This window comes from Agelaius tricolor, unplaced genomic scaffold (genome assembly GCF_023055355.1).
Source record: "Agelaius tricolor isolate 1412-34295 unplaced genomic scaffold, bAgeTri1.0.p SCAF_87, whole genome shotgun sequence".
Lineage (NCBI taxonomy): Eukaryota > Metazoa > Chordata > Aves > Passeriformes > Icteridae > Agelaius > Agelaius tricolor.
This window is the reverse complement of record NW_027269347.1, coordinates 634,399-705,152: the sequence shown is the minus strand read 5'-3', so window position 1 is coordinate 705,152 and position 70,754 is coordinate 634,399. Positions and strand designations below refer to the sequence as shown.

Here is a 70,754-nt window from a genome sequence, read left to right as displayed (position 1 = left end):
GTGCCAGCACAGCCCAAGTGCAGTGATTTGCTGGCACAGAAAGCCAAAAGTTGGAAATTTCCAGGTTCTGGCTCCAGCACCATCCAGATCTGGTGTTTGCTGGGACCACCAGTGCCCAGATTTGGAAATTTCCCGGTGCCTTCACAGCCCAGGTCCAGCAATTTGGTTTTAGCTAGCTTAGGCAGAGAAGTTCCTGGGACTGGGACTTTCCTTTTTCTTGGAACTGTTTAAACCTGCTCTGGACTGAAAACCCAGAAAAACACCTGCAGCTCACACCCGTGGCCCACTGAGGTCTGGGATGCTGCATTCCAGCACCAGAGGGACTTAGAAGAGACCGAGTGAGCCAAATACAACCCACAAAAAGGACTTTCTGAATTTGCCATCCCTTCAGCACTGTCAGAGGTTTTATTTAATATTATTCATTTTTCATGCTTGTGAATACTTTACTTGATAAATAAACTGGGGTTTAATTACTTTTCCCAAGGGAACTCTTTTTCTGAACTAGTAGGGGGAGAGGCCACTGGAACTTGATTTCTAGACGGACCCCTTTTGGAGGCTTCCTCCCAAAATTTGCCCTAAACCAGCACAAACAGTCACAATGGAAACTTCACCAGTGGCACAACACCCCAGCCCACCAGGAAAAGAAAGGACATGTAAAGTTCTCCAAACATTTGTCCTGCTTTGCTGCAAAAGTCCTGCTGCAGACACTGTGCAGTGTGGAAAGCCAAGAGAAGCTGCAGCTGGTGGCAAATCTTGGGACAGAAGCTTGACCTTGTTCTCCAGGAGAGATTCTTGGCAAGAGCAGACAGGAGAAGATTCCTGGAAAACAGCAACAACTTTCCAGAAGGGAAATGTAAATGAAAGAAACAATCCAAGATGTTTTCCTCTATTTATTTTTATGCTCCCCTTTTCCATGGGGCACTACTTCTCCATCCCAGTAATTCCAGATGCACTGTACCTCTAAGATCAGTGGCTTAGTGATTTTTAGACACTCTAAAATACCATGAGCCACACACAGTTTTGCTTCCCCTGTTGTTACTGGAAGGCAACACTGGAGATGTAAGTGCAGTGCTGGGCTCAGGTAGGAATCCTAGCCCAAGGGAAGGTGTCCCGCCAGTGTTTGCCCCTCAGCCAGGCCAATGCAGAGCAGCAAGCGAGGGGATTGCTGTGCCAGTGTGCAGGAGTCAGGGCTCTGCACCTGGGCTCAAGGCTGCAAAGTTCCCGTGTTTGGACAGACTCAGGGGCTGTGCCCGGGGCGCGCGGGGCTCGAACGTGGGGCTCGTGGGGCGAGCGGGGAACGGACACGGGGACGAACGGCCCCGGTGCTTCAGTTGCAGCGGCGGCAGCGGCGGCAGCAGCAGCGGCGGCAACAGCGGCAGAAGCAGCAAAGCATATAATCGATAAGGATCTTTCTCTTTCTCTCTTTCTTTCTCTTTCTCTCTTTCTTGGTCTTTCTCTCCTTCTGTCTCTGTGTCTCCCTTTCCCGCCGTCGGGCACCCTTCTCCCGGGGTCCCTTGCCCGGCGTCCCTCTCCTCTCCCCGCCTCCCTCTCGTGTCCCCGCCTCCCTCTCCCCCTGCCGGGCCGGGCCATGCCCCCGGCCCGCCCCCGGCCCCGGGCGGGGCTGCCCCGTGCCCGGCCCCGCCCGTCCCGCCGCGGTCTCGCCTCCGCCCGGCTCTGGCCCTACTGGCGGTGGCGCTGCTGGGCGGGCATCAGTGCCGTGTGCGGGGGCGGCATCGCCGCCCTTCGCCTCCGCCTGGCCCGAGCCCGGCCCCGGCCCCGAGGCAGGCTCCAGCCCCGAGCCCGGCCCCGGCCCCGGCTCCTGCCGGGGCCCGCGGAGGACACAGGCGGCGCGGCCGCTGCCGCCGCCTCCGCTGCGGCTTCCCCGGCCCGAGCTCCGCCGCTCGGCAGCGCGGCCGCCGGCCCCGAGCCTCCCGTGCCGCGTTCCAAAGAGCGAACGCCTGGGCATGGCCGGCCCGGGGCGGCTGAGGGGCGCTCGGGGGCCGTTGCTGGCCCCGGGCCGAGCGCTGACAGCCGCGTCCCGCCCGCAGGGACGGCGCCCGAGGCCCTGCAGGAGCGCTACCGCCTGGGTTCGCTGCTGGGGCGCGGAGGATTCGGCAGCGTCTTCGCGGCCACGCGGCTCTCGGACGGCGCCCCGGTGAGCGGCGGGGCCGGCGGCGGGCGCAGGAGGAGGGGGCGGAGGAGGAGGAGGAGGAGGATGGGGCTGGGCAGGGCGGGCGGCGAGCTGAGCCCGCTGCTGTCCTTGGCTTGCAGGTGGCCATCAAGAGGGTGCCACGGAACCGCGTCCGGCACTGGGGCGAGCTGGTGAGTGAGCGGGGCCAGCGGCAGCAGCCGGGGCTGCCGGGCGGGGATGAGCCGAGGCCCGGCACGGTGGAAGCCGCCAGGACGCCTCGAGGGGGAGCGGGCGTGGGCGCAGCGCAGGGCGCAGAGCATCCCGGGCTGGCTCAGGGCTTCCCCAGGCCTGGCACGGCATCGGCCCCACTGAGGGCATCGTGCTCCTCCCGCAGCCCGACGGCAGCAGGGCCCCGCTGGAGATCGTGCTGCAGGCCAAGGTGTCCACTGGCTTCCCCGGCGTGGTGCAGCTCCTGGAGTGGTTCGAGCTGCCCAACCACATCGTGATGGTGATGGAGCGGCCAGAGCGGTGTCAGGACCTGCATCGTGTCATTCGGGCACGGCGGTTCGTGCCCGAGGAGGTGGCGCGGGAGCTGTTCCGCCAGGTGCTGGAGGCCGTGTGGCACTGCACCAGCTGCGGGGTCCTGCACCGCGACATCAAACCTCAGAACATCGTGCTTGACCTGGCCAACCGGGCAGGCCAAATTGATCGACTTTGGCTGTGGCACCTACCTGCAAGAGACAGCCTACACCCACTTTGCAGGTGAGCCCACGTAAGGGTGTACTCCTGGTCCCGGGATCTCATGGCCCAACATCTCCCAGCCCAAGCTGGCTGTGGCAGCGGGGATTCTCCCTTTTGCTGCCAGTCAGGGGACTGAGTCTTCAGCTGAGTTGCTTTAGAGCGGGGCTGGGTGGGGAGCCATCTTCCAGCCCTGCTGGCAGCCTTTGCCAGCCACTCTGCCCAGGACTGGGGCTGGGCTGGGGCAGCCAGCCCGACCAAAACCCCCGTGGGTGGGGGTAGCAGAGAGGGGGATGGAACCTGTGCCCCAGCCAGTTTGGTGTGCAGGCGAGAGGAAGGGCTTGCACTGCTCCACTCGCCCTGTTTGCCTTGGCTTCCTAATATTTTTGGGGCAATGCAGGCAGGGAGGATAAGGGCATGTTTTCCCCAGCACAGAGAGGGTTTTTCCTTTGCTTGTCATGGTCAGGCTTAGCCAGGGCTTCCTCTGCCCTCTTCTGACACCAGTGGCTTCTTTTCCAAGCCTTAGTTTGTGCACAAGTCCCAGGTGCTGGCGAGAGGGCAGTGGTCACCCTGCGTGCCACTGATGCAGCCCCCGCAGGCCCAGGGATGCTGGGGCCAGGCTCTGGGAGCAGCAGCATCCCCCTGCTGAACTCCATCTGTATTCCATAGGAACACCATCCTACAGCCCCCCGGAATGGAACGACTTTGGCTGGTACCATGGCGAGGCAGCAACGATCTGGTCCCTGGGCATCCTGCTGCACCAGATGGTCTGCGGGGAGCACCCTTTCAGGAGGGGCCGGAACCTCAGCTGGGGCCAGCTCCCGCTGCCACAAGGGCTCTCTCAAGGTGGATCCTCTTCTCTGGGCACGGGGGGAATCCCAGTGCTGGGAGCCAGCAGCGGGCTCGTGAGCATCCCGCTCTGGCAGCTGCTGAAGAGGTGGCACATGTCCTGCCCTCCTCCAAAACAGGGAATTGATGGGAAAGATTAGGCCCAGCCCTGAGTGCATCCAGCAAGGCCTGGGCATGGCAATAGTGGGGCAAAGCAGACAGGAGCCTTCTCTGGCTGACCGGCACTTTCTGCTTTCTCTGCCCAGAGTGCAAAGATCTGATCAGGTGGTGTTTATCCGTGAACTCCTTGGAAAGACCCACATTAGAAGACCTGTTCTGTGATCCTTGGGTGCAGGATATTCCTCGGCCCTAGAAGAAGGGAGAGAGCCACAGGCACACTTTGATCCAGGGCCCTGGTAAGTTGCAGCTCCACACATGCCTTGGCAATCAGAAGCAAAGGAACCCAGACTTTTTTGTCCTGCCTGTGTCACTGCACCGGGGTCATGGGATGGGCACACGCAGCCCTTGTGCTGCAGCTGAGCTGCTCTGCCCAGCACTGGTGGCCGCCATCCAAGCTGGTTTTGCTTGTGCTGGTTCCCTGACAGCTGGGGCCCTGGGCAGAGCCCTGAGAGCCTGGTCTGCCCCCAGGGAAGGAGCAGGAGCCCCTGGAGAAGCTGTACCGGGTGGGGATGCTGCTGCTGCTGCTGCTGCTGCTGCTGCTGGAGACAGCCAGGATGGCACCAAGGATGAGAAGCTCTTCCTCAGCCTGGCCACTGCAGGCTGAAGGTGATGGACTTTGATTCTGGCACCTTCTTCATAGCCAAACTCCACAGGGAATTTGCAGGTGAGTCCCCATGCGGGGAAATGCTGCCAGATTTGGGCATGGCCCAGCCTGGCTGGGAAGCAAAGGTTCCCCCTCTGCTGGGGCAGATGCAACTCATCCTTCAGTCGCTGCCCAGCTGCTTTTGGCAGGGCTGGGGCATGGGCTGGGCTGGGTACAAATGGGAGTGGGCTCCTGGCCCTGCCAACAGCCCCCAGCAGCCACCGTGGCCTGGGCTGGGGCTGGGGCTGGGGCAGCCAGCCCGACACAAACAAAGCCCCATGCTGGGAGCAGAGGTGGGACTCCAGAAGCTGTGCAGGGGCTGCTTTGCTCTGCAGGCAAGGAAGGGCTGGGCTGCTGCACTGCCCTTGTTTGCATTGGGATCACCGTGATTTTGGGGGACAGTGCAGGGGGGAAGGGAGAAAGTGTGGGCTTCCCTCACCCGTGGGTGGGTTTTTCCCTACCATGTAGGAGTTGGGCCTTCCTCAAGGCCCTGACAGAGATAAGAGTTTTTCCCGTTTTTCTTGTTTTCCCTTTTTGTCTCTAATCTCTTTTCAAGAATGTGTTGTTTGTTTTTCCACAGGAAGCGTTCCAGGTGGTCCAGTGTGGATGGGGAAGTGCTTGGGAGCAGCTGTGGCGTGGATGGGCGGTGGCCTTGGAGAAGGCTGAGGCCATGGTTTGGGAGCAGCTTTTCTTGCAGCCGTGGCTGGCGTGAGGTGGGTCCCTGTGTGCTTGGCAGGGTGGGATCAGAGCTTTTGGGAGATGGCAGCGAGCACAGGAGCATCCTGCTCTGGGCAGCTGCTGAGGGCTGGATGTGCCGTGGCTGGCTGCAGGCTGGGCACATGTCCTGCCCTCCTGCTCTGCTGCCAAAGGCAGCAGGGATGGGCAGCTCTGGGCACAGCTCTGGGCACAGCCAGCATGGCCTGGGCACCGCAGGCCTTGGCACAAGGGCACAGGAGCCCTCAGCTGACGGGCACTTTCTGCTTTCTCTCCTTGCAGCCGGGCTCTGCGGCTGCTGAGGCTGCTCTGGGCTCTGCCAGGGCTCTGCTGGGCTCAGCCCTGGGCCCAGCTGGGCTGGCTCTGCCCTCACATTGCTCTGACAGCTTTGCATCAGACGAGCCCCTTGCGAGCACAGCGCCTGAGCTTTCTGCTTTGGCAGCTGAGTGAGACTCTGCTGCAGGCCCAGAGATTGCAGCTGGGGACACACATCCAATTGGCAAGAACCCAAACCCTCCACAGTCCCAGCTGAACGCCTGGATCTGCACAGGGTGTTTGTCTGTCCCATTCTTCCTTCTTGATTGGCTGGAATTGTGCAATTGCACTTTCTTCCTCCTCTAGAAGTGCCTGAGTGGGCCAAAGCTGGCGAGTGGGCCGTGTTCCTGAGGCAGTGCAGTCTGGAGCTGATGGATGGAGAATTGCCCTTCTGCACTGCCAAACCAGAGCAAAAAGCCCTAAGTGGCACTTTGTGTCTCTAAGAAATCCCTGACAGTTTCAAAGGGAATGTGCAGCTCCTTGCCAGGCTGAGAAGGAAGGGCATCTTCTAAAGGATTTGGGCTTTGACAGAGTTTCCATTCCCAGTCCTGCTTGGAGCCGGAAGGGCACAAAGCAATTTCCTCTTGCTTTGAGCACAATTTCAAATGGCAATGTTGGAAACAAAGCCCAAAATCTTTTAAAAGGCTGCTGGGATCAGTAAGATGGATCCATGCCATCAGCACATTTACAATGTAAATGACTGAGTTCCTCTTTAAAAAAGATCATTTACCTCTTAATGCAAAGTTTCAGAACTTTTTCACTAACACTTGGGTTTTGTTTTCATCTTTCACATTTTATATAGTTTTTTTTCTTTTTCCTTTTTTTCTTTTATATAGAAAACATGTCCTACAAAAGGAGTGTCCTTTGCTCCTGGTTCCTGTGTGGAGCAGCTCCCTTGCTGCTGGCTGAGCTGCTCAGGCAGAGCCCGGCAGCTCCTGGCCCTGCAGGGCTGAGGCTTTTCCCCGTTGCTGGGCACAGACTGATGGAGCAGCACTGCTGAACACGGGCACACACAGAGGGCCCAGCAGCAGCTGCCTTTGGCCACCTGAGGCTCCAAGGCCCAACCTCTGAGCAGCCAGGGCTGGAAGAGACTGGCAGCATCTGATCCCTGACTCTGGGCCAGGGCTGCACAAATGACCCCGCAGCAGCAGCAGCAGCAGCAGATGGAGCTGACTTTCAGCACAGCCCCTGCCCCTGTTCCCTCCCGTGTGCAGCGGTGTCACAGCAGCCTGAGGCACCTGGGAGCCCCCAGTGCCAGCAGGGACTTGAGATGGCAGCCCTGGGCTCCTGGAGGCTGTGCAAGGAACGGAGCTGGGCACTCCCTGTCCATGGGGAGCTTGCAGATGGAAAAGGCTGCTGTGCCCAGGCAGCTCCAGGGGCACAGAAAGGAGGCTCTGGAGCACTGGATCTGTGCCAGTGCCACAGTCCTGGGCAGCAGCCAGCCAGCCCTGGGGGAACATAGGGCAAGAGGGACAGAAGCACGCAAGTGCAGAGACTGGGAAGAGCCTGGCCCGCGAGCAGGAACAGCTGCTCCATTGCACTCTTGGAGAAAGCTCTTGGCTGCTTCAAAGCGCTGAAAGGTGTGAAGGGCAGAGAGGAGGCCACAGCAAACAATGCTCCTGTTTGCACAGCCTCCCCTCTGCGTGTCCCAGAAGGAATTGGATGGACTGGATTCGTCTCTCCGAGTGCTCTCGTTCAGCATGAGCAGCTCAGCACCAGGAGCTGAAGGAGCTGAAGCCTCAGGCCACAGGAGCTGGGCAAGAGGGAACTTCTGGAGCAAAGTAATGCTGCTAAAATAGCCCCAGCTGAATGCAGCGGATCTCATCATGGAATCACAGAATCCTTTCAGTTGGAAAAGCCCTCTGAGCTCACCCAGTGCAGCCGCTCAGCCAGCAGTGCCAAGCCCAGCACTAAAGCACGTCCCTGAAGTGCCAAGGCCTGCACAGCAGCCCTGAGTGAGGCCTGGACAGCAGGCCCTGAGCCAAAGGTGGCCTCTGGAGGAACCTTCCAAGCAAAGGTTATCTTTGTATCTGCTCCCTGATGAGATCTGCATGGTCATTAGCACTGTGATAGATGTAGCCACTCCTTAGTGAAACATGGATGGACCTTTGTGTATTGAGAAGCCAGAGAAGGCCATGAAATCTGACATCTGGCCTTGTGTGGGGCTGAAGGATCAAAGTCAGCTGCCTTGGCTCCTCCTTGAGGCCTGGCCAGGCTTTGGGAGGGAGCCAAGAGGAGGATGAAAGCAGATGTTGGCACACTAGCAGTGCTGTCAGTTTGTTCATGCAGCACTGCCAGAGCTGGGCCCTCTCCCAGCGGGCTTGGAGCCTCAGCTGGGGCTGGAGGCACCTGCAGGAATTGCCAGTGCCCAGGAGTGGCTCTGCAGCCCTTGGCTGTGACAGCTTCCCCAGCTGCTGTGTGCATCTGGGGGATGGGAAAGGCTGAGGGGAAATGCTGCTGCATCTTTCTTAATCACTGCAGGCAATCTTTGGTGGGGATGATTGGGTGCATTGCTGAGCTGCTCCTTTTGTGATTCTTTGCTGCTCTGAACTGCAGGAAATGACACTGATTCCTCCAGTTGGAGTCTGTGTCTTTGGTGCTGACTTTGCCCACTGGTCAAACCAAACTGGCACAGTCTGGCCAGATCCCAACCAAATGTCACTTGTTCAGTGTCAATGTGAGGCATCAGTGCCATCAGAAATTCCCAGATGGGAAGCCCTTCCCTGGAGTTCCCTGGCTCTGGAGTGGGCTGAGGTGGGAGCCCCGTGGGAGCAGTGGGGCAGTCGGGTAAAAGAAGCTGCAGCCCTGGATGTCTTCAAATGCATCCAAAAACTGCACATGGAAAAGGAAAAGGACTTGTGGGTTTGGGCAGACAAAGATGAATTTGTTAAGAGTCCATTGGAAACAGCACCTTCAGAGGGAACAATTATTGTTGGAATGCTCCCACATGGAGCAAGAGCAGAAGGTTTTAATCTTGAGCTCAGCTGCATTTGTACCAGTGAAATATCAATATAATAACTAACTATATGTATTTTTTTGTATATTAAGACCATAATATATATATATATATGTCTGTATATTTATATATATATGTCTGTATCTATCTGTCTATATGTATATCAATATGTATATCTACATATGAAATAATAATAATGTGAAATAGTGCTGACAATACTAATTTGGTAGCTTTGGCTGCTCAGGGATGTAACACTAAATACTCTACAGAACAGGATTGGCCAGGACCCTACTGTCAGTGGTCAACTTTGTGAGATTGTATACAATGTAAAAAGGAGGAAGGGAGGAAATTGGCTATTTCCCCAGGGTTTGGTGATACTGTGATGCAGAGTGCTTTGTCTGTTGCTGTGAAAAATACAGGGATGAAGCCTGCAGGGTTTTTCATGTCCCAGACTATGCACAAGCTGCAGGATTGGTTGAACGGGTGAAGGGGTTGTTAAAAGAGCAGTTGAAAAAATGAGGAGATGGGAACCTTTGCCCATGGAGAACCCATCTCCCAGATGTGCTCCATGCCCTGAACAATGGCCCACGGGGGAAATGGAAACCCCCTGGCTGTGCACGGCTGCCCCCAATTTGCAAATCCAACCATGGGCAGTGAGACTTGGGCTGCCTGGGAAATTGTTCTGGCTGTGATGGCCCCTGGCAGGGCCAGCCCAGAGGCTGCAGGGCTGGGCCTTCATGCATTGGAATTAGGATGAATTCAAAGCAAATGAGAGCCATCAGTACTGAAACAGGAATTCAGATTCCTCCAGGACACTTTGCTTTGGTAACTGCTCCCTTGGAGCTTGGCCTTGCAAAGTGTTCATGTCATGGCAGGAGGAATTGATGCAGAATATCCAGGAGAAATTACAGTAATTCTGTGAAACAATAGTGACCAGGATTGGATTATTCAACCCCATGACAGGGTAGCACAATTATTGATTTTGCAATTTTGAGAACGATTGTGAAAAAAGGAGCTCCAGCTCCAATCACCACCGTTTGTGGAGATAAAGGGTTTGGATGCAGCCGTCCTAATAATGGAGCCAGAGTGTGGGTCCAGAGGCCAAATGGCCCTCCCGAGGCAGCTGAAGGAGCAGCTCCTGGGAAAGACAACTCTGAGTCCTGAAAGCTGGGCAGGAGCAATGGGAATGTGTCCCTGCAGCCAGGGATTGTGTGTGAGAACAAGTAGATCTGACAGGATATTGTTTTACACATGCTGCCAGACCAAATCTCCCTGTTTGCCCCAAGGGCCCCTTTGGCAAATGCTCTGATCCACGGGGCTCCATGGGAAGGCTGCTGTGACACTGAGGGACTTGCACAGGAATTGCATCCAGGAGCCTGGGAGCCCCTCAGGGACTGGGACCCGGCACCTTCCAGCCAGAGGGGAAAGGGCCCCCCAAGCCTTGTTAGCCCCAGACAACATGGTAAAGCTGAACAGCAAAGGGCCTGGGGGCATTATTCTGGAATTAAAAAGGTGCCAGCTCCATGGACAACAGAATTCTTGTTCCTAACTCCAAGGAGATTGAGAAAAAAGAATGAAGAACGGTGTCACTGAAGTACTGCTGATGTGTGTAAGGTGTACCTTGATAGTCAGCCAGAATCTTTGTCTGCCACAAACACCTCTAGTGTTTGACCAAGGGGTTAGTCATCAAAATGTAATGATGAGTTCTGATGGATTGCTGAGCTTCTTTTGTAATTCTTTGCTAATGATGATGTGCTTTGCTGAGCTTATCCTTTTGTAATGCTTTGCAGCTGTGCATGATATAAATGCTACAATTCCTTCAGTTGGTGTCTGTGTCTTTGGTAGTGACCCTGCCCGCTGGTGAAACAGGGCCCCCTCTTGCCTAAGTGTTAGCTGGGAAGGCAAAAAGCCTCCCTCCAAAATTGCCCCCTTGCTCCTTGTTCCCCCCCTTCATACCCTGAGCATGATGTGCTCTGGTCTGGGCTGTGCCCGGGGTCAGTTGGGGTCACCTGTCCTGGCTGTGTCCCCTGCCCAGCTCCCCCGCAGCCCCAGCCCCTCCCCAGCGTGGCTGGACGAGGGGCAGGACAGGCCTTGGCTGTGCTGCAGCTCAGCAAGAACAAAACCATCTCTGCGTGCTCAGCGCTGTGCTCAGCACCCAGCCCAGCAGTGTCTCAGTGCCAGGGGCTGTGCCCTCAGTGCCTGCCAGGGCTTTCCATGGCAACTGCCAGGCCAGGTGCCCCAGGTGTCCCCCCCAGTGCCAGTTGCCATGGAAACAGTGCCCAGCCCTGCCCCTTTCTGTCTGGCTGACCTGGCCTTTGGCCCTGGCAGTGCCCTTGGCTGCTGGTTCCTGGTGCCTGAGTGGCCAGCGCGGCACAGGGCAGGTGGCCATGGCACAGCCCCCAGCAAGGGATCCCCTCTGGCTCTGGGCACTGACACCAGCCCTGAGCAAGGGGCCCAGGGCAGCTTTCCATGCCCACCAACCATCACAACGGCTCCGAGCATTGCTTGCCATGGCACCAAACCAAGGAACGGGTCCCCGTGGCCGTTGCCATGGCACCTGCTGGCACCAACCAGTGTCACTGCAATTGTACCTGGAACAGCCCTGGCACCGCTTTGTCCTCAGGGTGTCCATGGCAGCCCAGGGCAGCAGCAGCTCTGCAGGCAAGGGGCCATGGAACCTGGCTGCAGAAATGGCTCCTGGGGCTGCTTTCCAAGGAAACCTGAACTGATGGCGGTTGCCATGGCACCCAAACCCAGCACTGGGGTCCCTGCAGTGTCCATGGCAACAGCCCCTTGCAATGGCCCACTGCCTGTTGGGATGATGATCCACCCTCACAGCTGGCCCAGGGCAGGGCTGGAGTGCTCTTGGTGCCACCTTGGGCTTGGCACACACTTGAGGAGGATGTCTGTTTGCAATGGGGAAACTCAGGAGTTTTAGATGGCTTCAAAACTCAAAGAAGGAAAATCCCTCTTTGCCTGAGTGCAGCCACTTCTCCAAGCAAAGCAGCTCCCAGGTGAGTGAGGAGAGACACCATGGGCTTGGGGAATGTGGAGCAAGGTTGTCCACACTGGCTCAGAGCTCAAGGCACAGCTTCTCTGAGCAGGCCAGACCTCCTTAGGACAGTCCCTGCATCAATAGCAGTCACCGAATGCTGCAGTCACCTCTTGTGTAATGAGAAAAGCAATAAAAGACACCCTTTCAAATAGGAATACATATTTCCTAGAAGCTCTTTGAACTATTTCTCCATAACTTTCAAAGGAAACCCTCCTAATGAACTGCACAGGAGCAGAGGGAAATCAAGGCAGAGCCATGGTTTGTCAGGACTTGCTTGATCCTCATGAGCCTCACTGTGCATTTGGAGCTGAGCCCTTGAACCTCAGGGCCTGGGAGGAGATTGCACAAACCTTGCCTGGAGTCAGAGTCAGAGGAAACACCCAAAGTGTCTCCAGGCATTCATGGCTCCCACTGAGGTCCCTGTCCAACACAGGCTCCTCATGGACTCCTTGGAGGAGAGAATTGGTGGCCAGGATGGCACAAAAACCTCTCAGACACTCAGTGTGGAAAGGAAAATCCAAAGTACCTTCAACACCTTGAGTGTCTCAGAGCATGAATGAGCCCCACTGAGTGTCAGTACAAAGCTCTCCAGGGACTCATTAACGCAGATAATTGGGGCCATGATTGCACAAAGCTCTCCCAGAGTCTGGATCCAAAGGGAAACACCAAGTACCTTAAAAGAACTGAAGTACCTTGAAGCATTCATGAGCCCCACTGAGTGGTGTTACTGACAAAGCCTCTGCAGGGACTAATTACAGCAGGTAATTGGAGGCCATGATTGCACAAAGCTCTCAGAGACTGCAAGGCCAAAGCCAAACCCCAAGTCCTTTGAAAAAGCTGCAGCCCCTGCAGGGAGCATTCAGGAGCCGCCAGGGCCATTGCTGAGCAAGGCTCCCCAGGGACTCCTTGCAGCAGATCCTTGAGGCCCCTGGGATGTGGGCTAGGGGGGGATGCAGAGGGCAGGACAAGGGGCTGGCAGTGCCCAGCCTGGCTGGGGCTGGGCCAGGAGGCCCCAGGGCCTCAGCACAAGGTGTCTCCTCCCAGCCCTTGCTGGCACAGACCCTGCTGTGCCCCAGGGCACCAAGCCTTGGCTTCTCTTTGTCCCCAGATGCCATCAGTGCCTCCAGTTCTCTGCTCTGCCTGGGGCCTGGGGACACTTTCTCTGTCGTGTCCCTCAGTGGGAGCCACTACAAGTCCCAGAAACTTTGGAGTTGGATTGTGACTTGGAGTTCTGCAGAGGCTTCTTCAGCTCCCTCTCAGGGCCTGATGTTCAGGGCCTGAGCACAAAGGCCCAGAGGCTCCTAAAGTCCCTGTGCTGTGTCTGTGCTGCTGAGCTGGGCCGGGCTCCTGGCCCAGAGGCAGCTCCTGGCAAGGGCAGCAGAGCTGCAGAGAGACAGCTCTGGGCAGGAGCAGCTCCTGTGCACAGCCCAGCAGGGCTGGGGCACTGCCTGCAGCCAGCCCGGGCACAGCACAGAGGCACAGAGAGCTTCAAGCAGGCAGGGCTGGGAAGGGGCTGGGAAGGGCCTGGGGCACAATCCCTGCCAGCCCTTGGCACAGCAACCTCTGGCTGCAGGACAATGCAGCTGCAGCTCCTGCACTGATCTCCTAAAGCTGCAACATCCCAATGCCTGCAGACTCTGCGAGTGCATCTCTGAGGATTTCTGCTGCAGGGGAGCTGAAATGCTCATGAAGCTCTCACATGCTGATCAGTCTCAGAATATTTCCAAGAGAAGGATTTTGATTGAAATTAGGCAATTTCCTAAGACTTTCTCTTCAGATTCCTACTACTGGAGAGTGGCAGGGAGGGGGGATAATTATTAAAGGATGATTATGAATTATTAGTTCTGAATTTTGGCAAGTGGTGCCTGAGATCACCAAACTGTTCCTTTTAGTGACCAGCAGGCTCACAGGAGATCCCTAATGTGCCTTCAGCCACTGTGCCCATGGACAGCAGCAGCAGCAGCTTTGCTGGAGCCATCAGGCTCAGTCTGAGCTGTCCTTTCTGCAAGCTGCACAGAGAAGCTGCCCCCAGGCAGTGCCCTGCAAACAGGCAGGGTTCTGTCAGGCCAAGGAGAGTGCACAGAGCTTTGGGCTCTGTGAGTGCTGGCACAGAGAGATCAGGCACAGGGAAACCCCTGCAGGAGGTAAAGCTCCAGGAAGCAGAGAGAGGATCAGGGAAGGAGAGAAAACAGAACCCAGCAATGCTGTGGCAGGGAGAGTTGAGAGATGCCCATAGGATCCCCTGCAGTGCAGCCCCTGCCTCTGAACAAGCCCCCTCCCTCCTGTGCCCCAGCCAAGCCTCTGCCCTCAGGCCCGGGGCTCCAAGGTGTGCAGCCCCTCCTGTGCAGGCAGAGCTGCAGCAGAGCCGTGGGGCAGCTCTGCAGCCCCGGGCCCAGTTCCCTCTGCAGAGCACAGGGCTGGGAGCAGCTGCCCGGCCCTGGGGGCTCTGGAGGGGCAGCCAGGGAAGGAGCTGCATCTCCCTTCAGCCAATGCCAGCAGAAGGACACTTGCAAGTCCCTCTGACATTTCAGTCCAGGCTGGGAGCTTCACCCCCGCATGCAAACCTGTCCTGGAGCATCTCTGAGTGATAACACCCATGGGCAAAGGCAGAGGTGTTGTGACACTGAAAATGCTGCTGGGTTGGTGGGATGAGCAACGTGAGTCCTTGGCTACAAAAGTGGAGCTGGGCTCTGCTGGATCCATCTGCTCTCACAGTACCTGGGCGTTTGTAAGAGGAACGTGGGAGTGTGAACATCCTCCAGCTGAGCAAAGTGAAAGCCCAGAGGAACTGCAAACAGAATGAAGTGACAGATCATCTGTCCCCAGTCTCCACTCATTATCTTGCCTCAGGGAAATCACTCTGTTCTACCAGAGGGCAGCAGAAATGCTCAGGGTTTCTGATATCCAAGAGTACCAGGAAGTCCATGGAAGGAGCTTAAAAAGAAAACATCAGAACTCTGAAACACAAGAGCATGTCCCTGTGTGTTACAAAGGAGGGTGTGTGGGAAGTGGCTTTGATTTTGGTTACAGGTATCTCCTCTAACCCTTCACTGTCCTTTTCTCCATGAACAGGTGCCCACGTGCAGCCACAGCAAATGTCCAACAGCAGCTGCATCAGCCTCTTCCTCCTGCTGGCATTGGCAGAGCCAGGGCAGCTGCAGCTCCTGCACTTCTGCCTCTTGCTGGGCATCTCCCTGGCTGCCCTCCTGGGCAACGGCCTCATCATCAGCGCCGTAGCCTGCGGCCACCACCTGCACACGCCCATGTTCTTCTTCCTGCTCAGCCTGGTCCTCACTGACCTGGGCTCCATCTGCACCACTGTGCCCAGAGCCATGCACAATTCCCTCTGGGACACCAGCACCATCTCCTACACTGGATGTGCTGCACAGGTCTTTTTCTTTTTGTTCTTTATCACAGCAGAGCTTTCATTCCTGACCCTCACGTGCTCTGACTGCTACGTGTCCATCTGCAAAGCCCTGCACCACGGGACCCTGCTGGGCAGCAGAGCTTGTGCCCACATGGCAGCAGCTGCCTGGGCCAGGGGCTTTCTCACTGCTCTGCTGCACATGGCCAATACATTTTCCCTGCCCCTGTGCCATGGCAATGCCTTGGGCCAGTTCTTCTGTGAAATCCCCCAGATCCTCAAACTTCCAACCCCAGGGAACTTGGGCTTCTTGCTGTTGGTGCCTGTTTATCATTTGGCTGTTCTGTTTTCCTTGTTGTTTTCTCCTATATGCAGACCTTCAGGCCGTGCTGAGCATCCCCTCAGAGCAGGGACAGCACAAAGCCTTTTCCACCTGCCTCCCTCCCCTGGCTGTACCTCTGTTTATCAGTACTGCAGTGTTTGCCTGTTGTTGCAGGCTCCCAGCCAGGTAATAATTAGCATTGTCTCCATGATTGCAGAAGGCTGATCCATGGCTTTATTCTACTATATTATATCATATCACACTGTACTTATTAAGGAACTCCTCCCCTTACAGACAGTGCGATACAGCTTTGACCTAATTGCTCAATCCCTGCAAACACCATGCAGTGGCCAGGCAGAGCTGTCAGCAAAGGAAGGGCCCAGCCAGGGGGGGCAGCCGGGGGATGCCGACAGCCTGCAGGGACAGAGGCCAGGGCAGGGACACCATGGGACAGCCTGGGCTGCACAGGGCACAGGGATGGGCAGCAGCTGCAAGACAGCCCTGCCAGAGCCAGCTTGGGCAGCACTTTGGCCATGGCTGCTGGGCCTGGGGCCAGGAGGGGACAAGTGACCCTTGCAGGCCTGGGGCCTCATTGCCTCCTTGTCCCTGCTCAGCAGCCTGGCAGGGGCCGCCCCACGCTCCTGCCCCTGGCATTGCACATCCCCACATGCCAGTGCCCATCCTGGGAAGAGCCCTGAGCAAGGAGGGAGGGACAGGATCTGCCTGGCCAGGCCCTGGGGCTCAGGCCTTGGCCCTTTGCATTCCTCAAACACATCCAGGTGTGCTCAGCGCCAGAGACACCTTTGCCTTGCTTGTGCCCACCTGGCATCACTGCCTGCAGTGTTCTGCTCTAGCTGGAACCTGGGGACACTTTCTCAGCTGTGTCGCTGGCAGGGATCTCTTCAAAGTACAAGAAACTTCAGTGTTTTATTAGAACTGAGTTCTTGAGGGTTTTGTGACATCACTGAGGGGATGGTGACATCACAGAACGGGCTGTGACATCACAGAGCTGGCTGTGACATCATAGAGCAGGATATGAGGCCATAGAGCAGAGTCTGCCATCACAGAGGGTGGCTCAATGGCATCAGAGAGTGGGTTGTGACATCAACTGATGGCTGGATGACATCATAGAGCAGGCTGTGACATCACAGAACAGACTTTGACATCTCAGGGTGACTTTGTGACATCTGTCTTCTGTGACATCACAGCAGAGCTGTATGACATCACAAGCTGACATAGAGTTGGCTCTGTGACATCACAGGTTCAGTGTGACATCACAGGGTCAGTGTGACATCACAGGTTCAGTGTGACATCACAGGGGGCTATGTGACGTCACAGGGGCTGTGTGACATCACCGGGTCAGTGTGACATCACAGGGGCAGTGTGACATCACAGGGGCTGTGTGACGTCACAGGGGCTGTGTGAGGTCCCTGGGGAGGTCACTCTGTCCCGGCCCCCTCACAGTTCCCCCTAGAGCAGTCCAACCCTGCTCGTGCACAGCGGGGTCCCCTGTCCCCCTGGGTCCCCCCGCCCCCGGCGCCACAGCCTCCCCCAGAGGATGTTCCACAAGATCGACCCCAGAGCCTGACACGGGGATGGGGGCCGGAGCCCTGGGGGTGGCACAGGGGTACAGGGACCCCCCGGCAGTGTCCCCGTGTCCCCCAGGGCCAGAGCCTGGGCCAGGGCTCCTTCACCCTGCTACCAAGGAGGCCTTGAGAGCGCTGTGACACTGTGGGGCCCTGTGAGACCAAGGGACCATTGTGGCACTGTGGGGATCTGTGACATCATAGGACCAGTGTGACATTGTGGGGCCCTGTGATACCAAGGGATCGTTGTGACACTGTGGGGCCTCATGGAATCATGGAGACCACTGTGACATTGCTGGGCCTCATGGAACCAAGGGGACTGTACTGACACTGTGTGGCTCCATGGAATGTAGGGATCATTGTGACACTGAGAGGCCTCATCAAACCAAGGGTCCATTGTGACATTGCAAGGCCTCATGGCACCATGGAGACCATTATGACACTTTGGGATGTAATGGAACCAAGGGGCCGTTGTGACACTGCGGGACTCCATGGAACCAAAGGGGCCATTGTGACATTGCAAGGCCTCATGGAACCATGCAAAGACAATTAGGACACTTTATAGCCTCATGGAACAAAGGGGCCATTGCGACACTGAGGGGCACCATGGAATCACAGAGACCATTGTGACACTGAAGGGGCACCATGGAATCATGGAGACCATTGTGCCCCTGGGGGTCCCCACAGAACCAAGAGGACCATTGTGATATTGTGGGGCCTCATGAAACCAAGAGGCCTTTGTGACACTGCAGGGCTGCATGGAACCAAAGGTCCATTGTGACACTGCAGGGCCTCATGTCATCAGTGGTCCATTGTGCCACGGGGCAACCAAAGGAGACCATTGTGACACTGCAGGGCTGCATGGAACCAAAGCTCCAGGGTGACACAGAGTGGCCTCCTGTCATCAATGGTCCATTGTGACACTGTGGAGCCAGAGGAGACCATTGTGACACAGCAAAGCCCCAGGGTCCAAAGGTCCATTGTGACATTGCAGGGCTCATGGAACAGAGGAGTTACGCGACATTGTGGGGCCTGGGGAACCACGGAGACCAGTGTGACACTGCAAGGCCTCATGGAATCCTTGGGACCACTGTGACACTGCGGGGCCTTATGACACCTGGGGGCCACTGTGACATTGTGGGACCCCATCGAACCTGGGGGCCAGTGTGACACTGCAGGTCTTCTTGTAATCAAGGGGCCACGGTGACACTGCTGGAACCCATGGAATCAAGTCACCATTATGACACTGCGGGTCCCCATGGATCCAAGGCACAATTGTGACACTTTGGAGCCCCATAAAACCAAGGGAACACAGAACAGCTCTGGCTGGTTTGGCCTCCCATGGGCTGCCTGACTGGTCCAAGGGACTTTGCATGTTGAGGGTCACTTCTCAGCTGCTGCTGAAACACTGGGGCTATGTGCTTTCCTTTCCAATAGATAGGAACTGTCCATCTGCTCCAGGCACCCATGGCCAGTATTGGGATTTCACCTCCAAATTTCTTTCTATCCAGGGATTCTTCCCATAGGAATATTGCCAGGACAAGTCTGGCTGGCAGTGGTTTCACAATGGTCACCTCCCATCTGTCCCCAAAACACTGGGGAGGCTCCATGCTCTCCTTCCCATGGGAAAGAACTGTCCTGCTTCTCCAGGTGCCCATGGCCGAGATTGGGTTTCCACCTCCAAAATTCCCTAAATCCAAAATCTGCTATTACTGACAAGTCTGGCTGGCCTTGGCCTACTGAGGTTCTCACCTGCCTTCCAAACCTTGGAGCTCTGTGCTTTCCTTCCTATGGAAAAAACTGTCCTTCTCAGCCAGATGCCCATGGCCACAATTGGGATTGCACCTCCAACACTGCCTGTTGTGACAGACTGGAGGAGATTGTTGGCTCCAAACATTTTGTGTGTGGGGGAGGAAGGGGCAGGTCGGGCCTTGCCCTGCCCTGTAAGCCCAGCCCTGCCCTGCCCTGTGACCCCAATGCCCCCAAGAGCCTCCAGTGGGTTTACGGTTTCTACCTGAACCGCGGCACACTGAACCCCCAGCACCGCCGTCCGAGCCTGGGCACTGGGGCCCTCTTGGCTCTACTCAGTGCTGCTGCTGTACTCGGGGCACCCCAAACCCCGGTAGGGACCCGTGTCCCCCCACTCCAGGGATTGTGCACACACCACCGCTCCTCCCGGGACGGCGTGGAGGAGGAGGAGGTCAGCTCCCTCCTCCAGCAGAGCTGGGTCTTCTTTCCTCACGAGAGTCTCTGAGTAGACGCCTGTTGGTTTCAGGTTCATAATCTTTATACTGCTCATGGCCTGCTCTCGTTAGGCTGATGAAGGCAAAAAGTTCTGACCAGGATCTTTGATATTGTCTTATGTTCTCTTTGTTTAGAGGTGGTATTTTGATTCTTTATTTGCATGGTGGTTCGTTGTTCTAGGGGTTTTTGTCATGTAATCCTTTTCTGCTAAGTCTTATGGGAGTTTCATATTTGTTTATTAGGTGACGTAATCATCCTCTTTATGGTCTCGGGTGGTTTGCCATTTTAGATGAGAGTGGAAGCAGCGGGGGGAATACCCAACAGTAAGGGGATTTACATAATTATAAAACCTTTAAATTAACCTATTAAAATTAACACCAACACTTAACTATAAAACATTAAACAAACAATCTATATCTATCATTGGAACTTTCTATTAACTCCTTTAACATTGTATTCTCTACAACACTCTGGGAAGTTGTGGAACCAAGGGGATCATTGTGGCACTGTTGGGGCCCATGGAACCAAGGGGCCCGTGTGCAAACAAGAGGCCATTGTGAGCCTGTGGGGTGTAACAGCCCAGAACACTGAAATGCTGCAGGTAACCAAAGGCTCCTTTACTCGAGTTTGGTGCACAGCAGGAACACCAGCCAGATATTCTCAAGAGCTCAAAATGACACAAAATTCTACTGGCAAAGTACAAAAAACCAAGAAACTTTGGAAGAGGATTTAATGCAACATCCAATTACACAGAAAACACTTATCATAGCAGTCACTTCATTAACTTAGCTCATTTAACCTAGAAATCATTGAACACGTAAGCTGCTGAGGTACCCAAAAAATATAAAGAGCATTAGAAGGAGAAGATAGAGAGAGAGACAGAAAGACAGAAGCTCTATAGAAAGACATGCATATGACTATCAGTTCCTAGGGTTCCAGTGTGGGTGAGACACAAACCCCAGGAGAAGGCAGAGTCCATACCAGGGGCTGACCTTGTGCTCCGTGTTTTTAAGCCCCCGGGCCTTTGTGGGCCTGCCCCCAGGTGGGATTTCTGATGGCTCAGGCAATCAGGGCTGGGTTAGCACTGTCCCCACTGTGTGACTGATTGACAGCTCATCCCACGGTGTCTCAGGACATTGATCTCATCCAGCCTCTGACAGTGACCATGGTGACACCGCGGAACCTCATGGAACCATGGGTCGGTTGTGACCAGGTGGGTCCAAGGACACCACGGTGACACTGGGGAACCTCATGGGAACAAGTGGCCATTGTGATGCTGTGGGTCCCCATGGAACCAAGGGAACATGGAACAGGCTGATGCCTTCAGTTTTAGCTGTCATATCTCCAGATTCTGTACTGCATTAGTCTGTAACTCTGGACTTCAGACAGAGTGTTAGCAAGTTCTCTTCACAGTGTTGTCAGACAAAACAATCCTTTTCCAGCCCCAGAACCAGATGCTGTTGCAGCTTCAGGCCCCAAAAGGGCAAACAACAGCGAATTGAGGAGAGCAAACTGGGAAGATGGGACTGCATCACCTGAGGCTGGAATTGGACATTTAACCCCAATATTTAAATGGACCAAACCTGATAAAAGTGGGAAAACTCCTGACCAGTCATCCATTTTGAGTGTAGCCTTGGCTGGGCTCTTGTCCTGCTCAAGGGGAATCCTTTGAAGGCCTTGTAATAAATCCCTACTCTATTCCTTTAACTCTGCCCAGCCTCTGTTCCAGGGAGCCTCTCCAGGCATCAAGCTGATCAGTGCCCGGAGAGCAAAGGATTGCTCAGGAAGTCTCCCTCACCCTCGCACAGTCCCATCTGACCCGGGCAAAAATCCAGTGGGGAGGAGAACATTATCTTGGGCCCTGGAAGGTGTGTTCTGCCTTTGCTTTGCACTTCCTTTCCTTGGACATTTGTGACATCTCCTTTGAGGAACTGAGGCTCATGGAGTTGGCACCAAATCTCCCATGGGGCTCCTCAGAGTGCACAAAGCCCAAAGGAGCTGCACCTCGACCAGAATTAGCTTCAAGAATTAATTTTGTCAGGAGTGGAATTAATGAAAAAATTTCAATGAGCAATTACCTCAAATGATTTTTTTCCCATTTTCAGGATTTTCTCTCCTTAGTTTTCTTTTCATAAAAAGCAATATAACATTTTTTTCTAATTGATATAGAAGCAGGGTGTTCCCTAAGGAAGTCTTGATTGGTAGGAAAGGTCTTCCTTGAGGTCAGGCACTGCCTCTATGAATAAAACTTTGCTTCTCACATTTTCAATACTGCCATTTCTCTCCTGGGCCTCCGAGCACCTGCATCCCTTTTCACCTTCTAGAAGGCAGTGAGCTGCGTCTCAGCTGCTTTTATTTTTTGGGAAGTTAATGATGTTTTCTGTGGTGGTGAAACAGCAGCCAAAGGCTGACAAACTGAATCCTGACCTGAGCCGACAGAAGCCATGAGAAAGCTGACAACTCTTTATGTGAACAGAGTTGTGCAGCAGTGAAAAACAACTTGTTTTTCCTGAGAAAGAGCTCTAGGACTGTGGAAAACAACCGACTTTCCCTGAAAAAGAGCTCTAGGACTGTGATAAACACTAGCAACTTGTATAAACTGTTTTTTAACTCTTTGATAGCAAAATGAAAACTATCTCTCACAAACAACTTTTCCTGCACTTACACACCAGGGATTTGAGTGACCAATCAATACAGGGTAGCAGCTTGTTACTGACCAATTGGGGATAGACAGGGGATGTTCTTAAAAAACCCTAAGAAAAGGTATAAAAAGACCCTATAAAAATAGCACAGGAGTGATCCTTTCTTTTTGCACCATAAAATGTGTCCTGCATCGCTCATTTTTGAGTGCTGTTGCAGTGCCCTTTTATTTCACAGGTTTTTGGATGGTATGTTCCAGTTCACCCCCTGTATGTTGTATTTCCCCAAGTTGGATTATTCCAGGTTATATCCCTCCCCTTTTACCCTTCAATCATTATAATCCCCACCCTGTATTCCAGTGCCTTCCCTATCCATCACTCTAAACTCTGCCCCTGTTCTGGACCCTTCCCTGTCAGTCTCCTGTAAACCCCTCCCCTGCAGGTTCCGCCCCTCTGGAATTCCCCTCATGTATGACGCCCCATTGGCCCATGTGAGCTGCCCTCTCCACCCCCTTATCCCATTGGTCCCTGAGATGTATTCCCCTCCTTTTGCTCCTCCCTCCCTGATTCCCTATTGGCTCAGCGATGGTGCCCACCTGCAGTTCTAGTGCTGTATAAAATCCCGAGCACACTGGTGCTTGGGGCTCTTTGGGCCCTGTTCTGTTTGAGGAATGAATGTTCTTCAGAATCTCACACCAAAGGCCTCCCTCTCCTCTTTAGTCTGCTCCCTGATGCTGACACCATTCCAGCTGTGGAGCAGGTGGCTCCAAGGTTCAGCTCTCCCTGTTTCAGGGGAAGCTGTTCCCCACTCATGGCCCCGCGTCGCCCCTGAGCCAGCTGTGGACTCCAGTGTCAGCCCGGGGCTCCTGCTGGGCTGAGTCTGCCCTCAGGCAGGGCTCAGCTCCCCCACAGCATCTGGGTGTCACCTGTGAGCCCCGTGGAGAAGACACCTCTGTGCCCTCTGCTCAGAATTTCACTGCCAGGACAGCAGGAATGCAACCCAAATCTGCCTTCAGCCTGCTGGGTGGGGAACTCCTGCACCAGAGGCTTTCTCGCCATTCTGCTGCTCATGGCCAAGACATTTTCCCTGCCCCTCTGCCAGGGCAATGCCCTGTGCCAGTTCTGCTGGGAGGCCTCCCTGGGGAGGTGCTGGCACCAGTGGTTCCTTCAGTATTGGAACTGGAGTCAGCGAACACGACTGAGCCCTGCTGAGCTCTCAGGATGGCCGGGGACGACTGATCCACCTGGCCCAACCCAAAATTCACCCAAGTCCTGCTGGAGCCGATGGACCCAGAGGCCAAGAACGACCCCAGAGCCAGGTAGAACCACTCACCCTTTTCCAGGACACCGCAGTGGCTCTACCCCACCGTGGCCAGGCATTACAGGTGACCGTGTAGGGCCCCTCACCCAGGAAACCCCGCAGCCCCGCAGTGCTCCATAGACAGGTAGACCCAGCAGCCCCATCCCACCAGGGAACCAAATTTCAAGACCAAAAAATAATTTCAACATACTTGTGATATATGAAGATTTTTTTTTAGCAGTTAAATTCTTTTGAGTAAATCAAGAATTCTGGGGGTGTTATATTCTATTTGCAGGGATGCCCAAAGAAGGCAGGAATGTTGCATTTGACTTCATGTTCTCAGAAAGCTAATTTATTACTTTATAATACTATCTTATATGAAAGAACACTGTACTATACTATGCTATGCTATACTATACTAATGAATACAGAAAGGACAGTTACCGAATGTTGAAAAAATAATAATGAAATCTCATGACTTTTTCCAGAGTCTCAACACAGCTTGGCCATAATTGGCCAATGAGTCAAAATAACTCACACCAGAATCCAATCAAACAATCACCTGTGGGTGAACAATCTCCAAACACATTCTGAAAATGAGCACAACACAGGAGAAGCAAATGAGATAAAAATAGTTTTCCTTTTTCTCTGAGGCTTCTCAGCTTTCCAGGAGAAAAATCCTGGGCGGAGGGATTATTTTCAGAGAATGTGAATGCCCCAGTGTTAGAGATGAGTAATGAGATGGTTGGCTCTCCCAATTAAGGGGTGAACATGATAAGTACGTTAAGAGAAGTTGTATGAACATGATAAGTATGTTAAGTACAGATGTAGAGTTCTGTTACTGCAATGTGTCCCCCCGCCCAGCATTGTTATCCCGGGATGATCTTGGTAGTGCGGGCATTTGGGGAGGGGCAGATTGTTCCTAAGAGGCTCGGCTTAGCAACAGCTGAGCTCCAATCCAGTTCCAAGAAAGCAGTCTGCGCCAATGGACAGCGACCAAGAGTCAAGAGACAGCCTTTGGGAGGAGCTAGGGCTGCCTGTGTTAACAGCAAGGATATAAAAGGGAGAGCAGCCCTTGTGTGGATGAGCCAGACACGTGGTTACCAGCCACAAAGAGGGGGAGGCTCCCAGCACTGTCACTTTTTCCTTATTTAGTCCTTTTGTTGTAAGTTTTGTTAAGGTTTTAATAGACCTTTAAAAATTTTGAGAAGTGGACAGTCATTTCTCACAGGGAGAAAAAGATTTAAAAGAATGCTTTTTTTTTAAATTTTTTTTTTTCTTTAAAACCCAGGCCATTCCGACTTCTCTCACAGTGAACCACAGCCTTTCTCACCACCTGCACAGCCACCCCCCACTCAACCTACTCCCCCTGGACTCTGCACAACTCCCAACAAACCATTTGTCTGGGGGAAAGCACAGACTGTGTCAAGGCAGCAGAGCCCAGACCTGGCCTGACTTCCCCAGACCACTGGAAAGGAGGAAATCCAGACCCACGGACACACACACAGACACAGAGCAAAGCTTTGCTCAAAGGGTTTATTGACTATTGATTGATTATTCTTCAGGGGAAATGGCCCAGGGCTCAAAGGGTTCAGGGGGTTCCTGCAGGGATGATCATCTCCTCATGCCACTGGAGAGGAAAAAGGACACTGGTCCTTGCCAGCCTAAAAGACAAAGCCCAGAAGGTGACCCCTGGAGCCCACTGGGCCATGGCTGGGCTTTGTCCCCAGCCCTGTCCCTGCAGGCACGGCTCACCTAGGCATCCAGAGAGGCAGCCAGGCGCTTCTGCCGCAGGAGAGCCCGCAGCTCTTCAGCCACAGGGGGCTGGGGACAAAGGCAGCGTTAGAGACACACTGGGGGCACTGGGCTGCACTGGGAGGCAGGGGAGAGCAGGGGCGCCTTGGGGAAGGGGCTGTGGGAGCAATGGGGTGCAGGAGCTGCTGTGCTGCTGCCCAGAAGCACTGGGCTCCTGGCCAAGAGGCACAGCTGGGGCAGGGGCTGCGTCCTGGCTCATCCAGGGGCTCCTGGGCTGACAGGGATGGGAATGCAGCAGGGCCCTGGGCAAAGGCTTCCCTGGGGAGCAGCCCTGGGGCAGGGCATTGTCTGGGCTGTCAGGAGGGGTGCACTGGGCTCTGCTGGGACAGACTGGGATGGCCTGGGCTGTGCTGGCCAGGCAAGGGGAGGCTCTGACAGCGGCAGAACACGTGGTACCCACCAGAGGCGTCTCCAGGACCGCGACATTGTCTAAATCCAACTGCAGAGAGACCAGGAGACCTCGCTGGTCACTGGGATGTCCCCGGTGCCAGCAAGGGATGGGGGGACACCACTGCCCCCCAATGCCCTGAGGGGATGCCCTCCCATGCCAGCAGCCCACTCACCTCCCGCAGATCATCTTGGGTTCCTTCCAGGAGTGCCTGGAAAGGAGAACAAAGGCTGGGTCTGGACTGGACCTTGTGGGGCTGGGGGGGACACGGGTGCAGGGAGCAGGGCGCAGGCAGAGGGATGGGAATTCAGGGCCTCCAAGGAGATCTGTTTGAGGTGGGGGGAGACCCAGAGACACTGATCTGGGGTCACTTGAGGGCCCAGGGGACAGGGCTGGGGGTGTGGAAGGAGCAGGGTGTGAGGTACAGGGGAGGAGAAAGGAATTGAGGTGTAGGGACATGGGAGGGCAAGGGAGGGACTTGGTAGGGACAGAAGAATGAGGACAGGTGGGGACAAAACCAACGGGACTGGGAGATTATTGGAGTATGGGGAGTGAGTCAGGGAATTCTATAGGAGGACCCTGCTACAATGGCCAGGAAGAAAGGCAAAGGATTGAGGGGGGACATGGAAGGAAAGGCCTCAGGAATGGTCAGTGGGAGGGCGTTTGGGGACCCTGAATGGGACACAGAGGAGAGACCAAAAGGGTGGGATGGGAGGCCAGAAAGGGCAGGATGTGGGGACAGCGTTTGGCTGGTGCCTCACCTTGGCCTGTGCCGGGGGGCACAGCAGGATGGAGAAGAGCAGGGCCACGCTGAGCACAGCCACCTTCATCTTCCTCTGGCTCTGAGCAGCGCTGCCTGAGGCTGCAGCAGGTGAGGAGCACCTTTATCCCTGCCGGGACTCCTCCCTGCACCCTCCCTGCCAGCCCCCAGGCCAAAGCCCGGCTTGGCACAGCCCCCAGCCCTGGCCACAAGCCCAGCCCTGGCACAGAGTCCACCCCACCCCACCTGTGGCACGGATCCAGCCCCCTTGCCCGGCATCCCTCCAGCTTCCTGCACGGGGCAGCTGCCCCTGGAAGGGCCCAGGCACCTGGGGGGCCAAGGGGGGCAGGCAGGGAGCCAAAGGCACCTGGGGACCCTGTGGGGACAGCCCCCAGTCCAACACAATCCATCCTCCAACAGCCCCCAGTGCCAGATCCCCCATCTCCTGCTGCCCCTCCCCTGCCAGAGCTTTCCCTGGGGGACACCCCAGAGCTGAGCCTGGCCCCAAACCCAACATGTGGGAGAACAAGGGGAACAAGGGACATGGGATCAGGTGGCTGATTGGCATCGCAGTCACTGCAGACACTGGGGAGCACTGGGCAATGCTGAGCACCTGCAGACAAGGCTGAGGCCTGGGGAATTGCCTCAGGAGTGACAATTCCCACATCCACACAACCCGATAGCCCTTTCCCTGCAGATGCCAAACCCCACCAAGCTCCATGCCCACAGCACTGTCCCGAGGGGAATATGCCCTGCCCTGCCCCTCATCCTGTCACACCTGCAGCCACGGAGCCCTCCCAGAGCACCTGGGTCATGGCCCTGGCTCTGGGCCCAGGCCAGCACTGGCCCTGAGCAGGATGTGCCCATCCCAGGCACATGGGGAAGTGGGCACCTGTCCCCAGGCAGCCACTCGGAGCTAATTGGGGGAACAGAGGTGCCCTGTGAGGAGGAGGAGGGGTGTTGGTGCCCTGCCAGCCTCTCTGACAAGCCCTGTTTACCCAGGCCCTGAGGCACCAGGAGCACATTCAGACATCTTGGGCTTCCAGGAAGGAAAATCCACAGTGAAGTGGTTCCTGAGAGCTGTCCATGGCTGTGATTCCTGTTTGACATTCCAGGGCATTAGTGAAGGGTTCTGCACATCTCTTTCCCCAGGGACAATGTGCATCCATCAGAGAAGTGTTATGGCCCAGCTGGGAAAACATTTCAGGCCACTGCCTTGACTGTTTGCTCTGGAACTCTATTAAATACTAGACCCCGAATGCTTCTGGGGTGTGTCCTGGCTGGCTTTGTCAGGCCTCGCTGCTGGACTAAAGGCGGCAGCTGTGGTGTTTTCACCGCAGAGGTGCCTTTGGCTGGCTGGGTGCTGCAGCTGGGCGCTCAGAACAAGTCCAGGCAAAATAGGAACTCAGTTTACCTTTGGTGGAAAAGGTTCAGACGACGGTGAAGAGAAAAGGAGCAGGTTCTGCTGTGGAGCTTAGATCCAGAGTTTTATTGTAGACTTCTGAATGTGGTAACAGCCTCAGACAGACACCCCGGCCACATGGTCTCGTGTCCTTTTTAAGCCCCGGGGACAGGGGGAGGGGACGGACAGGTGAGGGCCAACCAGGTGTGAGCAGGGGAAGGGTCAGGGGATGTGGACGCTAGGACAAACCAATGAGCCCAGGCCTGGGGGGCATCTGCCAATCACACGACGCCTTGCTGGAAGGTGAAGATTAATGGGCAGCTCCTAGGCAGGATGGCAAAAGGTGGAGGGGGAAAGGTTGGGGCACCTGAGGAGGTTTGGATAGTTGAAACAGGAAATGGCGACACACTGCAACAGACGGCTGTCTCTACTCACACCCAACACGTCCATGATACTGAACATGAGCCGCTGTCATCGTCGCAATAAACGAATGGCTCATGCATTTGCTGCAGACTGCAGGGATGATGTAAAATTCTGGTCCCCAGAGGCCAGAGTTGCAGCATCTTTCTTGACTCTAGGGGTATTGGCAGCAGGTGCTCATGCTATTTTAAACAAGTTGGGATGTTGGCTTGCTAAGCAAACCAATGCCACCTCTTTAGCACTTTCTAGTCTTTTGCTTGATGTTGATTCTATTTGCTATGCAATGCTTCAAAATAGAGCTGCAATTGATTTTCTTTTACTTGCACAAGGCCATGGTTGTGAAGAATTTGAGGGCATGTGTTGCATGAATCTTTCTGATCATTCACAGTCCATTCACTCACAACTCTCTGAGTTGTGGAAGTTAACTGGAAACCTACAGGTAGAATCGGGCCTTGGTATTGATGGATGGCTCAAATCTTTAGGCCTGGGATCATGGTTACGCTCTATTGTTAAGGCCAGCATTATAGTGGGCATTATAGCTTTGTTAGTAGTATTAGTTTTGCTGTGCTTTTGCATATGCCTACAGAACATGGTGCAAAAGATGATATCTGCTGCATTTAATCAGACCATGCTTGTTCAACAGAAAAACAGAGGAAATGTGGAGAGCTTTGTGGACAGTTGGCTAGCTGAGAAAGGTCACGTCGACATAATACCGTTGGCTCAGTTAGAAGGAGGCAAGTCTAGGATTCAGCAGTCAGTGTCTAACCACTGATAAGGACATTGTGCCCTTGGTGCAACAACAGGATAGAGGAGAGGATCTTTTGCCAAAAATATGAGGATAGTTTCAGCAGAATAACAACAAGAATATAGAAGTAGTAACAAAATAACCATAAGAATATAGAAGTAGGTGTGGTTGACCAATAAGTAATTAACCAATAATGAGCTCAGCTTTGCAATATGTATAAGCTTCATTAATACCAATATAAATATTTGTGAATCCTCAATAAAGTTCGAGACTTGCTGATCACTCATATTGGGTGCCACATTTCTTCCGCCAATCCAACAGCAGTGGCCATGGACAGGGACATGGGGGGGACACATCCATGGATGGTGACATGGGAGGACATGAACATGGATGGGGACATGAACTGGGACAGCATCAAGGCCACCATCTGTGCCACCACAGTGCCCCAGCACCTTCATCTCAGCCATGGCGCTGCCTGATGCAGTTCCTGCCACCACATCCCCCCTGCCACCATTGTGGTGTCCCAGCCGAATGTCACCACCCACCAGGGCAGGATGGGAACTTGTTCAGCTGGTGACAAGTGGCCCAGGAGAGAGTGACAGCCACCAGGGTGTCCCAGGGCCACCGCGCTCAGGGGACCCCAACCGCCCCTGGGGACAGGGCAAGGGTCAGTGTCACCCACAGGGGCCATGTGGGCCCATGCTGGGTGTCACTGGAGGCATCCTGGTGGCAGCGTCCCCACAGATGTGGTGACATTGTCCCCTGGTGTGTGTCCTGGTGGCATCGTGTCCCTTACATGTTGATGACCCAAGTTACATCATCCTTGTTCTCCTCCCCAGTTCTAGAATGTTCCCCACTCCTGCCTTCCTATTGGTTCCTGTTCCCTGCAGCTCCTCCCCTGAATCCCAGTTGGTTGCTGCCCTTTTGTCCCACCTTTGCACCACCCTTGTTCCCTCTGCCCATTGGCCCTCAGGCCCAAAGTGCGCTGGTGTTTGCAGGGGTCCCAGGACAAGGGAAGAGACGAGAATCTTGACTCCATGTTTCAGAAGGCTGATTTATTATTGATGATATATATTATCTTAAAAGAAAATGATATCTTAAAACTATACTAAAAGAATTGAAGAGAGGATTTCATCAGAAGGCAAGCAGGGAATAGAAAAGAATGATTACAAAAGCTCATGACTCTCCGAGAGTCCGAGCCAGCTGACTGTGATTGGCCATTAATTAGAAACAACCAACATGGACCAATCAAAGATGCACCTGTTGCATTCCACAGCAGCAGATAATTCTTGTTTTTCTTTTGCTGTGAGGCTTCTCAGCTTCTCAGTTTCAGAAAATATCATGGCGACACCAAAGCTCCCCCTCCCTTGTCCCATATAAAAGCCTGGACCCTGCTTTGTTCTTGGTTCTTGGTGCCTGGACCCCTCGGGTGTGTTGGCCCATAAAGCACCCCTGGAACTCCAAGCAGGGATCCCCTCCCGCCTGTTTTCCCCCCGAGCTGCAATCGCCATCGGCCTGGTGCTCGCTGAGCCATCCCTTTCCTAGAGGAGACGCCCTGGGGAAGGCAGTGCCTGGTGCTGGGGATGGGCACTGGGGACTGCTTTGGGCTGGGGAGACTGAACTTCCTTCCAGGGGCTTCTCTGGGGCAGGGCTTGGATTTGGCCTGGAAACAGAGGGAAGGTTCCAGGAGGGTTTTGTTCCTGCCCAGAGCCGAGGCCTTTCCTGTTCCTCATCCTGCCCTGGCAGCGAGGGCTTGGGGAGCACCAGAAAGGGGCAGAGACGCAGCTGGGACAGTGACCTGACTTGACCCCAGGGCATTCCCAGACCATGTGGAAGAAGAATCAGTCTGGAAAGAGGGGGAAGAAGCAGAAAGGGGGGGATGCTGGCAGTGATGGCATTTGTGTCCCCAGGTCACCATTGCCTGGGCTGGAGCCCTGCTCACCTGGGCACGGATGAACACCCACCTGCCCGTGGGAAGCAGGGAATGAATTCCTGGTTTTGCTTCCTTGCACAGCTTTTCCTTCCCCCATGGACCTGTCTGAGTCTGAGCCCAGGAGTTTGGGCTCTTTGTCTCTCTCACTGCCTGGATTCTCCCCCATGGGGTGCTCCCAGGAACTGGGCCTGAGGCCAGAGAAGGAGACAGGAGAGATGGAGCTGTGCACTGTGGCCATGGCAGCAAGCAGGGCACCCTCAGCCCATAAATAAAATCAGGCACAGAAACGGGCAGATGGGATTTTACACCCTTCCCTGCTGCTTGCATTTCCTGCAAGCTTTCTGCAGTGTTGCTGGCAATATTTTTGTACTTTTTCAGGTGATTTACACAACACCTCACAGGACACACTCACAGGATCAGGAGAATTCTGTGATATCCCATGGATTCATGTCCCTAGGAAATACCAAGGCTCTAGTTGATTAGTTACTGTTTGAGTCCAGAAGTGGGCAGTACAAACTTCCATTTTTCACTTTCAAGTGCTCATGGGGAAAGCACAGCAGATTCTTCCAGATCTCTGCACAATATTTGTTAGCTACATACAATAACAAATCTCATTTACATCGCTGCTCAACAGCTCAACATAAGGAACCCAAACTACTGGCCTATCCCTAAGACTACACAAAAAGAAGAAAACAAATCTATTTTGCTTCCCACTTCACCTGCATTTGGGATTTTTGATTTTGCATTATATTTTAACATGTACTTGTAGTTTTCTTGTTATGTCTAGGCTCTGAAGTAGGGTTTGTCGCTGTTGTGAAACCAAGATTAATCAAGGATTAATACAGAAATAGATGTTCTAATCTATCCTTGGACTTCTGCTGGTCCCTAGGAAAGCTGGTGGGTGATTTCTGTCTGTGTTCAAATATTTAAAGCAATAACAAATAGTCCCATACTTGATATTTCAGATAAACAATTTAATGGCATCTTAACATTGTTTTCACAATCTTATACTCTGCATCTTTTACTCCTTATGAAGCTGAAATCTTTTTAAATACAAGCAATTCTACTGCAATTTTAGAAGTTTCAAAACCATTTTAACATACTGAAAACAAAACAGTCTAAAAAGACAGGTTTAACAGCCATTAAAATGCAGGAAAAAGCAAGAGGACTTCAGGTAAAAGAACATACATTGAACAGCAACATTTCTTCCACTATGTATTTATGTGTTAAGAAAAATGGAGTAAATTTAAAAGAACAGAAGTTCTTTAAAACCAGACTTTCTAATGCCAGAAACAGCTTTGAAACAACTTTCTATGCAGTTCTATTTATTTCAAAATTTAAAATTGGCCAATTTTTGTCCCAACATTTTGAAGCACAAGGGAGGAAAGGTGGAAAAGGCTCTGCAGGGGTTGCAGTTATAGATCTATAAAGTTCATATGTGTGAAGGAATGAACACAGTATTGAACACACTGAGTATGACAGAAAAATGCAACAAAGCACTAACTCTGAGAGAAAAACAACCCTGCAAGCAATGCCAGGGCACTGGGTGTTTCTGCATTTTAAGCAAAGAACTTTACAACATCTTTAATTTTCCTTTTCCTGTCCATTTTGGAGAGCGCAGCCCAGCCCGCCTCGCGCATTCTCCTCATGGTTTTGAGTTTCAGAGCAGAGCCTGGAGATTTCACACTGGATGGAGCTGGGGTCTAGGAAGGAAAATAAAGCCATCCTTTAGTTTCTGTAAACAATCTGATTAACTGCTTGCTTTAATCTTAGGAAAGGCTAACATACCTTTTTTGGTGCTGTGGAATGTAATTGTGAAGCTTGTGGATAATCTTTGTACAAATTTTTAAACATTTCTTCTTCCGAGACTATGCTCTAATAAATGAAAAAGTTACTTACTCACACTATATTAAAAACTACTTTTTCTTTCCCCCTAAGGATATTAAACTATGAAAAATTAAAAAATTAAGATGTCATTATGAGGCAAAACAGTTCAATAAAAAGAATGTTAATTATGTACATACAATTCCAGAAAGAACCAATCAATTAAAAATATACACATAAATATTGGCTTGAATGTGGAAGCCCAAACTGTTTATTTTCATTCTCAGAGCCAGCAGTGAGCACAAAGAAGTGCTCAGCACAGGATTTGCTCTCTGACTCTTACCAGGAGGTCAGTGTGCTCAGAGCTGTCTGACTGAGTGTCCAGCTGCACAAGCACTTTCTGCTTTTTCCTGCTGCTCTGCTCTGAAGGCAGGTTTGTGCTTCTTCCACTGTGCATTTTATCCATTGGAGGAGTCTTTATAGCATATGTCTGGGAAAGAAAACGTTTCTATTTTTAGATTTTATTTTATGGGGCAAGAATGGAATCTAAAGCCAAACTCAGGAGCCAGTTTACAGTCTGAGTGTCCAAGAATTCACCTGAGAGAAATGGTGGAACTCTTCTCTTTCCATCCAAACATGAAGCAATGACCCAAACAAAGTGGGGTGGGGTGGAAATAGCATTTTTTGTATTATTTTTGTTGCCAAATGAGGAGAATGAAGGGGAAGCTATGGAAGAGCTGAGTTTCATGGCACATTGTATTTCAGTTCTTCATGCTTATCTGCAGAAATTCAGGTTATTCTGAACTGTAGCCACTACATGTGGACCATATCAAACATCAAAGAAAATGGGAACAAACAAAACTGCAGGGAAAGGCTTTCAGAGAAAGATTGATAGCTATATCAAGATTGGTGTTATTTAAAATAGTCTTTTCACTAGAAGTTAAACTGAGAAGCCTTGAATGGTCCAGTGCAGTCCTTTTTCAGACAGATAACATCAAAGTGGTGCTGGATTCCATTGCTCCAATATGAAACCCACAAGTGAACTCCTGACAGGGAAGAAGGGTAAGTTCTGCAGTCAGGACTACTTTGACACTTTGACCATTTTTACAGCTAGATCAGCTTTGTTCTCTTCCATAGAGGAAAAGTGCCTTTACAAATGGACACTTTTAAGACTGAGTAAAACAATTCCAGAGACATAAAAAAATCAACAACTGAGCAAGAAAAATTACACAGTGGGAGCCCTTCCAGAAACTGCTGTCTAATATCTCCATGGAATGGTAGGACCCTTTAAAATCCCTTCTTATCCCAGGGGGAAAAAAAAATCATCTACAGAGAAGTAAGAAATACAGGCAGAAAAATGCAACAAGAAAAATTCACTGTTAGGAGCTACAAAACTTCAGTGTTGGACTGCCCAAGGGGCTTCCTGCACTGAAGGAGATATTTTTTATTTTTATCTTTTTTATTTTAGGAATATAATTTGGAGACTTTCTATTTTTACATGAGTAGATTCACTGTATAGATCTAAACAAGGATTAGGAGTCCCAGGAACATAAATTTTTATTTTCTTTAAAAAGTTTGAAGTCCAAAGCATTCCAGTGTCTTTTGTTGAATGCAAATAAATTATCATGGCACTTCAATTGATTCTACACATATAAACACTACCAAATTTTAAAAGCAATTAAAAAGTTGAAGTTACCTTGTGTTTCTTTTCACTTTCAGGAATCATACTGTGAGAGTGCTCTTTTACAAGATTCTCCTACAAAAGAGTTATGTGACAGCAAGGAAATATTTCTTTGAATTCAGTTGTTAAAAATCTTCTTGGTGTAATTACAGAGCACAGTCTATAATCACACACTGTTACAAAGCTCACACAAAAATATGACCAGGTTTAGCACAACCCCAGCATTCAAAAGTCACTGAAAAAACCCCTACAGTTTAGGGAACTTTTTTGCTTTAGCTAGTTAAAATTAACTAAAATAAAGGAGAGTTTTGTTTTGTTGTTAATTTATATATAATCTATAATCACAGACTGTTACAAAGTTCACACAAATATATGACCAGGTTTAGCACAACCCCAGCATTCAAAAGTCCCTGTTTTTCTGTTCAGTTTCATTTCTTATCCAACTCCTCCCACAGCACAAGCCCAGGCCACACCTCTCACCCCCACTGCTCAGTGAATAAAAAACTCCACCTTCTCTTCAATTTCTGCTTTCAGTTGTTCCTTAAGGGAGGCCAGTTCACTTTTCAAGCATGACAGCTCATTTTCCTACAAACCATTAAATAAAGGACAGGGTTAACTATGCACAGCCCAGAAAAAAGAAAACAGTCCCAAGTGAGACAGTAATTAACAGGGACACTCATTAGATACACAAGAGAATTCTATTTGCTTTTCAGCCCTATACTTGAAGCTTTGCTTTAGCTTGTTTAAAAAGACTGAAGCACTATAAGAAACAGGAACTTGATCAGAAATGTTCAAGGTAAGACCTTAAAACACTTGGGAGAACAGGGCTGAGAGGGCACAATCGAAATATTTAAAACAAAAGTTTCCTATTCCAAGTGGGAAGTCAGAGCATGACACACTATCTGCAAGAGCAGACACAAACACACTGCTACTCCAATTCATTTCTAGAAACATTTGGAGTTTTTAGTGCCCAGAATAAGATCTGCTGCAGCAGCTTGGGTGGGACTGCTACTGGCAAAAATTAAAACCACACTGGAAAAGTTCCCAGAGAACTGTCTCTGGTGGGAAAGACCCCAGAGCACAGCAGGAAAAAGAAACTCTCTAAGCAACCTGAAAAAAGATTTTTAGAAGTCACAAACTGACTGAAGATCACATCTTTTGTCTCTCTGTGCTGTTGGGGGGCAAGAGGCAGGGATTGGGAAAAAAGGTGTTTTAAAGGTTTATTTTAATTCTCATTACCCATTTTTAATCCTATTAATAATAAAAATTTTGATGCTATTTAAGTTTGAATCTGCTTTACCCTCAAAGTGTTTTTCTCCTAATCCTTAGCTCAACTTGAATTTTTCTTTCCCCTCCTCTGCTCAACTACAGCAGAGAAAAATGAGTGAATGTTTTTGTTGTGTGTGCCTGGCCCTTAGCCAGTATAAAACCACTCCACAAGGACATCAGCCCCTTCACTGAATTACTGCACATTGGAAAGTACTCCTTACCAGTGCTCTTGCTGATGAGAACTGCTTTTGCTGTTTCATTTTATAGACTTGTAACTCTGCATCTTTTTCTTCAACCATTTTATCATATTCATTCTGGGTTAAAAAAAACCAAACCAACAACAAACTCAAAACATGTGACTAAATGTTACAATTATAGAGTTATCCAGTCTTAAAACATAATTTTTTTCAAACCAGGCTCTTAAGATTCAGAAAGAAAAGATTCATTGATGCTTCTGCAGAAACTGTAAACCAGAAAATGCTCAATTCAAGTATTATTTTGTGGACTGGCAGAGAGTGCTTGATTTCTGTGCAGCAATATGTGCTCAGCACTAAGAGCCAGCTGTGCCAGCTTTATTAATGTATCTGCTAAAGATATTGCAAAATAGAGGAACAGAAAGGAAAACTAAAATGTGTCAGGCTAAACTGCTGACAGTCACTAAGGCATCTCAGAGAAAGAGCCAAACTGATACTGAAAAATATTGCACTCAGATGGTATCAAAGGAAGCCTGAATTGAAAAAAATCTAAAAATCCCAGAAGTTTAGATGAATGGAATTTATCTGCCCATAGGAATCTTTTGAAAATCTTCAAATGAATTTGATTTTAGGTGATGCAAAGTCCATCCATGTGTTCAGCTTCCTTTTCCCAGATTCAGGCCTGTTTCTGCTTTGGAAAGGTCATGAACGTGGTATCACAAGTTATAAACATGCTGTTAACATGGTATCACACACTGCAAACCACAGCAAGCAGGAAAATCTCTTCCCTTGTGCTTTTCCATCAGTGCCATCATCTCAGTTAGCTTGTGCTGACATCTGGCATCAGTTTCTCTCTGTATCATTGCTGTTTCATCACAAAGCAACCTCATCTTTTCTACCTGTCAGTAATAAATTGCATTTCATTCATCAACATAACCATATATTTCTTTTTAATCTTAATTTCTTCTTTCCCCTGTGGGTGCAAAGTTTGCAGTCCCACTTGGGCTTTATTTGCTTTTCAGATCCCTTTCAAATCCCTCATCCTTTCTGCAGATTGTTAAAATGGGCAGGATCAAAGGTACAGCCATGGCAGGCAAGTTCACTTCAAACCAAAAGGCCATTTCAAGCACTCTGCCCTAACATTTCTTAGCATTGCCATCAAAAAAAAAAGTGTGGGCAGAAAAATACTAATTTGGGAGAAGTTATAGTCTAATTTAACTATGCTGACTTTATACCAAGGGTGGAATTTCTTTGAACTATATCTTGAAAGCAAGAAGTTTTAATGGAGTTCTTATTTTCAAAGACATATTCAAATACGTCAGCCTAAGCACCTCATGTACTGAAGCTTTGCTCACAGGCATACACAAATTCCATTCATGTCTGAAATGGAAGAGCAAGGACTCTGGCCAAAAAAGCTTCATAAAAACATTTTAAATTAAAAAAAATTAAATTGCAGTAAAAATTAACACCTCTCACCTCTTCACGAAGTTTATTTTCATTTCCTTTTCTTGTTTCTATGTCTTTTTGATAGGTGTCAACTGCTTCCTTATGTTGCTTGTTCATATTTTCCATCTCTAACTGCAATTTATTCACCTTTTGAGAATGCAGAATTGCTGCTGTTATTTGTTTAGGAATTACTGTGTTAATGATTTTTTCTTACCTCTTGTTTTTGAGCACAAACACACTGTTACTGTTCAGGTATATGATTAAAGTGTTTCCTATTTAAAAGTTCAGCTTTTTTTTTAATAAAGAGTTGAACTTTGGCCTGAAGTGAGCTGGAAAATACTCAAAGAAAGAATGGCAACAGCCCAGTGGGGAAGACTGCCCTAAGCAGTCACCCTAAATGCTGTGAATGCCTCAGAAAAAAACAAATACAGATGGAGATTTGATTCCCTCTCTTGTAAATCTGTATCAGATTTTACCAGCTTTTATGGTACATTTTTCTCCCAGCTGTGCATCTTGATTACAGTTTTTCCTTTTAAGGTTATCATATGAATATCCTCAAAGAAGTCCACTTTTCTTCAAGTGCAGTACCCAAAGCTGGACACAATATTCCCATCAGAGGGATTGCCACTGCAGAACACATTTAAAGAACAGCCTTAAAAAAGTAATATATATATACATATATGTATATGTCTTTTAAATGCTTTTCTGTTACAATGAGGTTGCTGAACCCTGTTCAGTCCACTATCAACAAAAGAACAAAAAAAAGGAACAGATTAGAAACATCATTAATTGCAACGTGAATCCATCTCTTAAATGTCCAACAGTCAGTGCCCAATGATTACAAATGGAAGCATCTTCTAAAAACTGTGAGCTCATTCCTGCAAAGTCTGTATGCCAGATCCCAAAGCAGCTCAGAACGTATTGAACAAGTATTATCATTACTTACAGTGGCACTTAAAAACACTCACCTCATCTTCTACATGATGTTATTTAAACCTACCTTCCCTTCATAAGTATTGCTTTTCTTGCTTTCTGCAGTAAGTTTCTTTTTCAGCACCTTATTCTGGTGAAATAAAACAAAACAAGCACTGTACCTTAATAAGTAAATAGAATTATGTAATGGTTTAACTGCATCAAGAAATTCCAGCTTTCATCAGGCAAATAACTCTCTGTTGTGCAGCTCAGGTTCCAGAACAATTCTTCAAACAAATGAATGTTCAACTCATTTCTGTGATAATTACTGTTTCTTCATGACCTTAAGAAAGGCTCCTCCTGAGCAAGAGCAGGGAATAACAAATGAGGTGCAGAATGGGAATTACAACTAAGATGCTGCTGACAGAAGGTGTGAAGATGTCATGACAAAAAATACAAGTTCTTTATTTTTACAGTGAAGTTACTACAGTTTGTGCCAGTGCAGAATTATTTTCTACTAGTGGTAACTGAGATACTTATTACAAGTACAAAAATAACACTATGCACTAAATGAAAAATGAAGTTTATTAAAGATATTATTTTTGTAATTGCTCTTTTCAAATTAAGGCACATTTAACAAATCAAGTGATTCCGGAGATGACTCCCTAATTTGCTCAGGGTTAGGATAAGAAAGGAGAATTTTTAAATTACATACATGTATCTAAAGATATCATGGCAGACACAAACCTGCTGAAAAGGCAACCCAAAATATAATGTGTTTATGTATTTGTGAAATGAAAATCTCTCCCCACCTCCTGCTGCAACTCTTCAATGCATTTGATTTTATTTTCCACCTGCTTCTTTAAATTGTTCATCTGAAAGAGAGATTTCAGACATTCATTAGTAAGTTCTACAAATGACTCCCTGTGTGAGCAATTCCTGTAAATGTTCTCAAACCTGCACTTGCACCAGTCTGGTTTGTTCCAATGGGACTGCAACACCAGCTGACATGTTAGAATAATCAGAGTTTTAGCCATAAAGTACCACAACTTGTTAATCAATAGCAGTGAACCAGTTCCTTAGTGGTTATGGAATTAAGAAAGAAGAAGAAAAATACCCCAATATCTTCACAATTTAAAAATACACTTGTAGGAAGTTCCCTACATCCATGAAAAAATTAATTGTCCCAATTATTTTCTAGAATTTTGGTTTTCCTTTCTTGAAATTTCATTTTCAGTACTCTTTACATGAAATGACAATTGTAAATCTTTGACTGTTACAATGAAATTTTGAAATTTGCTAAAAACCCCAGGTGGCTTTGAACCAATAGAAAGAAAAGTAAAAATGTTTGAATCTATTTAAGCTAAAACTCACACTACATATAAAAAGCTAATCCAGAGCCCATCCATCACTGTGTGGGTATATGAAAAATCAGAAAAGCAGGTTCTCTGTTTGCCTGAAAACAACCAAATCTTTAATATGAAACTTGCAGCAAAGAGTGAAGATCCCCGTGACTGTGCTTGTCTTTTGAAATACCAGGGCTCAGCATGGGCACACACAATGGCACAGCTGGCAGCAGCTGAGAGAGAAGAAACCTCTGGCAGAGATCACATCCCCCAGGCAGAGCTTTGCAGAAAAATCCCAACACAGATTTTACATTTAATGCTGTCCTACAGGTTCTGTAAGATATTTTCATGGCACAGGACATACATTTTCTTCTCTTTCATCCAGTGTACTTCTCATCTCTTCACCTGTCTTTGCCATTTTCTCCTTCCAAGACTCCAGTTCATTTCTAAGTGCCAAATTAACAAGCATTAGTAAATATTTCCTTCTTGCCTTTAACTTATTTTCAGTACTTCTAAGAAACCCTTCTTTTATTTTCTAAAAAGAGCTGCTAATGTTGATGGGAACTTCATAAGCTGCTCAATGAAAATGTTCTTAAAATGCAGCAGCATGCCCAGTAAGTCAATGTGTGAACTGTCCATACTTTTTTGAAGTAGGAAAAGATGTTCCAGCTAAGCCAAGGAAAATACATCCTCACCTGGACTAGTGCAATGCAGCTGTGAAACATGGGAGCTGCCTGTCTATTGAACTGGTGATACAGAGAGTAACTCTTACCCAGTTTTGCCTTGTCACATTTAATCCATGACCTTCACCTTCCACTTTCATTGCCTTCTCACCTGAGGTGTCTAATGCACAAGACAGCTCCTACTATGTAATACAAAATGATGGCAAACACTGTTCCTGCAGCAATTGGTATTTCTAATCTGAGAAAATTTCTACTTGGCCAACAGCAATTCTCAATAGTTTCTGTTTAGCTATATAATCCAGAAAAAACATTAATCAAAAAAATCCCAGAAAGCAGCATTTGAACACAACTAACTATTTGAGTCTACTTCCTTTCACAATATCAGTTATTAATATTTGTTTTTACTTGCCTTAGCTGGCTATTTGCCTCTTCTAGATTTTCAACTAACTGCTTTGTATTTTCTTCTTTTTTCTTACTATCCTAAATAAAGACCCATGTGTCAGCAAAGAAATAAAATTCAAAGTGACTTCTTAAAAAATTCAAAGACATCCAAAGCACACTGACCTGCCTTGCTCACAAGTGTAAATACACTTCCTTTCCAACTCAAACACAAAAAACAGCTCAGGTACTCTACAGACCCAAGTCATGTTGCAGCTCATCATCTAATTTGTAAAACTGAGTAATTTGTCAAATTGAGTATTGTCCTTTCATGAAACCTGGAAGTTTACAACTTGCCTCTTGTTGTTCTTGCAGTTTCTTGACTTCTGCAGCCACAGCATTTTTCTCTTGTGCTGTTTGTTCTTTCTCTAGTGAAAGCTTACTGAGATACACTGTTAGTTGTTCATTCCTTAACCTAATTTCAAACAAATGGCCAAGAGGAATAAGAAGATGCCTTTTGAAATCTCCTTTTAAATTAAACATACCCATTATCAAGTCTTATTCCATGCTGAAAGAAGTCCAGGCCTTTATCTACAAATATAAGCTTTGCAGCAGAGTCAGAGAGATGTCAAAAGGTGACAGAAGAAGGAAAGAAAATCAGAGTCAACTTTTATATAAATCTCATGGTTAGTGAAGATGATGTAGTTCAAAGCAAGATTAACCATGAATTCAGAAACTTTCTCTTCTTGTTAAATAAGTCAAAGAGATATGGAACAACTACATATGCCATAGAATACATACAAATAGAGAAAGTGGAATTTAGAAATGTAAGTCTAGAATTAATGGCATATATGTGGTTCAAAACTTTCATTAGAAAACAATCCTAGTTCATTTCACTGTGGATTAAAGCAACTCCACCAAAACGAATTAAATATTATATTTTCACGATGGTCATACGCCTCTTGTTCAAGATCTGTTTTCAGAGTCACAAGCTGCTTTAAATAATCTTGTTCCTTCTCAGCTGTACTTGTCAGCTGTGCTTTCAAATCCTGGAATTCTTTCTGCAAAATGAAAAGGAAGAGTTTTGAGTATCCATGTGCAAACTCCAACTGCTGGAGGTTATCAGACATGAACTAAGAGCACAAGGCTTTCAGAAGAACCCAACAACATCCATGGCATGGATTATCCAGGTTGGATCTTTCCAGTCTCTGCTGGGATCTGGAAGTGCTGTGAGATAGTGAACTGTGACACCAGTGCTGTTCATGTCTGTCCCCTGCTGTGAGTTTAATTACCTGGGCTGCAAAATTAGGGTGGGACACTGCTCTGGGTGCTGTTTCTTATGCATAAACTTGTGTACAAGTCATGATGTGCAACTTCACTATTTCTAAAAACATGTTACTATTGCCCTACTTCAGACCTCTCTCATCTGGAGAGCATTTTCATTGCTCTCTCCACATTTTTCTCTCTCTGCATATTTTCTACAGTAGCCTCAAGACTCTTCTTCAGTCAAAGTCCTCCAATTTGCCCATTTTAGAAAATGAGTGAAACTCAGTTCAGAACACTCAATGCACAGATTAGAACAACAAGCAAACACAGTGAAATGCACACCTGATTTCCCACTATCTTAACTTGAGTTGATATGGATTCTTGTTAGGCTTGTAAATCTAAAATCATAATGAAAAGAAACCTCTGTTCAGAGTGTATTTCATATAGCTGGGACTTCTGTGACAGAAAATGGGCCTGTGTCACAGTACAGCAGGGTTCACAGAGGCCAGAGCTAATTACCTGCCTGTAAGGAAGAACAAATGGGAAAACTTTATATCCACAGGGAGTGGCATTTGAATGGGCATGAACAAAGAAGGAAATAACCAAAAACCTTGAGAAGGAAAACCAAAAACATGGGAGACAAGAAAAACCAAAAGCACAGGAGACAAGAAAAACAGTGGCAATAAAAAAGTTCTTCAAAGAAAACACTGAAATTGTGTGTGAGAAAGTTTAGTAGAAATGTTAAGGTAGACTGGATGGTGTTTATTTATGACATTTAAGATACTTACAAAGCAAGAGGAATTTCATATGAAGAGCAAATGCCATGAGATTAATAAAATGAATATTTACCAGAGTTTCTGACAGCTCTTCAAGTTGCACTTCTTTATCACATTTTACTTTAGTCATCTCTTCTACAGCACATGGAATGTAAAATTAATGGAACAGAAATGATTTTTCATATTTAGCAGGCAGTATAAAACATTTACCCTTTTGCAATACCCAGTTCTCAAAACTTGTTGGATTAAGTTAAGAAGCTGAAAAGCTAATTTATGACTTAATCTAAATGTAGACTTGAAAAAATGATTCAGACATTAGCAAATCTCTATCTGAAGAGAAACTAAATATTTATCTTAAATAAAGTTTAGAGCCTTTCTATGTTTTCCACAATTATAGCTTCAAATAAACCATGGACTGTTAGACTAGAGTATTCTGCAAGTATTGATGCACCTGCATTGTTCCAGAAAAAAATCTGAACTGCTGAAGGTACCACATGGATATGCTGAGAAAGGAAACCAGTTGTTACTGACTTCCCAATGGTTTCTCTGTGCACATTGACAGTGCTGGTATTTTTTGCAAGTTCTCAGTAGCAAGGCAGAGCTCTTACTCTGGGGACTAAGGAGCACATCCCTAGAAAGCACAGGATATCACATTTATGATATTTAAAGACAACCCCTGCCAGCATCATTCCACTTCCAGCACGGGCAGGGTCCCAGAAACCTCAATGGGAGGGTTTTATCTCTGCTGCAGAAGTCACTCCTGGCACCTGCAGTGCTGCTGCTCTTAGCTGGAAACCAAAATTACCTCCAGAAGAATTCATGCAGGAATGGTCTCACTATTGGAGCTCTGCACAGCACTGCCCTTTGGCTGCTGCCAGTACCAATGACCCCCAAAGAAAAGGGATCAGCTGAGTCAAAATAAATTCAGGCATTCCTGATAGGTACAGGTACTGTAAAATCATTTCTCCACCTACTAGAGACAGTCCATTTCCAGACAACAGCAGAAAGCATTTTTATTACTGCCTGGCTCATTTTCTGCCTTTCTACAAGCCTTACCCAGTTCAGCAGATTTCTTCTGGAGCTCCAAGGTAAGCAGCTTTGAATCATCTTCATATTTCTTTAATCTAAGAAAATGGTAAATTAAAAACCCCAAATGTAGGGTACAAAGCACTCACTGCATTTGAAACTTCAAGGACAATAAGACAAAGTCTTAGCACAAGCACTTTAAGAACATTTACCTTTCAACAGGCAGATGATCTATCTGCCTGCAGCACGTATCAAATTACACTTTTACAACCTCAGAACAGTAGACATAAAAGTAAACAAATATATACCTACAGAAATCTCTATTTCTTAAAGACAGAATTATGAAAGTTGGAGGGGGCAAAAATTTACTTTTTATAGACCAGTATCAACTATCACCAACAAAAAAATTTACATTCAATTCTCTGCATTTAGACCACTGTGTGGAAAAAACCTCCAAATTTCAGCTTCATTTCCAATGGTTCTTGATTTTGTCATAGACTGCAACCTGTAAGATCACTCTTGGAATTGAAACTCATTAATTTACCTATTTTGCTCTTCTTGCAGCAAGCTTTTCAAATTGGCAACAGAAGTCTCCAACTCCTCTGTCAGGGCTGCAAGCAAAGCCTTCATTTTTTTACATTCTTCCTCCTGCTCTTCCTTTTCTCCAGTAACCTGAATTAATGTTTTCACTCTAGTCTGGAGCTCAGTTTCCAAGTTCTTTTGAGTAACCTTCAAGACATGATATCATTTCTAAACATGTTTTGCAACAAACAGCTACAGCTGTTTCATGTCTAAAGTATCCATAATTATTTATGCAAATACTCCTCTAGTCTATTTCTACTGTAAAACTATAAGCAAGGGGTACCTCTGCCTTTTGCAATGACATTTTAGCCTCTTCCAGCTCTGTCCTCAAATGTTCTTTACTGACCTGGGATTCCTTTAACATTTCTTCATGATGTACTAAACAAAAAAAGATGTTAATATTTTTAAAAAGAGGATATTTACTAAAAAGTACTGCTAAAAATGGAAAATTACATACATTTAAAGAATCTAACAAAGACCAATGGTACTGACATCATATACTATAAAATAATGGATAAAATTTGAATATAGATGGCTTAAAAATATTGAAAATCAAGTTCTGAAAGTAAGTTTCCTCAGTGACATCTGCCTGACTGTAAATTTGCAAAACTGAAGCAACATATTTTCCCCTTGCAATTTTCCAAAGCTCTCAGTGCTTGACTCACCCTAAAAACGACCCTGCCAGTCCTGCTCCCACAGGAGCAGCTCCAGCTCCAAACAAAAATAAGGCCTTCAAGGCCCCAAAATTCTGCTGCCAACCAGCCACAGAATAAAACTATCATGACCCTGTTTCCTATGCTTCTATAAACAATTACATCTCATAAATAAACAATCATAAACAATTACATTTAAATTCTATAAACAATTACATTTAAACACAGCAGGCAGAACTCTTACAGTTTGCTTCCATTAAGTCAGCAATCTTATTTTGTGACATCTGCAGCTGAGCCTTGATGTCTTTTATGACATCATCTTTTTCATCTCTCTCTATGGTGAGAGCTGAAATCTAGAAAAATGCAAGAAATATCATCATGAAGTCTGGAAAAGGGACAGATGCTAATTTTCATTTGTACCCCAGGTATGATAAGCAGATATTTTGCTGTCATTCAAGTTAGATTAAATAGACAGATAGACAGACAGACAGACAGATAGAAAATATTTGGCTAGATATAATCTTAGCCAAATATCGATCAAGTCACATTACTCTAAAGAAAAAAGTTCTCCAATTCTAAATCAAACCATAAATTCCAGTAGACTAAAGGTACTGAAAGATCACTAAACTTAGCAGAATTTGACTTAAATGCAGCTTCAGGTGTTATTTTGTCTTTTTTACTAATACCCAGAAACACTTCTTGGCTCTTGCATTGCCCCTTTAGTCACAAACAAAGCTCTACATATGAGATGGTAAAATGAGCAAACCTGCTTTTCCTTTTGACTGACTTCCAGTTTGCATTCTTTTTCAAACTTGTCCACTTTTTCTGCTTCTTCTTTTACTTTTGAGATACAGTAACATCCACAGTTAACATTCTAGCTGAAATATACTCCAAGTTCAATACAACTTCCACTTTAAGATTGCTTGGAATTGTACAGCTGTACCTTTTGTTTCCCAAGAGTAATTGTTGAGGCAATGTTTGATTTTATAATCAAAATACAAACAGAAAAGAGCATGTGAAAATGAAACAGGAACATACCAGGCTATACATACAGAGAGAGAGCATTTAGCTAAAGTTTCTGTAGCTATACACTAGTGCATTATCATCTAAATAAACCAACTATGTGAAATAAGCACTGATCTCTAGACTGTACTTCACAGACAAAACTTCAATGTTGAGTGACGGTTTGAAAAATAAAGTTCCCAATTTGGCCCAGTGGAACAGCAACAGAAGGGGCCAGGCAGTGAACAAAGGCTGCCTGAATAAAAGAAGGGTCCCAGTGTCTCAGGGTGACCTGCTCACCATTCCAGCCCTTCACATCTGTCTGCCCTGGCCCTGCATGTGGAACACAAGCTATGAAGTACAAAATTGAGCCAGCTGCATAAACACAATAAACTGAATTCTCACATTTGAAACTCATTTCCGATCTGTCGTTCTCTGCTTGCACACGAAGCTCTTCAAATGCCGCTGTCATTCTCTAAAAACAAAATTTAATATCTGAAGTTCAATCCTGGAAACCCTGGAACTTCTCCAGGGGCTGCTGCCCACCTCAGCCATTCTGAGGAACCAGCAGGTGGGTGAAACAGAGCCCAGAAAGAAGCCAGAAGTTGTGGCAGTGACCCAGCACTAAGCACCCATCCCACAGATCACAGGGATCCACATCCCACACACTGCTGCACTTTCTCCATTGAATGTGTTTTATGGAACACAAAAATCATTCTTGAAAAGGGATTGAAAACCCAACTTCCTGCATCACACACGACATGATACCCACACATGATGGATACAAACAGTATCCCAACATAAACATGGAACTCAGCTCAGCTCACATAACTCACATTCCTTTCATCAAGCCTGGTCACTTACTTCTATGTTGCTATGAAGTTCCTCATACAATTGTATTGTTTCTGCCTTTTCCTGTTCATCTATCAAAGCAAGAACATATGAGAAAGTTTTTCTTTTGAACAAGAATGCCAGCTGTCCAAGTCATTATACTTAATCAGCATAATGAATTAAAAAAGGAATTACCAGCTCCATTCTTATTAAATAAGTCCTTATGAAAGGTGCCAAAAGTTACAGAATTTAGGGAAAATGTGCATTTCATTGAAACATTAAGCAAGCTCAGCTTTTAAATTTCCTTCCTAAGATATTTTTTTCTGTGAAAAGTCTAATTCTGGATCAGTTGATGTGACCATATTAATTATTATAGCATTAATGCTGTTGAATAATAATGTATCAACACTGTCAGTATTTATAAACTGTAATCTAGGGTTTAGCACTGATTTTCTTCCTATCAGCAGATACCTATAAGCACAGAGCTGTCATTAGAAAATTGCAACACTCCATGTCCATATTTTCCTTCTTTCACTTCTGTAATTGATACTATTTTTTCCTAAGAAAACAATTAAAAAGAGAACAGTAAAAGAAACAGCTATCAAAAAAGAACAGTCCATCTATATACAAGTGTTTCTAGAATTAAGGCTAAAAAGAAATCGACACTTCTTAAGTATCCAGGATCAAGTTAGTAAAATTCTAATGATTAGAATAACAATTCTAAATTGCATATAAAATAGAACTTCCAATCAAGAACATATTTTAAAACCTCAAGAATTTAAACTTCATTAAGTTATCCAACTGTCTTGGCTTGTTCAGTTTCATGAGAAGAATTCCAGTTACTCATTGTACCTTGGGGTTAAGACCTTTTCTCCCCATAAATGTGTGATGGCTGAAAACAGGAAATGTCAGCTCTGGAAATTTGTTAGAGAGTGCTGGGAATTTATAGTAGATTCCACTGCCTAAAAACAGGCATGAAGGGTCACTTCTTATGTCTTAATATATTCCCAGTGTGTGGGTGGCCCTGCAAACCTTCAATGGGCTGAGCAGCCTTGAGGAGCCCTGCCCTGCTCTGGAGCGGCTGCCAGGGCCAGTCAGGGCTGTGGGCACGGCCTCAACCCTGGGTCACTGTTTGGGCACCCAAAGAGCTCCCAGGCTGGCACCTTTCAGCAAACAATTTCACTGGCTTCAAAAGCCCTCTGCATTCAGCATTACAAACCAAAAGTCTGTTAGACCTGGGGCTTCACTTCCAATTTTGTGAGCCACTTAAAATTCACTTTTCACTCTGAGAGCCACATCCAGTCGATCCCAACTGGAGAACTTCTCTGAACAGCACGAGAAATTTCTTCTTCTTTCTTCTGTTTGTGAATTTAGAGCAAGCTAGAAGTACATTTACTCTGATCAATAAAAGCTAAAAAAGCATTTACGTTTGCTGGTCTTCTCTGTGAAGCGAGTGCAGGTTTCCTTGAGCACATTACACAGATGCCTCGAAGCAGCAGCTCTAAAGGAGGGAAAAAATATCCTGTTTGCACAGGAGTGCACAGTACTTTGTGTGCCTAAGGAGTAACAATGGAAATGACCTTCAAAATTTAACAGCTACATAAAACTGCCCACATGGAAACTGATTCTTTCCACCACAAGAATATATACTTGGTTCTATTACTTACTCTTTCAAGAGATCTTTATTTTCACCTATCTCATCTTCCAGTTTCAAATGGAGTTTTTCATTTTCAAACTAATTTCATAGGGAACAAATGCAAAAAGACACTGTTATTGAAAAATAGATTAGAAATGCACTTTGACTTCTCAAATCCCTCATGAAAATGTAATTTGGGGCATCAGTAGACAGAAGTCTGTTTTATCTGGTATTACATGCTGAGTCATCTTTTGCATGAAAGATGCAATAATTAATGAACAATAATTTAGCAGCAAATGAGACACAGGTATATTCTTCAGACAAACACATGGGACAGGTGCCTGCAACTTCTCAAAATAATCATTTTCTCAAGGCACAAACCAAACTGCAACAGTCTTTAAGATTTAATTGTATCAATAATAGTGTCATACTGAATCAGGAAGCACTTAACTTTGTTTATTGAATGTACACTATACAATACTGGCCTGCAGTTCTTGAAGGGCTTTATTCTGTGCTTCAATAGTCTTTTTATTTTCCTGGAGCTTTCTTTCTTTCTGGTTTAATTCAGTTTCCACAGTCAGTTTCTACTGCTTGATCTTCTCAGCCTCTTTGTAGAGTTTTGAGAACAATTCATTCATTGTTTCTGTATTCTATTGAAACAGGTTCCACAATTTAATCTCAAATACTATCTAATTAATAGTACATAATATCTAATGAATACTGTTGGAGATAATGTATTTATCTCTTAGAAACATCACAAGAGTAATATTTTTCTACAGATGGTGATAGAAGTTGATATATGATCAGGAGCCCAAGTTTATGCACAGGATGCACAAATCTTTGTGCATCCTCTATGTATGTATCAAAAGGCTTTACAGAGCACACAGGAGAAACAAATACAATGAAATATCCCAAACCCCCTTCAGACATCACCAAATAGATGGGCTTAAAGACATGGATAACTGCAGTCCACCAAAATCAATAAAAGTTTTGCCAGAATTATCAGTGAAGCCAAAATTCCTTCTAGCAGGTTCTTCACACCATTTCTGTCCTCTCCTTCTGACAGACACTGCTGAGTTAAGTAAAAGCAGCTTCAGAGACTCTGCCCAAGAGTACCTGTGATCTTGCCATGAACACACACAGAATCACAGAGTCACAGAATAATGAGGTTGGAAGAGACCTCTCAGATCATCGAGTCCAACCTCTGCCCCAACACCTGGGCTATAGCACCAAGTGCCATGTCCAGTCTTTTTATAAACACATCCAGAGATGGTGATTCTACCACCTCCCTGGGAAGAGCATTCCAGTGCTTCATTATTCTTTTGGTGAAAAATTTCCTCCAAATATCCAACCTATCCCTCCCCTGCTGTAGCCTGAGACTGCGTCCTCTGGTTCTGTCAGTGCTGCCTGGTGGAAGAGACCGACCCCACCTGGCTACAACCTCCCTTCAGGCAGTTGGAGAGAGCAATAAGGTCACCCCTAAGCCTCCTCTTCTCCAGGCTAAACAAGCCCAGCTCCTTCCAACGTTCCTCACAGGGCTTGTGCTCCAAACCCCTCAGCAGCCTTGTTGCCCTCCTCTGGATGTGCTCAAGCACCTCAACATCCTTCCTAAACTGAGGGCCCAGAACTGGACCCAGCACTCAAGGTGCAGCCTCACCAGTGCCCAGCACAGGGGCAGAATGACCTCCCTGCTCCTGCTGCCCACACCATTCCTGATGCAGGCCAGGAGCCATTGGCCTTCTTGGCCACCAGGGCACATTGCTGGCTCATATTCAACCGGCTGTCAGCAGCACCCCCAGGGCCCTTTCTGCCTCAACACTGTCCAGCCACCCTGTCCCCAGCTTGGAACGTTGTGGGGGATTTTTGTGGCCAAAATGTGGAACTCAGCACTTGGACTTATTGAACTTCATGCTGCTGCACTCTGCCCATCCATCCAACTGATCTAAGTCTCTCTGCAGAGCCTTCCTTCCTTCCTTCCTTCCTTCCTTCCTTCCTTCCTTCCTTCCTTCCTTCCTTCCTTCCTTCCTTCCTTCCTTCCTTCCTTCCTTCCAATAGATCATCACAAGCTCCCAGCTTAGTGTCCTCTGCAAATTTACTCATGAAGGACTCGATGCCCTCATCCCCGTCGTCTATAAAAACATTGAACAGAACTGGTCCCAGTACAGAGCCCTGAGGGACAGCACTGGTGCCTGGCTCCCAGCTGCATGCAGCACCATTCACCATCACTCTCTGGCCCGGCCATGCAGCCAGTTCTGAGCCCAGCACAGAGTGCTCCTGTCCAAGCCATGGGCTGCAGCTTCTCCAGGAGTGTGCTGGGGGAGACAGTGCCAAAGGCCCTGCTGGAGTCCAGATACACAACATCCACAGCCTTTCCTGCATGCACCAGGCGGTCACCTGGTCACAGAAGGAGACCAGGTTGGTCAGACATGCCCTACCCTTCGTAGAGCCACGCTGGCTGGGTCTGATAGCCTGGCCATCCTGTGAGTGCTGTGGGATAGCACTCAGTATGAACTGCTCCATTAGCTCACCTGGCACTGAGGCCAGGCTAACTGGCCTGTGATTACCAGGATCCTCCTTCCTACCTTTTTTGTAAATGGATGTCACACTGGCCAGTGTCCAATCATCTGGAACCTCAGCAGTGAGCCACAACTCTTGATAAATGATGGAGAGAGGCTTGGCAAGCTCATCTGCCAGCTCCCTCCTCACCCTGGCATGGATCCCATCTGGACCCAGGGATTTACAAATACCCAAGTGTCCCAGCAGTTCTCTGCTCACACACGCAGCAGGAAGGAAAACCACCACCCTTGTGCCCTTAGAACACCTTGAAAGTGTCCTACAAGCAGTGCTGGGCCAGTGGTTGAGGCAGGGAGAGCAACACATGAGCCCAAAGGGCCCTTTGGTTCACTTACAACACCCCCAAACACCATCCTTGTTTTGGCTGCATCACAGTTTTGTTCCAGTCCTGATGGTGCTTTAATAGCTTAGGATTAAAAAAGTCTAAAAAGTTGTCGGGGATATGAAAATCAGCAGGGAGAGTGCAAGAAATGTGTTTTATTTTGTGGTAGCAAAGAGTGTTTTGTAGCTGCAAAGTACAGAAGCTATTGCAAAAAAAATGAGCTGGACTGAGTTGTGCTAAAGCAGAGATCTGCTGGTAAAGACACTGTCAAAAGAATCCAGTGCTTGAGGAAACCACTGAATTCATTGTTTTACAGATAAAACAAAGCCAGACAAGGTTGGAAACCACTGAATTCATTGTTTTACAGATTAAACAAAGCCAGACAAGGCAATGGGGATAATCTACTTCAGTTTTCCAAAGAATACTCTGACTTCAACCCTTCTGCCCCTCAACAGAATATTCAGAACCAGTTCCACAAGGGTACTTAAGTGTTTAAATCTTACTCTAATTAAAGCTCATGGACTTCACAGGCACTTCAAACAAAGAAAGAACAACAGCAATATTGCAATCACCTTAATTTTTAAAGATTTGTTTCCAGGCATGTTCACTAAATCACAAATATCTCCTCTAAGTGATTCAGCTTTAAACAGGAGACAGAAAACATTATTCCCTTTTAACTACTTCCTTTAGCCCTGAAATATCTACTGAATTATGCTTTAGGCACTGTTTGGGAACAAATTCAAAAGACCCCAAGGAATTAGATGTGCAGAGTTGATACTTAGCTGACCTCTTCATCTACTTCAGAGCAAAGTTTCACTTGCTGTGAAATTGTATCTGAAACATGAAGAGATTTTGATCAATGTCTTTCTAAAAAAAGTAACAGTGAAACTGTATTTAACAGTTACAGATATGAAACTGTGAGACTACTCATGAAAATTAAACCTTGACAAGATATAAAAATCTAAAGAAGGTGCATGGCAAATATTCCAATCGTACCTGAATCAGTGATTTCGCCACGGTTCGACACATCAAATGGCAGCTTAAAGTCATCATCTGAGCACCTGTTCAAACCCTGCACAAATTTAAACATTAGTTCCTTATGGGTACATTTGTAAAGAAGAATTATAAAATCCATAAAAAATCCCTACAGATGATGTGAAAATAGAATTGGTCATTAATAAAACAGCTGCCTACAAATTTCAAAGCCCAAGGTATTGGTAATGGCTTTGGAACTCACTTCTTCCTGCCCAGTGGTTGATCAAACTGTTGGTGTCCTGCAGTTTGATTTATAGACTGTGGCCAAAGGGGAGCTTTCAATGCAGGGAACTCAGCAGCTCCTGCCTGGCTGGGCCCTGGTGCATGGCAAAGGACTCAAGGAGACAAATTACTTTTTTGAAGACCAGTAGTTGATATTTCTTTCTTGCTTTGCTTCCAAGGGCACTTCTAAACTATATCTGATTATGTTTCAGCATGAAAATACCCTTTTACAAGGTTTTTAAGTCACAGAGGTTCATCCTGTAAACAGCTAACTCATCTGCTGTCAGAATGTCCCATTTGAATCTCAACATATTTCATAAGGAGCTTCAACATGAAAAAATAACTTGTTGAATTCCCATAACTCAGTGTGGGGACAGAACATTTTCACTGCACACCTGATCTGGTGAGACCAAGACACCAACACCAGTGCGAGCATCTGAGTGGGGCCTGTGGGAATCCATCAAATCAGAGGGGTTTGGGAAAGCTGCAAAAGGCAGCCTCAGAGACAGCAGAACTGTGATTAGAGCCAAGCAGGAGCCATGAGATAGGTCAGCAGAAAAATTATTTAAAAAGTAGAAAAGTAAGGGCAAATAGAACAATGGTCTGTGTATTAACGCTTGTCTAGAATAACTCCCTAAGTTACAGAAAAGTTTATCTAGGGAGATATTAGGAAGTTCTAAGCTTAATAATGGAGCTCTGTGCATTGTGTTTTAAGGCTTACAAGCAGCAGGTATTGTATTCAAAAAAGGCAAGCATTGTTTGAACCAAAGGTACCTGTGCTTACAGTGGTTGGATAGAACTACTGTCAATATGCTTTTGCTTTGTGTGATTGGTCAAAAAACTTTGAAAGTAAGTTGTAACATTAAGTTCTTTGTCTGCTGCCTGGGATGTGAGCTGCTGACATCTTCCCATTGTCATCACCATGTAATGAGACTGATGCTGGAAAAGAAAACAGCTCAAGGCAGTTCCTCAGCAGTCCCGTCCCGTTTGTGATTTGTACACAGAGCCCGGCCGGCGATAGAGCCCTGCTCGCTCTCTGGGCTGAATTACCCACATCAAGCGCGGACTTACAGCACAGAGCAGATGCTCGAGAAGATGATTCCCTTCAGTTTTGATGGAAAACAACAACAAAAGTCTTTGAAATTCAAACCGAAGATGTCTGTGCATATGCCAGAAACGAGTAGGCAGGAGCCGTCTCGGCCCATGCAGGGGCAGGTGTGTGTGTGCTCCAGGCCGGGGCTGTGCCGGGCACTCCCCGGGCCCAGCACTGTCCCCCCCGCGGCCGAGCGCTCACCTGGGATCTGCCCGCAGACACCTGCCCAGCGCTCAGGCTCGGCGGCATGAACAATTTAAAGCGGTTTTCCTTCTCCATGGCTCCGATAAAAGGGCGGGCGGAGCGGCCCCAGCTGCCGGCGGCCGCTGAGGGCGGGCGCGAAGGGCGGGAAGCGGCAGCGGCCCCTCAGCGCGGGGGCGGGGGCGCCGCCTAGCGGAGCTCGCGGGGCACGGCCCGGGCACGGCCCGGCCGGACAGAGCGGCGGCCGCGGGGCCATCGGCGGGGCCATCGGCGGGGCCATCGGCGGGGCCATCGGCGGGGCCATCGGCGGGGCCATCGGCGGGGCCATCGGCACCATCGGGGCCATCGGCGGGGCCATCGGCACCATCGGGGCCATCGGCGGGGCTTGCTCGTCGCCCGTGGAGGCCAGAGAGGTCTCGGGGCAGCCCGGGGGCCCGGGCGGGTTGGCGATGTCGCCGTGGTCGCCGGCCGGGGGCAGCACAGCGGGACTTTGGCCGTCGCGGGGAAGGCGGGAGAGGTCTGAGGGGAAGGGGAGGTCCCGCCTGTACGGGGAATAACTGGGGGAGCTCAGTCCTCCTATGTGAAAAATGCGTATTTTATGATTGGCTTTTCGCAAATATTCAAATGAATATTATATGTGTTATGTCAGAAAGTTATGCTGTATTAATTTTCTTAAGTAGTGTGTTAAATCTAGTTTTGGGGTATTACGTAATGTCAAAATAGAAACTATGCTATGTGAGATACTTTTTTTTAAAAAGAAAGGACTTGCAGCGAGATAGCAGCCACAGGACACCTAAATCTTTCAGAGAAAGAGAATTTATTGCTTTCCTATCAGAGGAAACGAACTTCTTCCTGCCTGCTCAGCCCTGAAGACGCCGTCAGGATTCAGAGGAAGAAGTTGACACTGAACAGACTCCTTGGTTTGAATGGAATTTATGCATCATGTATGAGGTGTATGAATATGCAACAGGTTATTGTTTTTAAGGGTGAATCCTCTCTTAAAGTGTGTCTTTTTTCAGGCTTATTTTGCCCAGAAAAAGGTACCCAGATGTCCGTAACTCTTTGTTTGTATTGTCTCATATTGTCCTAATCCAAAATATCGAAGTTATTATTACTCTAATTATATTGCTCATTTTCTAACCATTTTATTACTATGAAACTTTTAAAGATTTAAAAAACAAGTGATTGGCGTTTTTCACATCCTGTGACCCCCCGGTGTTGTAAATGGCTCCCCCAGAAACATCAGTACATGGGATATTGTGTGTTGGGCACTGTGTGAAAAACACCAATCACTTGTTTTTAAAAGTTTAAAATTTCAATAGTAAGTAAATTGTTATAAAAACAGTAATATAATTAAAGTAATAAAAATTTGGACAATTAGGATTTAGGAGAATCCGAGACAATAAGAACAAAGAGTTACACATGTCCAAGTACCTTTTTCTGGGCAAAAGCATTGTGATGGTTGGTGGGCATGGAAAGCTGCCCTGGGCCCCTTGCTCAGGGCTGGTGTCAGTGCCCAGAGCCAGAGGGGATCCCTTGCTGGGGGCTGTGCCATGGCCACCTGCCCTGTGCCGCGCTGGCCGCTCGGGCACCAGGAACCAGCAGCCAAGGGCACTGCCAGGGCCAAAGGCCAGGTCAGCCAGACAGAAAGGGGCAGGGCTGGGCACTGTTTCCATGGCAACCGGCACTGGGGGGGACACCTGGGGCACCTGGCCTGGCAGTTGCCATGGAAAGCCCTGGCAGGCACTGAGGGCACAGCCCCTGGCACTGAGACACTGCTGGGCCGGGTGCTGAGCACAGCGCTGAGCACGCACAGATGGTTTTGTTCTTGCTGAGCTGCAGCACAGCCAAGGCCTGTCCTGCCCCTCGTCCAGCCACGCTGGGGAGGGGCTGGGGCTGCGGGGGAGCTGGGCAGGGGACACAGCCAGGACAGGTGACCCCAGCTGACCCCGGGCACAGCCCAGACCAGAGCACATCATGCTCAGGCTATGAAGGGGGGAACAAGGAGCAAGGGGGCAATTTTGGAGGGAGGCTTTTTGCCTTCCCAGGTAACACTTAGGCAAGAGGGGGCCCTGTTTCACCAGTGGGCAGGGTCACTACCAAAGACACAGACACCAACTGAAGGAATTGTGGCATTTATATCATGCACAGCTGCAAAGCATTACAAAAGGAAGAGCTCAGCAAAGCACATCATCATTAGCAAAGAATTACAAAAGGATAAGCTCAGCAATCCATCAGAACTCATCATTACATTTTGATGACTAACCCCTTGGTCAAACACTAGAGGTGTTTGTGGCAGACAAAGATTCTGGCTGACTATCAAGGTACACCTTACAGACATCAGTAGTGCTTCAGTGACACCTTTCTTCATTCTTTTTTCTCAATCTCCTTGGAGTTAGGAACAAGAATTCCGTTGTCCATGGAGCTGGCACCTTTTGAATTCCAGAATAATGCCCCCAGGCCCTTTGCTGTTCAGCTTTACCATGTTGTCTGGGGCTAACAAGGCTTGGGGGGCCCTTTCCCCTCTGGCTGGAAGGGGCCGGGTCCCAGTCCCTGAGGGGCACCCAGGCTCCTGGATGCAATTCCTGTGCAAGTCCCTCAGTGTCACAGCAGCCTTCCCATGGAGCCCCGTGGATCAGAGCATTTGCCAAAGGGGCCCTTGGGGCAAACAGGGAGATTTGGTCTGGCAGCATGTGTAAAACAATATCCTGTCAGATCTACTTGTTCTCACACACAATCCTTGGCTGCAGGGACACATTCCCATTGCTCCTGCCCAGCTTTCAGGACTCAGAGTTGTCTTTTCCAGGAGCTGCTCCTTCAGCTGCCTCGGGAGAGCCATTTGGCCTCCGGACCCACGCTCTGGCTCCATTATTAGGACGGCTGCATCCAAACCCTTTATCTCCACAAACGGTGGTGATTGGAGCTGGAGCTCCTTTTTTCACAATCGTTCCTAAAATTGCAATATCAATAATTGTGCTACCCTGTCACAGGGTTGAATAATCCAATCTTGTTCACTATTGTTTAACAGAATTACTGTAATTTCTCCTGGATATTCTGCATCAATTCCTCCTGCCATGACATGAACACTTTGCAAGGCCAAGCTCCAAGGGAGCAGTTACCAAAGCAAAGTGTCCTGGAGGAATCTGAATTCCTGTTTCAGTATTGAGAGCTCTCATTTGCTTTGAATTTCTCCTCATGAATTCCAATGCATGAAGGCCCAGCCCTGCAGCCTCTGGGCTGGCCCTGCCAGGGGCCATCACAGCCAGAACAATTTCCCAGGCAGTCCAAGTCTCACTGCCCATGGTTGGATTTGCAAATTGGGGGCAGCCGTGCACAGCCAGGGGGTTTCCATTTCCCCCGTGGGCCATTGTTCAGGGCATGGAGCACATCTGGGAGATGGGTTCTCCATGGGCAAAGGTTCCCATCTCCTCATTTTTTCAACTGCTCTTTTAACAACCCCTTCACCCGTTCAACCAATCCTGCAGCTTGTGCATAGTCTGGGACATGAAAAACCCTGCAGGCTTCATCCCTGTATTTTTCACAGCAACAGACAAAGCCCTCTTCATCACAGTATCACCAAACCCTGGGAAATAGCCAATTTCATCCCTTCCTCCTTTTTACATTGTATACAATCTCACAAAGTTGACCACTGACAGTAGGGCCCTGGCCAATCCTGTTCTGTAGGGTATTCAGAGTTACATCCCTGAGTAGCCAAAGCTACGAAATTAGTATTGTCATCACTATTTCACATTATTATTTCATACATAGATATACATATAGACAGATAGATACAGACATATATATAAAATATATATATATATAAGTATACAAATATATATATATTAAGGTCTTATTATACAATAAATGCATATAGTTAGTTATCATAGTGATATTTCACTGGTACAAATGCAGCTGAGCTCAAGATTAAAACCTTCTGCTCTTGCTCCATGTGGGAGCATTCCAACAATAATTGTTCCTTCTGAAGGTGCTGTTTCCAATGGACTCTTAACAAATTCATCTTTGTCTGCCCAAACCCACAAGTCCTTTTCCTTTTCCATGTGCAATTTTTGGATGCATTTGAAGACATCCAGGGCTGCAGCTTCTTTTACCCGACTGCCCCACTGCTCCCACGGGGCTCCCACCTCAGCCCACTCCAGAGCCAGGGAACTCCAGGGAAGGGCTTCCCATCTGGGAATTTCTGATGGCACTGATGCCTCACATTGACATTGAACAAGTGACATTTGGTTGGGATCTGGCCAGACTGGGCCAGTTTGGTTTGACCAGTGGCCAAAGTCAGCACCAAAGACACAGACTCCAACTGAAGGAATCAGTGTCATTTCCTGCAGTTCAGAGCAGCAAAGAATCACAAAAGGAGCAGCTCAGCAATGCAGCCAATCATCCCCACCAAAGATTGCCTGCAGTGATTAAGAAAGATGCAGCAGCATTTCCCCTCAGCCTTTGCCATCCCCCAGATGCACACAGCAGCTGGGGAAGCTGTCACAGCCAAGGGCTGCAGAGCCACTCCTGGGCACTGGCAATTCCTGCAGGTGCCTCCAGCCCCAGCTGAGGCTCCAAGCCCGCTGGGAGAGGGCCCAGCTCTGGCAGTGCTGCATGAACAAACTGACAGCACGGCTAGTGTGGCAACATCTGCTTTCATCCTCCTCTTGGCTCCCTCCCAAAGCCTGGCCAGGCCTCAAGGAGGAGCCAAGGCAGCTGACTTTGATCCTTCAGCCCCACACAAGGCCAGATGTCAGATTTCATGGCCTTCTCTGGCTTCTAAATACACAAAGGGCCATCCATGTTTCACTAAGGAGTGGCTACATCTATCACAGTGCTAATGACCATGCAGATCTCATCAGGGAGCAGATACAAAGATAACCTTTGCTTGGAAGGTTCCTCCAGAGGCCACCTTGGGCTCAGGGCCTGCTGTCCAGGCCTCACTCAGGGCTGCTGTCCAGGCCTTGGCACTTCAGGGACGTGCTTTAGTGCTGGGCTTGGCACTGCTGGCTGAGCGGCTGCACTGGGTGAGCTCAGAGGGCTTTTCCAACAGAAAGGATTCTGTGATTCCATGATGATATCCACTGCATTCAGCTGGGGCTATTTCAGCAGCATTACTTTGCTCCAGAAGTTCCCTCTTGCCCAGCTCCTGTGGCCTGAGGCTTCAGCTCCTTCAGCTCCTGGTGCTGAGCTGCTCATGCTGAACGAGAGCACTCGGAGAGACGAATCCAGTCCATCCAATTCCTTCTGGGACACGCAGAGGGGAGGCTGTGCAAACAGGAGCATTGTTTGCTGTGGCCTCCTCTCTGCCCTTCACGCCTTTCAGCGCTTTGAAGCAGCCAAGAGCTTTCTCCAAGAGTGCAATGGAGCAGCTGTTCCTGCTCGCGGGCCGGGCTCGTCCCAGTCTCTGCCCTTGCCTGCTTCTGTCCCTCTTGCTGTGCCCTCTGTTCCCCCAGGGCTGGCTGGCTGCTGCCCAGGACTGTGGCACTGGCACAGATCCAGTGCTCCAGAGCCTCCTTTCTGTGCCCTTGGAGCTGCCTGGGCACAGCAGCCTTTTCCATCTGCAAGCTCCCCATGGACAGGGAGTGCCCAGCTCCGTTCCTTGCACAGCCTCCAGGAGCCCAGGGCTGCCATCTCAAGTCCCTGCTGGCACTGGGGGCTCCCAGGTGCCTCAGGCTGCTGTGACACCGCTGCACACGGGAGGGAACAGGGCCAGGGGCTGTGCTGAAAGTCAGCTCCATCTGCTGCTGCTGCTGCTGCTGCTGCTGCTGCTGCTGCTGCTGTGGGGTCATTTGTGCAGCCCTGGCCCAGAGTCAGGGATCCGATGCTGCCAGTCTCTTCCAGCCCTGGCTGCTCAGAGGTTGGGCCTTGGAGCCTCAGGTGGCCAAAGGCAGCTGCTGCTGGGCCCTCTGTGTGTGCCCGTGTTCAGCAGTGCTGCTCCATCAGTCTGTGCCCAGCAACGGGGAAAAGCCTCAGCCCTGCAGGGCCAGGAGCTGCTGGGCTCTGCCTGAGCAGCTCAGCCAGCAGCAAGGGAGCTGCTCCACACAGGAACCAGGAGCAAAGGACATTCCTTCTCTAGGACATGTTTTCTATTTAAAGAAAAAAAGGAAAAAGAAAAAAAACTATATAAAATGTGAAAGATGAAAACAAAACCCAAGTGTTAGTGAAAAAGTTCTGAAACTTTGCATTAAGAGGTAAATGATTTTTTTAAAGGGGAACTCAGTTATTTACATTGTAAATGTGCTGATGGCATGGATCCATCTTACTTATCCCAGCAGCCTTTTAAAGATTCTGGGCTTTGTTTCCAACATTGCCATTTGAAATTGTGCTCAAAGCAAGAGGAAATTGCTTTGTGCCCTTCCCGCTCCAAGCAGGACTGGGAATGGAAACTCTGTCAAAGCCCAAATCCTTTAGAAGCTGCCCTTCCTTCTCAGCCTGGGAAGGAGCTGCACATTCCCTTTGAAACTGTCAGGGATTTCTTAGAGACACAAAGTCCCACTTAGGGCTTTTTGCTCTGGTTTGGCAGTGCAGAAGGGCAATTCTCCATCCAACAGCTCCAGACTGCACTGCCTCAGGAACACGGCCCACTCGCCAGCTTTGGCCCACTCAGGCACTTCTAGAGGAGGAAGAAAGTGCAATTGCACAATTCCAGCCAATCAAGAAGGAAGAATGGGACAGACAAACACCCTGTGCAGATCCAGGCGTTCAGCTGGGACTGTGGAGGGTTTGGGTTCTTGCCAATTGGATGTGTGTCCCCAGCTGCAATCTCTGGGCCTGCAGCAGAGTCTCACTCAGCTGCCAAAGCAGAAAGCTCAGGCGCTGTGCTCGCAAGGGGCTCGTCTGATGCAAAGCTGTCAGAGCAATGGGAGGGCAGAGCCAGCCCAGCTGGGCCCAGGGCTGAGCCCAGCAGAGCCCTGGCAGAGCCCAGAGCAGCCTCAGCAGCCGCAGAGCCCGGCTGCAAGGAGAGAAAGCAGAAAGTGCCCATCAGCTGAGGGCTCCTGTGCCCTTGTGCCAAGGCCTGCGGTGCCCAGGCCATGCTGGCTGTGCCCAGAGCTGTGCCCAGAGCTGCCCATCCCTGCTGCCTTTGGCAGCAGAGCAGGAGGGCAGGACATGTGCCCAGCCTGCAGCCAGCCACGGCACATCCAGCCCTCAGCAGCTGCCCAGAGCAGGATGCTCCTGTGCTCGCTGCCATCTCCCAAAAGCTCTGATCCCACCCTGCCAAGCACACAGGGACCCACCTCACGCCAGCCACGGCTGCAAGAAAAGCTGCTCCCAAACCACGTCCTCAGCCTTCTCCAAGGCCACCGCCCATCCACGCCACAGCTGCTCCCAAGCACTTCCCCATCCACACTGGACCACCTGGAACGCTTCCTCTGGAAAAACAAACAACACATTCTTGAAAAGAGATTACAGACAAAAAAGGAAAACAAGAAAAACGGGAAAAACTCTTATCTCTGTCAGGGCCTTGAGGAAGGCCAACTCCTACATGGTAGGGAAAAACCCAGCCATGGGTGAGGGAAGCCCACACTTTCTCACTTCCACCCTGCACTGCCCCCCAAAATCACGGTCATCCCAAAGCAAACAAGGGCAGTGCAGCAGCCCAGCCCTTCCTTGCCTGCAGAGCAAAGCAGCCCCTGCACAGCTTCTGGAGTCCCACCTCTGCTCCCAGCATGGGGCTTTGCTTGTGTCGGGCTGGCTGCCCCAGCCCCAGCCCCAGCCCAGGCCACGGTGGCTGCTGGGGGCTGTTGGCAGGGCCAGGAGCCCACTCCCATTTGTACCCAGCCCAGCCCATGCCCCAGCCCTGCCAAAAGCAGCTGGGCAGCGACTGAAGAATGAGTTGCATCTGCCCCAGCAGAGGGGGAAGCTTTGCTTCCCAGCCAGGCTGGGCCATGCCCAAATCTGGCAGCATTTCCCCGGGTGGGGACTCACCTGCAAATTCCCTGTGGAGTTTGGCTTTGAAGAAGGTGCCAGAATCAAAGTCCATCACCTTCAGCCTCCAGTGGCCAGGCTGAGGAAGAGCTTCTCATCCTTGATGTCATCCTGGCTGTCTCCAGCAGCAGCAGCAGCAGTAGCAGCAGCAGCAGCAGCAGCAGCAGCAGCATCCCCACCCGGTACAGCTTCTCCAGGGGCTCCTTCTCCTTCCCTGGGGGGAGACCAGGCTCTCAGGGCTCTGCCCAGGGCCCCAGCTGTCAGGGAACCAGCACAAACAAAACCAGCTTGGATGGCGGCCACCAGTGCTGGGCAGAGCAGCTCAGCTGCAGCACAAGGGCTGAGTGTGCCCATCCCATGACCCCCGTGCAGTGACACAGGCAGCACAAAAAGGTCTGGGTTCCTTTGCTTCTGATTGCCAAGGCATGTGTGGAGCTGCAACTTACCAGGGCCCTGGATCAAAGTGTGCCTGTGGCTCTCTCCCTTCTTCTACGGCCGAGGAATATCCTGCACCCAAGGATCACAGAACAGGTCTTCTAATGTGGGTCTTTCCAAGGAGTTCACGGATAAACACCACCTGATCAGATCTTTGCACTCTGGGCAGAGAAAGCAGAAACTGCCGGTCAGCCAGAGAAGGCTCCTGTCTGCTTTGCCCCACTATTGCCATGCCCAGGCCATTCTGGATGCACTCAGGGCTGGGCCTAAACTTTCCCATCCATTCCCTGTTTTGGAGGAGAGCAGGACATGTGCCACCTCCTCAGCAGCTGCCAGAGCGGGATGCTCACGAGCCCGCTGCTGGCTCCCAGCACTGGGATTCCCCCCGTGCCCAGAGAAGAGGATCCACCTTGAGAGAGCCCTTGTGGCAGCGGGAGCTGGCCCCAGCTGAGGTTCCGGCCCCTCCTGAAAGGGTGCTCCCCGCAGACCATCTGGTGCAGCAGGATGCCCAGGGACCAGATTGTTGCTGCCTCGCCATGGTACCAGCCAAAGTCGTTCCATTCCGGGGGGCTGTAGGACGGTGTTCCTATGGAATACAGATGGAGTTCAGCAGGGGGATGCTGCTGCTCCCAGAGCCTGGCCCCAGCATCCCTGGGCCTGCGGGGGCTGCATCAGTGGCACACAGGGTGACCACTGCCCTCTCGCCAGCACCTGGGACTTGTGCACAAACTTGGGCTTGGAAAAGAAGCCACTGGTGTCAGAAGAGGGCAGAGGAAGCCCTGGCTAAGCCTGACCATGACATGCAAAGGAAGAACCCACTCACTGCTGGTGAAAACATGCCCCTATCCTCCATGTCTGCATTGCCCCAAAAATATTAGGAAGCCAAGGCAAACAGGGCGAGTGGAGCAGTGCAAGCCCTTCCTCTCGCCTGCACACCAAACTGGCTGGGGCACAGGTTCCTCCCCGCTCTCTGCTACCCCCACCCACGGGGGTTTTGGTCGGGCTGGCTGCCCCAGCCCAGCCCCAGTCCTGGGCAGAGTGGCTGGCAAAGGCTGCCAGCAGGGCTGGAAGATGGCTCCCCACCCAGCCCCGCTCTAAAGCAACTCAGCTGAAGACTCAGTCCCCTGACTGGCAGCAAAAGGGAGAATCCCCGCTTGGGCTGGGAGATGTTGGGCCATGAGATCCCGGGACCAGGAGTACACCCTTACGTGGGCTCACCTGCAAAGTGGGTGTAGGCTGTCTCTTGCAGGTAGGTGCCACAGCCAAAGTCGATCAATTTGGCCTGCTGGGTGGCCAGGTCAAGCACGATGTTCTGAGGTTTGATGTCGCGGTGCAGGACCCCGCAGCTGGTGCAGTGCCACACGGCCTCCAGCACCTGGCGGAACAGCTCCCGCGCCACCTCCTCGGGCAGGAACTGCCGTGCCTCAATGAAACGCTGCAGGTCCTGACACCGCTCTGGCCGCTCCATCACCATCACGATGTGGTTGGGGAGCTCGAGCCACTCCAGCAGCTGGACCACGCCGGGGAAGCCAGTGGACACCTTGGCTAGCAGCACGATCTCCAGCGGGGCCCTGCTGCCGTCGGGCTGCGTGAGGAGGACGATGCCCTCAGTGGGGCCGATGCCGTGCCAGGCCTGGGGAAGCCCTGAGCCAGCCCGGGATGCTCTGCGCCCTGCGCTGCGCCCACGCCCGCTCCCCCTCGAGGCGTCCTGGCGGCTTCCACCGTGCCGGGCCTCGGCTCATCCCCGCCCGGCAGCCCCGGCTGCTGCCGCTGGCCCCGCTCACTCACCAGCTCGCCCCAGTGCCGCACGCGGTTCCGTGGCACCCTCTTGATGGCCACCTGCAAGCCAAGGACAGCAGCGGGCTCAGCTCGCCGCCCGCCCTGCCCAGCCCCATCCTCCTCCTCCTCCGCCCCCTCCTCCTGCGCCCGCCGCCGGCCCCGCCGCTCACCGGGGCGCCGTCCGAGAGCCGCGTGGCCGCGAAGACGCTGCCGAATCCTCCGCGCCCCAGCAGCGAACCCAGGCGGTAGCGCTCCTGCAGGGCCTCGGGCGCCGTCCCTGCGGGAGGGACGCGGCTGTCAGCGCTCGGCCCGGGGCCAGCAACGGCCCCCGAGCGCCCCTCAGCCGCCCCGGGCCGGCCATGCCCAGGCCTTCGCTCCTCGCAACGCGGCACGGGAGGCTCGGGGCCGGCGGCCGCGCTGCCGAGCGGCGGAGCTCGGGCCGGGGAAGCCGCAGCGGAGGCGGCGGCAGCGGCCGCGCCGCCTGTGTCCTCCGCGGGCCCCGGCAGGAGCCGGGGCCGGGGCCGGGCTCGGGGCTGGAGCCTGCCTCGGGGCCGGGGCCGGGCTCGGGCCAGGCGGAGGCAAAGGGCGGCGATGCCGCCCCCGCACACGGCACTGATGCCCGCCCAGCAGCGCCACCGCCAGTAGGGCCAGAGCCGGGCGGAGGCGAGACCGCGGCGGGACGGGCGGGGCCGGGCACGGGGCAGCCCCGCCCGGGGCCGGGGGCGGGCCGGGGGCATGGCCCGGCCCGGCAGGGGGAGAGGGAGGCGGGGACACGAGAGGGAGGCGGGGAGAGGAGAGGGACGCCGGGCAAGGGACCCCGGGAGAAGGGTGCCCGACAGCGGGAAAGGGACCCACAGAGACAGAAAGAGAGAAAGACCAAGAAAGAGAGACAGAGAAAGAAAGAGAGAAAGAGAAAGATCCTTATCGATTATATGCTTTGCTGCTTCTGCCGCTGTTGCCGCCGCTGCTGCCGCCGCTGCTGCTGCCGCCGCTGCCGCCGCTGCAACTGAAGCACCGGGGCCGTTCGTCCCCGTGTCCGTTCCCCGCTCGCCCCACGAGCCCCACGTTCGAGCCCCGCGCGCCCCGGGCACAGCCCCTGAGTCTGTCCAAACACGGGAACTTTGCAGCCTTGAGCCCAGGTGCAGAGCCCTGACTCCTGCACACTGGCACAGCAATCCCCTCGCTTGCTGCTCTGCATTGGCCTGGCTGAGGGGCAAACACTGGCGGGACACCTTCCCTTGGCTAGGATTCCTACCTGAGCCCAGCACTGCACTTACATCTCCCGTGTTGCCTTCCAGTAAAAACAGGGGAAGGAAAACTCAGTGTGGCTCATGGTATTTTAGAGTGTCTAAAAATCCCTAAGTCACCGATCTTTGAGGTACAGTGCATCTGGAATTACTGGGATGGAGAAGTAGTGCCCCATGGAAAAGGGGAGCATAGAAATAAATAAAGGAAAACATCTTGGATTGTTTCTTTCATTTTCATTTCCCTTCTGGAAAGCTGTTCCTGTTTTCCAGGAATCTTCTCCTGTCTGCTCTTGCCAAGAATCTCTCCTGGAGAACAAGGTCAAGCTCCTGTCCCAAGATTTGCCACCAGCTGCAGCTTCTCTTGGCTTTCCACACTGCACAGTGTCTGCAGCAGGACTTTTGCAGCAAAGCAGGACAAATGTTTGGAGAACTTTACGTGTCCTTTCTTTTCCTGGTGGGCTGGGGTGTTGTGCCACTGGTGAAGTTTCCATTGTGACTGTTTGTGCTGGTTTAGGGCAAATTTTGGGAGGAAACCTCCAAAAGGGGTCCGTCTAGAAAGCAACTTCAACCAGCCTCTCCTCCTACTAGTTCCGGAAAAAACTTCCCTGGAGAAAAGTTGAGAAAACCAGGTTATTGAACAAGTAAAGTATTCCCAAGCATGAAAAATGAATAATATTAAATAAAACCTCTGACAGTGCTGAAGAGATGGCAAATTCAGAAAGTCCTTTTTGTGGGGTGTAGTTGGCTCACTCGGTCTCTTCTAAGTCCCTCTGGTGCTGGAATGCAGCGTCCCAGACCTCGGTGGGCCACAGGTGTGAGCTTCTGGTGTTTTTCTGGGTTTTCAGTCCAGAGCAGGTTTAAACAGTTCCAAGAAAAAGGAAAGTCCCAGTCCCAGGAACTTCTCTGCCTAAGCTAGCTAAAACCAAATTGCTGGACCTGGGCTGTGAAGGCACTGGGAAATTTCCAAATCTGGGCACTGGTGGTCCCAGCAAACACCAGATCTGGATGGTGCTGGAGCCAGAACCTGGAAATTTCCAACTTTTGGCTTTCTGTGCCAGCAAATCACTGGACTTGGGCTGTGCTGGCACCAGGAAGTTTTCAGATCTGGGCGCTGGCGCTGCCAGCAAACACCAGATCTGGGTGGTGTCGTTGGCAGTGACAGAAATCTGCCGGATTTGGGCTCTGCTGGCACCGGGAAATTTCCAAATCTGGGTACTGGCATAGCAAACAGAAGATGTGGGCAGTGCCAGAGCCAGTAGCAGAAAGTGGCCGGGTTTTAGTTTTCTTTGCCAGAAAATTGCTGCATTTGGGTCGTGCTCGCACCAGGAAATTGCCAGATGTGGGCACTGGCAGTGCCAGCGCACACCAGATCTTGGTGGGGTATTTGCCACTACCAGGAAATTGCCAAATGTGAACTTTCTGTGCCAGCAAACTGCTGGAATTGTGCTGTGCAGGCATCTGAAAAATTCCAGATCGGGGCACTGGCGGTGTCAGCACACACGAGATCGGAGTAGTGTAGGCACCAGGTATTTGCCTGGTTTTGGCTTTCTTTGCCAGCAAATTGCTGGACTTGGGCTGTGTGGCACAGGGAAATGTTCAGATCTGGGCATGGGCAGTGCCATCAAACACCAGGTCTGGGTGGTGACAGTCTTGGCACCAGGAAATTGCTGCGTTTTGTCTTCTTTTTCCAAAAAAACTGCTGCACTTGGGCTGTGTTAGAACCGATAAATGTCCAGACTGGGGCACGGGTGGTGGCAGGAAACACCAGATCTTGGCATTGCCAGTGTCAGCAGTGGGAAATTGCCAGATTTTGACTTTCTTTACCAGAAAATTACTGGACTTGGCTCTGCCAGAACAATGGAATTTCCAGGTCTGGGCACTTGAGGTGGCAGCAAACACCAGATCTGGGCAGTGCCAGACCCAGTAATGTTGGAAATGAATTTGTAGAGAATTTTTAAGGTTTGATAGAAGGTTTCTATAGTATGTATGCAAGTGTCACAATCCATCCTTACGAACGGGTTTCGTGATGGTTTGTGGGTTGATCTCAGAGTGCAAAAAACACCGACACGGTAAAGGGGGCTGCAGTGATAATCAAAACAAATGTACCTTTATTGAATAACCACAAGAAAATGCATTGGGGAGGAATTGGGGAAAAGGGAAAAAGAGGGAGGAAGAGGAAGGAAGGTATAAAGCTACCAAACATAGAAAAGGCACAGTCCTTTGATGTCCAGCCAATGGAGTTCACCAGGTCACGTCTTGGGAGATCTCAGGGTTGCAGTTCATCTGAACTCTTATTATACTCTTTTTGTTGATGGGGGAAGGGGTGCAACTTGAAATCGAATCAAAGGTAGTCTATTGTATTTTTTGGGGAAAAAATGGTATTTAGAGAAGGGTACACACAGTCCATGTTCTCTGCAGTGGGTGAGAGCCATTGTCTTCTTGGTCCACTGCTCGCACCTGCAACATCCATCTTGCTTTGGTTAGCTTGCCTCCCCCACACACCTCCCCCAGGTTAGGGGTCTCAGTGCCAGTCCTTGGAAAGAGTGTGGGGGGGCCTTTTCACATAGGGATTTCATGTCTCGGTCTTTGATGGACAGGCCTTGTACATCTCAGTCTGTCTGTCACGGCCGTTGTAAGACAAGTGAGGGGTCTTCTGTGGGGGACCACCCAAAACTCAGGAGAAGTCCAGCCAGGCCGAGAGGTGGGACAACTTCCAAGGCTATTGTTGCAAAAAGGCAAGGGGCCCCCTTCTTCCTTTCATTGGGTTCAGTGTAGCATACAGCAAACACACCTGTGAACAATAGCTTAGCAATGCCAGCAGCTGTGCTCAGGTCTCGGGGCCCTTGGCATGTAACTTTCTCCACCAGGGCCAGAAACTTCAGACAAGGGGCTTTTCTTCAGTGGTCCCCAATGACGATCGTGAGGCAGATGAGAGAAACTTTGGACAGAGTCTCACACCTACATTACATGGACGACGTACTAATCTGTGCTTCCACCAAGTCTTACTCAGACGCAGAACTTTCCAAGACTGTCGCAGCTGTCGAAAGCGCGGGGTTTCAGATAGCTCAGGAAAAAATCCAGCTATGGAGCCCATGGAAGTACCTCGGGTTTTTAATCACAGGAAGGACTGTCGTGCCTCAACCTCTGTCCATCAACGAGCACCCCCAGACATTAAGAGACACGCAACAGCTGTGCGGCGTCATCACGTGGATCCGACCTCTCCTGGGCCTCACCACAGAAGAACTGGCACCGCTCTTCGACCTTCTACGAGGAGACGGCGACCTGGGTTCCCCACGCTCGCTAACGCCAGAAGCCTGGGAGGCTTTGCAGAGAGTCGCCAGCGCCATCAAACACCGCCAGGCACATCGGACAGACCGGTCCCTTCCCCTCAGCCTCGGTATTTTTGGTAAGTGCCCAAACTTCCATGTGCTGCTCTTTCAGTGGGATGATACTTCAAAAACCCCACTCATCATCATCGAGTGGCTTTTTCTGCTGCACCAACCACATCAAACAGTTACCACCCCACCAGAACTTGTAGCCAAACTTATTATTAAAGGCTGCCATTCGCGTCTCTGGGTCCACCCCTGAGTATAACTGAAAACTCTTCCTTAATCTTTCCAACCATTCAGTGGGGGTCTCATCTTTTCCTTGGCACTCTTTGAATGCCTTGCTTATGTTTTGTCCCCGGGGCACAGCCTCTTGTATGCCCTGGGTTATGATGGTTCTTAAGTCCTGCATATGACCACGATGGTTGGGGTCCTGCTTGTTCCAGTTGGGATTTTGCAAGGGCCATTTCACATCAGCTGCGGGACCTTGAACATGTTGGGGGTCCCAAATCCTCATTCCTGCCCTTCTAATCATCCCTCTCTCCTCTGTTGTAAATAGGATGCCTAGAATGGATTGCATCTCTACCCAAGTATATCTGTTTGGCCCTAGGAACTGATCCACTCTTTCTGCTACTCCTACGGGGTCTTCTAATAATTTTCCCATCTCTTTCTTAAACTTGCAGACATCTCCTGAGTTCAAGGGAACAGTGACAAACCCCATCCCAGCTTGAGGTCCTCCTAATGCTATTTCCCTGAGAGGGAACAGCCCACTGCTCTCTCCTTCCTCAATTACTGTCCTCATCTGACTCCAAGTACGCCTTCTGCAATCCGGGGAGTCCGTGACCTGCTGTCTATTAGGGGCCGATATCAGGGGTGCATTTGGGAGGGGTTCAGGGGGAGCTGGTGGTATATACGGGGGAGGATAAATAGGAACATATTCCTCCGGTCGAGACTTTTTCTTTTTGTCTTCCTCCCCTTGTTCCCTTAAGGGGGAACAACCTAGCCGTTTGCTCATTACTTCCTACCAACCATAATTTAGCATATGCACTCTCCTCTGGGTTCACTGGCTCTTTAGAATTCACATAAATGTTCAGGGCTTGACAGACCCAATCCTGGAAGGATGCGAAAATGGGCCAGTATATACTTCCTGAATCCAGATTCTTACCTCCCTGTACTACCATGCAATAATTTATCATTTTTGCCTTATCCTTCCCCTTTCTGGAAGGCAAGTCATCCCAAGACTTGATCATTAATCCTAACGGACTGTCCTTAGGTATTGGGGGTAACTGGGGACCCTCCCACATGGGATCAGAAGGCTTGCTCTTCTTCTGCCCCATCTTCCAAAGCACCTCCACACACACACACACACACACACAAAACCCCTCGGTCGTGGCTCGCTCCCTCGCGGGCTACGAGAACCGCACTACTAGAGGGTCCCTCTCACGTCGTCCGCAGGTGGACGTCTCATTCACCGTGCCCTGGGATCCCAACCCCAACCGAGCGGTTCACCTCGTATACTCACGCGTCCTGCGTCGTCGCTTGGATCTTCGTGCACAAAGTTTACAGGGTTACCGGTGTTTTCCTTGCTTATTCCCGAATTTAGGTTCGTCAGTCCAGATGAGGGGTCGGGTGAGAAGGCCAGGGCCACCAGGTGGTGGGGCGCCCCCCCAGGATTCTCGAACCAACCCTGTTTTCTGGATCCAAGTCACGGCACCAAATTGTGATAAACGAGTCCACTGGATTTAAGGATCATATCATTATATTTATTATTATGCAAGCGAGAATAAGCAAAGTTCAGCGCTGGGCGGCCGGGAGTCTCCGCTCCTCTAGGCTCGCGCCGTTCCTATCCCCAAGGTTCGCCTTTTATTGCCTTCTTCTCCCAGGTTCAGGGATGACGTGGTCTGTCTTTTGCGCTTGCTCGTTCACTTGCTAGGGGGTCTTTTTCTGCCTTCTGGTGGTCGTGGGATGAAGGCTCCAAGTCTTCCTCTTTAACCGCTGAGTGAACTTTCCCTTATAAGGCATATCTATACAGTAGAATTTTCAGAAAACTATACAATTCCTGCAAGCCTAAGCAATTCTTGCAAGTTTAAGGATTGTTGTTACAGCCTTCCTCTGTGACCGCTGGGTGAACTTTCCCTTATAAGGTATATCTTTACCATGGAATTCCCAAAGCACTATACGATTCCTGCAAGCCAAGCAACCATGTGTGGCTGCACATTTAAGAATCAAGCAGTTTTAGCTATTTAGTTATTGCTTTTCTATTGTATAATTATGTAGCTATTGATTTAATTAATGAACAAACGTATTGCTACTTATTACATCCAATTTGTGTTGAATTGGAGCTGGGTTGGGAATTGTTGTTTTGGGGTGAGTTGATGGGTGTTTGTTGTGGGTCCTGGAGAGGGGAGGTCCAGGGTTTGGTGGGGGTGATAGTCAAAGGGGGGCGGGAGGTGATTGGACAGGGGACTTGACCAATCATTCGATGCCCTGAGAAAATGATTGGTCCAGAATGAATATTGATAAGGACCAATGAGAACACCGGAAAACGACCAATCAGCGTGCGGATCCAAACCCCACCAATCCTGGACCTGAGAGGGGTTATAAAATGAGG

At 49.6% G+C, this 70,754-nt stretch overlaps 2 protein-coding genes and 1 pseudogene across 2 annotated transcripts in view; 1 reads left to right on the top strand and 2 right to left on the bottom strand.

The window, feature by feature from the left end:
* LOC139585682 (serine/threonine-protein kinase pim-1-like) overlaps positions 1-4,070 on the top strand; it is a 6,395-nt gene extending 2,325 nt beyond the window's left edge. The window contains 6 exon segments of the mRNA XM_071418519.1: positions 2,049-2,155; positions 2,272-2,322; positions 2,526-2,822; positions 2,824-2,893; positions 3,539-3,664; positions 3,964-4,070. Coding sequence (XP_071274620.1) covers positions 2,049-2,155; positions 2,272-2,322; positions 2,526-2,822; positions 2,824-2,893; positions 3,539-3,664; positions 3,964-4,070 — 758 coding nt within the window.
* A 26,771-nt stretch (positions 4,071-30,841) lies between these two features.
* On the bottom strand, positions 30,842-53,508 carry LOC139585681 (synaptonemal complex protein 1-like; annotated as a pseudogene).
* An 8,337-nt stretch (positions 53,509-61,845) lies between these two features.
* Positions 61,846-67,287, bottom strand: LOC139585680 (serine/threonine-protein kinase pim-1-like). Its single transcript, XM_071418517.1, has 6 exons — positions 67,275-67,287; positions 63,741-64,570; positions 63,580-63,630; positions 63,010-63,376; positions 62,201-62,377; positions 61,846-61,952 (listed from the first exon to the last, which is right to left on the bottom strand). The coding sequence occupies exons 1-6, from the start codon at positions 67,285-67,287 to the stop codon at positions 61,846-61,848; spliced, it is 1,545 nt and encodes a 514-aa protein (XP_071274618.1).
* Positions 67,288-70,754: the final 3,467 nt, after the last annotated feature.

What these genes read in the sequence shown, in the direction of transcription:
- LOC139585680 (XM_071418517.1), bottom strand. An exon ending in TGCGGCACTGGGGCGAGCTG is followed by an intron (nt 63,377 to 63,579) that starts GTGAGTGAGCGG and finishes CTCCTCACGCAG; the next exon opens with CCCGACGGCAGCAGGGCCCC. An exon ending in AGCCTACACCCACTTTGCAG is followed by an intron (nt 62,378 to 63,009) that starts GTGAGCCCACGT and finishes TGTATTCCATAG; the next exon opens with GAACACCGTCCTACAGCCCC.